Source organism: Temnothorax curvispinosus, unplaced genomic scaffold (assembly GCF_003070985.1).
Source record: "Temnothorax curvispinosus isolate PA1 unplaced genomic scaffold, ASM307098v1 QBEX01001334.1, whole genome shotgun sequence".
Taxonomy (NCBI): Eukaryota; Metazoa; Arthropoda; class Insecta; order Hymenoptera; family Formicidae; genus Temnothorax; species Temnothorax curvispinosus.
In genome coordinates this window covers 34,492-95,486 of record NW_020211114.1, presented here as the reverse complement: position 1 = coordinate 95,486, position 60,995 = coordinate 34,492, and the positions used below count along the sequence as shown (strand labels likewise).

Below are 60,995 nucleotides of genomic sequence, written 5' to 3'. Positions count from 1 at the left end.
ATATATATATATATATATATATATATATATATATATATATATATATACATATACATATATACATAATACAAAATATAAATTATATAAATATATAAATAAATTTAATGTTACTTTAATAAGCATTCCTTTGTGAAACATTGAGGATCATTGAGGCGATCCACGGGGAGGCTAACGACGATCTGTACCAAGTATATAAGTTCTCGTGTGTTTGTTTGTAAGGTAACTGGACATCCGTTACGAAACGTTTTCGTTTGACCGTTTGCTATCGGAAACGTGCATCGATGCTGTAACTAGTATTTATTATAAATATTATATTATGGTTACTCGAATATTTCGCTAGGCTCACTGTAAGTGGTAACGTGTAATAAATCGGTCAATAAAAAGCTTATATGCTTAAGTCCCCTTTTTACTTCTCAAAATCTAAACGATAACAATAGATTTAAACGAGATCTAACGATATCTAAATCCACGCGTGTATTGTTTAAATAAATCTTTTATTTTTGTTTATTTACATTTTAATTTCTATTTTACTTAACCATTAAGAATCCTTGTACGTTCACGACAAATTTATCGAAATTACTTTTGAACTTCAATCTCTGAGGACGGTTATTCAAGTCCATACTGAAGTCTATATCCGTCGTTAGCTCGGTAAACGCATTCGCTAATCTTTGTGCTACTTGTGGATCCGTTTGACTGGATACAATATTCTGTACAAGTTGCTGATATTGTTCTTGATAGCAATATATGAGATGGTAAAGAGGCGTACTGGCGTTCGAGATCAGATCTGAATCCATTTGATGTGACAGAATGAGACTTATCAGCAACTGAAAGAAAAAATTCAATATTTCAAAATTTGCTGTATCCTAAAAGGCACGTTTATATGCTCATAAGCAATCGCTTGTAAAAACTTACGTTCAAAAAGGGTGCCATTATGTCTTTGCGCCGCCGTCCTTGCGTAACTTCTTTGTGAATGTGCTTGGTCAAGGCTTGGATTGTATCACAGCAAAGGCTAGCTACTTCATTGCCAAATGAATATAAACCTAATTCTACTGACGCTAAAAGCTGCTGCAGCAATTTAACAGGTAGCTCGCAAACTTTCTCAGGACATAGATCACATACAAATGCTATCATCTTGAAATACCTGTAAAATAGCAAATATTTAAATATATGCATACATAGTCATGATAAAAATGTTATAATAAATGTGAACTAATTCAAAAATTTCTTCAAATATATTTAACATCAACAAAAATTTTAAATTCTCAAATTATATACATAACTTATTTTACTGTAATTAATTTCAATATAATTTATTTTAATATATTGTTGAAAGTAAATATCTCTTTTCTGTTTATGTTGTATTAGTAAAATATAATTACTTACTGTAAACAAAGCGACGGAAATTTTAACAAATCCATTGTCATCATAGGCATGATTATATTTAAGCCGTACAAGAAAACATCGGTAGATGGAATAAGCTCGGTGACCGGTTGTGCAGACGCACCTTGGCTGAATGGCTGGCTTACCTCGTGGTTTAAATTAAATAGGTCTTTAATTAATAAATTAGTTAATAATCGCATGAGTAACAGAATATCCTGAAAACTGTCCTCCTCCGCGGTCGAGTCTACAGTAAGCCGATGACTATTGCAGCGAGCATACGTTTCCATCGCTTGCACACAAGTTCGATAGACACGTATACAATCAACCTATTCAATAAAATAATACGTTGAAATTAAGATTACCATCAAAATGCCAGGCATTAACTGCGATAGCTCTATATAAATAATAATGATACTTACCTCCGATAAAAAGAATAAAATTTTTGTATATTCGCTGAATAGCTCTAATATCAGCTGCACTATATCTTGATAATTATGATACAAGGATAATATTTTTGGAAGTCCGGCTAATATAGGAAAAGTATGTTGATACACGGGCGTTACTATCGGACTCTCAGCACCTTGCACCACACCTATTTAAATAAAATGACGATTATGCACGTGAAGTTTTATTTTAAGTCGGACAAAATACACGCGCATCGTTGATCACAAAGGTTTAAATAAATATTTAATGCATTACCTATACAGGATTCTAGTATATCTATGATTTGAACTTTAAATCGTTCTTCATGGTAAGACGACATGAAATTTTCACTAGAAGTTAATTGCGTGTATCTATTCTGTAAGCATTCTAGCGTTCGTGACCAATAGGATCGTTCAGTATTTTGTACCACGCTACCAGCATGAACCACCGCGCACATTAAACCTCTCTTGATAATCTGCGGGAAGTCGTACTGCTCTTTCATAGCCAATTCAATGATATAAGTGAATTGCTCAGACTTCGACAAGCAGGAGGCTCTGAAAAATTAATATACTTAGATCTTAAATCATTTCAATGAAAATGTTATCACGATTACTTTAACGCGTTAAATCTTGTAATATATGCAACAAATGCTTTTATATTCTTTTATGCAAGCTGTAGCATGTAGTACATAGTACTTTATGCGAATATAATTAAATCACAAAGGAATAAGAATTACAAAAGAGCAAAAGACATTTACTTTGTTAAAGCAATCGTAAACGTAATATATTCATTAAAATACACGATAATTTGTCTAGGGCACGCATATTTACTTTTCTGAATTGTTTATCAAATCAAAATAGAGTGGGACGTTGAAAGCAAAATAAATGATTTTGAAAATAAAGACAAAGATTAGAAAATCATAGAAAGATTTAGGGCTCAGTCACAATGAGAGGAATAAGGAATAAGATAAAGGAATAAGGAATAAGGGAATGTCGCATCTCACTTCAGTACACGTATATTAAAGTGAGATGCAACATGCCTTATTCCTAATTCCTTTATCTTATTCCTTATTTCTCTCATTGTGACTGAGCCTTTAGATGTGGGTGAAGAGCGAGATAATAGATTATGATAACCCCTTTCAAAGCTGGAAGGCACAGAATAAGTAATCTATTAAAGAAAATCTTCGATGTCCAAACAGGTTAATATGAAAGTATATATATTCTCAGATATAACACATTAAATTCCTTTTTAAATACGCGATACATAAAATACAAAGTATTCATAAAATTTGTACTAAACTTCACGAGACTAATATGTCATTGATTAAAGGGAAGTGCTTTTCCATCGCCACAAGTAAAACTCCAATTCACGACGCGATCATACATTAAATATTGAAAAGCTTTCATAAAGTTGAATTTTATCTATACAGATAAAATTATCAGTTTTCTTTTTAAGTTAATCATAAATAAATTTTAAGAGTATTAAAATTTGAGAATTTAAGCGGATATATATAATCACCTACCAGAAAACAAATGCCCCATATCTTTTTCATAAAATATCATCCAGTAAAAATCTTAGCGAAATCCATAATCCGTGGATTCTATCTGGAAGATTTTCCATTCTAGTCAAGTTCTATTCAAAACTTAATTTGATAATCATTAATTTGTACGGAAAAAATACCGTTGTCCCTAAACAAATTATTAATATGACTGCAGACAAATTTTGTGTACAAATTATATTTACCTCGTTCGCGAATTAACAAGAGATATTAATAATTTTATAGTTTCGTCTACTAGCGCCGGCTCGCTTTTAAAAGCGTTGATGTTGCAAATTATTTTGTCCAGAAGAAAATTCATTGACCATAATGCGCCGGGACTATCCTCGCCAAAAGCATGTAAAAGCGTGGTGCTCAACTCGGAATAATAGGTCTCGGTTGGCAAAAGATAGATCTCCGACCATCTGTGTAAAAACCATATTATTGTGCTGCTCAATTCGGGACTAAGTATATTCTCCAAGTGTATCGATATAGCAGTCTTTTCAATGGTGCACAAGCGGAAAACGCCTGTGATCAATCGAATAACTCGATCGATCGAGTCCGTGGGGCTGCTTATATCCGACTGAACATTTTGCGAAGACACTAAAAACTCCAATGTCCGGTTTACATCAACATTTCCCTCTCGCGACTAAAAGCACACGTACAAAAGAGATTTAGTACTTGGTTTACGAAAATGTAAAAGTTGCAGTAAATTTTTACAAACCTGTTTCATGCTGCATCGCGTAATTTCCAAAGGTACTAATGCGGTTTCACCCTCCGATTCCATGCAAAGAACGTGTCCCGTTATTAAAATGAGCCAATGCAAATCCTCGTATAACTCGTCCATAGAGGCAGGTCGAGACGACGATTCATTTTGTCCGACCATATTGTTCAGATTATCGCGTAATTTATGTATTCGATCTTCGAGTAATTGCGCTAATAGAGGTAAAGAATGATCTGGTACTTGTCTACCAAAGTTTCCTAGAGTTTATAACAAACGTTTGTTATTATTATCGATCCGCGTAATAAAATACATTTTGAAAGGATCGACTGTACTTCTATTTACCAACTATTTGTAATTGCTCCTTAAATTTAACTTTGTCATCGTCCTCCACATCTGCTACTTCCTCGCTGAGACTTTTCCCACCGGCATTTCTCACACCTTCCGGAGATGATAAGTGACATCGAAGATACGTGTTAAATATCTGAATAGAGCTCTGCTTACAAAAGTCTGATGGAAATTCAAACGCTGAATACAACATACACGACCATACTTCGAACATATGTTCCATAGCTTCCATATATAAGCAATCATCAGCGCGTATCTGTAAAGATGACAAAACATTAAGTTTTTTTGTTCTAATATCCACATTAATATTGACGGGTTGTAATTTCATAAATGACGGACACTTTTATGCTAAATATTTTAGAATCAAATTTGAAAATGAACTTCTGAACCAAAATTTAAACGCAAATTTTACTGAAATAGATGCAATAATTACCGATTCTTCTTGTGCAGCACATTCTATAAATAAGCATGTTAATCTTGTCAATTGTTCCAAAAATGGCTTGTACAAGTCCTCAGGAAGACTCTTCAATGAGCTTTGAAAGAAATAATTAATCTTTCTTATAATGTTGGTAATTCCATTCGCCTCTTGATCGCCAATCTCAATACTTAACACAAGCTTCAAGAATCTCTGCATGTAATTTGTCAAGTATTGCACTTTTACTTCTTCCACACCCAGGATTCTACCATGTAAGCTCGCTAGTTGTATCAGACAGTTCATAGCATGGTGTGCTAGCTGCGGATTGCTACGTACTTTCCAATACAGTGTAAAAAATAAATCTAATACTGCTGCATCTAGTATTACGTCTTGCCACTGTACGTTCAACCTCAATGGTGGATTATTCCCGGATTCATAAACCTCACACATGCTCTTAAGTAGTAATTTTTTAGGTAGTGCACTGGAGTTAAGGTATATATAACCAACTGTGATATAGCTCTATATAAATATCTATCTCTGTTAGATCCTGTATATCCATATCTATCTCCATAATTATCCACATTTAATATTCAAAGGAATATATCAATTATGCCCTGCTTAATACCAAATGTGAATACTAAATATGAATCTCTGTTATATATTTATATCCATATCTATCTTCATAATCATTTCCCACATGTAGTATTCAAGTTAATACATCATTATTGATACATTTAATACTAAATGTGAAATATGAATTGAATACAAGCTGCAATGTCCAATTTCTTTCTTTATCTCTTTAGTTTATCTTTCAATTAATATATATTTTTGCATCAATATACATTGATCCCAAATGCAATTATAAAAAAGGATATAATTTACTTCAATAAATGGCCAAACGAGTATGCTCTCCACCATGGAAAGCAAGGACTTCACGAGGGGCAACGTCGATTCGTCAAAATCCTTCTTGATCAATTCACCAAATACCTCGATACAAAACTTGAAAATTCTTTTCATATCGCTTAGCTCAAAATGCTTCTTCGCCTTAAAATGTACTTCCCATGTCAGACCGATATCGGATGATTTAGCAGTCGTTGCGTATTCTTGCAATATCGCAGATAAAATATTGCATCCCAAAATTTGCTGCAAATAAAGAAATAGTCTTTCTTTCCTCTTTCTTTTCTCCTTTGCGTGCCATACGAAAAGTCAATATACCTATATCAATGTATACTTACATTTGGTAAGTTCCCACTCTTAATTAAATTTTCTATTTCACTCATTATTCGACTTCTCTCTATCCCAAAGTCATCCACGCTACCTCTCTTAACTATTATTGCAAAAACTTGAAGTATCCTCGTCCTGACATATGGCGCTAACGTAGGTTTGCTTATAACATAGTGCAACAAATATTGTCTTAATGAAGAGACGTCAGATTTTTCCAGAGTGGTCCACTCTTGTATCAGAGCTGTCTTTATCAAACCGGCCGTTTCAAACAATATGTAGTCCACAGAGCTCAATTCTAAAATTTGTTGACACAGTTGATACGGTGACTTCGTTTTACGGAAATTTAGGAACACAGCTTCCGCAGATTGACGCTGCTCCGATGAGATCAAATTAGGTGGCGCCTGAAAGCAACGCGAATACAAAATCACTTATCAACGTTCTACGTTTTCAAACATGTAGAAACAACTCAGAACATATAAACAGGATATTTTCTTTGTGTCTGGCAAATCTGAAGTTTAATATTTCTATATCTGTATTCATGTAAAATCAGCGATTTTTTTCGTCAATGGAGACCTAAGGATGCTTAAATAAGCAGAAATCAAACTGACTATTAACCCTAGATTATTTGCATGGAGTGTAAAATACACTTCAGTAACAGTAAAAAAGTTTTACTCTGTAAGTGTATTACATAGACTTGTAAGGCTGGGGTATAAAATATACCACCACAGAGTAAAACCCACTCATCAGTGTAGCAACATCCAACATTTGTATTCAAGTTCTATACGAAAAAGGGTTATCAGTGGCTGTAGCGAGCTTGGTTGGGGAATTGAGTGCCAATCTTAAGGAGAAGAAGTATGTCTACGTTAAGCTCTGCTGGCATTCTGCCGACAATATCGATAACAGAGCGTGAATTTAATGTGAGAACGCAGTTGATAATCTGCAGCAATATTCCACTCGAAATCTGCTGGCAAACTTGCCAACATTTTGCCTTCTGGGAATCACACAGTCGCTTGAGTCGCTTCGGTTGACAAGTTTCTCTATCGTGGAACGAAGCACGCTTCCTTGAAGCAGTAAACACAAGAAATTACATAACACACGGAGTATTGCAATACACTCGAGACAGTTTTGTTTTGTTTTGCCTCGTACGGCACGTGCGTTCGTGGGAATCGCCTGTCCCGCATTAAAGAATTCCTCAAATCACAATTTTTCGCGAGATCCATGCGTGCGCGCGCGCGAATGTCCGCAGGACTTCGCCGAATCTCAAGAAATACCTTAAATAGGTCGTGACGCGGATCTTAACCCCAAAACGGGATTCTACGAATGCAAAAGAGTTCGCGGACTCGATAAAAAACGCGACGTTTCCTGGCAGATAAACTTTTTGGCTCTACGCGCGCTAACGCGCGGTAAGTCTCACAGGAATCCGCGAGCGGTATCCGAATTGTTTTCGCCGTATACCGATCATGCTTGGGTTTCGCGCAGCTTCGTGACAATCTATTTTGCGTGACGAAAGAGAATTCGGGACGGTACTCACCAGAACGATTTGCGCCGCGGCTTCCAACTCCCTCAGCACTTCCTCCGCCATTTTAACGCGATTTGTTTATTTCAGTTATTAAATTCAGTTATTCGGAGCAAATAAACAAACAATGCCACACGGCGCGTTGTGCAAAAACGCTTCACCCCCTTCACCCTGAACCTGAACCTAACCTGAACCACCCTGAACTGCACGTATCCAAACTGTCATGTCTGAAATAAAGGTGCAAAAGAGAGCGCGACCGGAGTAATGGCTGATTGGTCCCGGCATCTTCTCTACAAACAGTGGCGGGATCTCTTCCTCTGTTTTGAATGGAGATTAAATATAACAATATATATATATATATGCATATGTATATAATGATACTTCTTTTTAGTCTTTAAACACTCTCTTCCCTTTCATCGGCGAAAACTTCTTCTTAAAACGAGGAATATGCAGGATGAATATGCCAGAAACGAATCCAAGATCTTTCAGTTTCTCATCATCCGCAATTACACGGAGTCATGTACGTCATCATACTCCACGTAATTTTCCGGAGTCTAGTTAGATAGAAAAAGGAGAATATATCAGGCAGCTATTTCCTTTATATCTATTGTATATACTCGGTCGCGAGTATTTTCTTTATATATATCCCTTATAGAAATTTAATACTGTAAGTGATTTTTTGGCTAGTAATTAATCACTTAAAAGCACTATTAAAAGCACTGTTAATAGTATTTTTAATAGTGCTTTTAAATAATTAATCACTAGCCAAAAAATCACTTACAGTATTAAATTTCTATAAGGGATAACAGCGTAAATACTGATTCGTAAATAATACACTCTAAACTATATCCATATTCTTAAGAGCTATCAAGACAGATATTCAACTGTTAAAAATCAATTTTATTCCATTCAATTATTTATGCCCGATTTCACCAAAGTCGTTTAATTTAAACCTTAGTTTAATTCACTCTTGAAGACAAAGAGTGAATTGAACTTTAAGGTTCAAGTTAAACGACGTTGGTGAAATCGGGCATTAATCCCTCAAATTGCCAATATTTTTAACATTCTTATACCTATCAACTCAAACTCTATATGCTCTCTGATTCATAAAATAATCCTTCAATGCGATTTTCACAATGTCTCTTCAACCGGTTAATTTCTTGGTATCTGATTATTAAATTAAATCATTACTGCGAACAGAACCAGGTTACATAAAAGTTACAAGATAAATAAATAAAGCTACAAAATATAATTAAATGCAAAATGTAATTTATTATATTATTTTAATTTTCACAGCGCTCAAAGTAAGCGAAAAGAACACATAATATGCAAATACATATTTGCAAGTATGAACTTATGATATATCATATAACACATATCGTGTATTAAATCTTTATCCATTTTCATTAACGTTAAAAGTTTTAACATAAAGTATATTAAATAATAATAATTTGCAGTAGGATTGCTGACTTCAATTCTTACGTAAATAAATACCTATACAAATATTTATAATCTTTTGAACATATATAGAACGAAACATCTCATCTTTTTGATTCTTATTAAAATATCGTAATTTTTCTAGCAAAAATAACGATTTGTAAAACGGATAAAAGAACAAATAGTATATAAATATATATATATTTGTAAGTAAAAACTTATTTATCCATTTATCCATTTCATTAAAACGTTAGAGTTTTAACATAACGCATTAAAACTATTAAATAATAATAATTTGCAGTACTTATAAAAAATATATAAATAATTTATAATAATCTAACATATGTTTTATGATATCTCCCGTCGAGTTACCCCCAATTCTCCAATTAGTTATTGCATTGCAACATTGTCGTAACGCTGGAGCATTAAACCGCCCGGGATATTTCGACGCAACTAAATCTGTCGTTAACGCAACGTTTGTTTCGCATTCCTACAAATTTATCGTCTGTATTTAATTGCAGCAATAATTACAGTATGGCGCGCAATCCTATTGATTTACGATTATATAATAATGCAAAAGTCGACCGATCGTATGATCTTCTAATACAAAACATATACGATAATGGCGAAAAATTTAAAAATAAGTGCGCATTGCTTGTGATTTATTGTCAGCCGATTAAGCGCGATGCGAAAGTCGGAAGGCGTCGTTTCCATTAACCCATTATATATAGACAAACCTCGTATAAACTATGGAAAAGAGGACGGCGCGGATATTGAGCTCATATAAAGTTTCATTTCCAAAAATTCAATAATCGCTTACATTGCACTAATTCGCGAGCCATTCGATTTTGTCTTATCATCGTTTCTCACCGTCATTCATGGAGGATCCCGCGAATCGTGGAATCACGTCGAGCTCTCGCGATCATAAATGATAACGTAATACCGTACAGAAACAAATAACGATAATGCGCTCGTCAGCCAATGCCGAGATCGTGCTATCGAGAACGGATTCAAAAAGAGATGCGGTATAAAAACAATACAGCGGCATTCTGAACGAAATACATGTCAACTAAACAATCAATAATTATCATAAGCTTGCATTCATGTCAAGATAATTCTCTTATTAGAAAAAAAAAAAAAAGGTATAAATTCCTTTTTTATAATAATAAATAATATTAAAACTCGTTAGTTTAATTTATTCTATGTTTTCCCTTAACTTATCCCATTTTACTTTTCGTTAATTTCAATGTTAATATTGGTGAAAGAACGATGATCCGACATAACATAAATAACATAATAATATAATAACAATAATTGTTTTTCGATGCAAAGTTATAGCATTAATGTAAATTATAAACGAACATTCTTAACATATATATATATGTATAATAAATTAATCCCGGTATTTGGAAATCCATAAAGGTTTAGAATAGTCAGTCTGTTGCAAAATGAGTTTATCTTGTGCATATAAGTCTGTGAACGAGAATAATACATTAGAAAAATGGGTAACGAACCTATGTGAAGTTGATCCCTTAACATTAAAAAAAAAAAACTTTCTATAGCATTCGATGACTCATCGTTTGCATATTCACATACATTTCAATTGAATCGAATTGTATGTGAATGTGCAAACAAAAGTTAAAGACTATTTCAATTCAATTTTCTCGTAAGTGAAGGGCTAAGCTAATGTAAGATTGCTCTCATTCAAATTCTTTTGTTAATACCGTTTGAATTAGTGTCCAAACAAAAATTTGAATTGTGCATACATGTGCAAATTATTATTTTTTAAATGTTAGGAAGCTAACTTCACACAGGTGAAAAACGAGTCGTATAATATTAGGTTGATTAGAATTAAAGAAAAAGTAAGGTAAAATTTACCCTTTTTTGCGAATGTAGTAACACTTACCAAGAAGTATTTCAAAAGCAGTAGCAGCATCCTCTCTCGTGTACGTTTCCGGTGGAATAAGTTCACTGAATTTGACAGTATCCTTGTCACGCCAGAAAACTTCTAATAGAACCAAAATCTCTTGGCTTGTCAGTGCAGGTTGCGAGTATCCGCTTGAACTGCTGTAAAAACAATATTTTTATCATACATCAAATAATTCTTTGATAAATGGTAGACTTGATATAACAAAACATGCTAAGTTTCGTAGGAAAGAACTATGCAAAATTGTTAGGTTACAACAAAGCAATAAAAGTGTTGTTTTTTCCTCAAGCTTTCGATTAATGAATCCTATGTTTTGTCAACATTCGTTTATAGAAACTTAAATATACACTTAGAATATTGTTATATGTCCAACTCTTTACTTAACAATAAAAGAAAAATTCAAAATACCTGGTAGAAGGTACTGGAATTTGTTTCGCCGTTTTCGGAGACTGTCGCTGTCTTTCTAATAAAATGTCTATATCTTCAAAGCATTCATCATTACTTATATTCATTCTTTCCTGATCCGGCCCCTGTTCAACGATGCTGAAATAATATCATTTAATGATATTGAGAAATTGAGGAAATATCGCAACAGTTGAAAGACTGAGTATAAAACTGAATAATCCTTAATAATTAAATTTTTAGTTAAATAACTTCTTGAATGTAAATATCATAAGTTCTTCATGATAAAATAGACTTACCTAGTGCCTTCTTCTAAGACAATCGCTTCCGGTACCTCTTTCGGTAATGGTACCATTGATACGTCCATAGTTTCGGGAATTATATTTGTCATTGTTAAGACGTTTGCAACACTGTCTCCGGGTTCGGCAGCAATTGCCATTTCCGTCTTTTGGAATGTACTCACTTCTTCTGTAGGAAGATCTAGCTTGCTAACTGTCTCTTCTACACGCATTTGTTCAAAAACTATAAATATAAATTTATTCACAGTTATATATGCATCAATGTGAATATTTAATAAATGTCTAAATATATACCTACATTGCGTAAATTCAGCAAGTGCAACATCTTCATTTACACTCTTGAATGGCCCAGTGATGCGAGAAGCAAAGCGACTGCGTAAACTTTTGTTCCATCGCCTAGGTGAGTCCGAAGGTTGGTTGAAAAGATTTATCGCCGGTGTCAGCGATAATTTTTTTGTTAATGGTTTATCCAATTTCTGAAGATAATCAAAAAATTTAGTCAGAACCTTTAAGACTTGTTTGAAATTAATCTCGCTTTTTGAACTTCTTTGTAAGTTTATATACATCTTTTGTAAGCTTATATAATGTAGGAACCCACCTCGCAATGAATTTTTACATTCTGACGCCATTTCTTAAGCTGACTGTCACTTAACTCTGTTTTTTTATCAATAATTTTGCTTTTCTTCGAACGACTGCGGATCACAAAGTAGCTTGAATCTAATGATTCCAATTCCATGTTAGTTTCCTCTTGCTGTGGAAGAACTAACATTCTCGTTTCTTCTCTAGGCAATTCAGTCGGTACTACCACATCTTCTACAGGTGCAGGAGGTACTGCCACATCTTCTACAGGTACAGGAGGTACTGCCACATCTTCTACAGGTGCAGGAGGTACTGCCACATCTTCTACAGGGGGTACATCAGTCGCCGATGCAGTGTCAAAGTATAACTGAGAAGTAATATATAGAAAGAATTAGAAGTAAAAATAAAATATAAATTAAATATAAATAAAAAGCAAAAAATAATTTTTCTAAAGAAAAAAAAGAAGAAAATAAATTTTAATTTTTTCAAAACTTTTTGGTCATTATGGCTCGTATTCATAGTCCGTTCTTATATCAAAACAATCTTAAGTAATGTCTTAAGATGCTAATAGGGTTCTCAGATTGACTTTAAAATTGTACTTAAGACTGTCTCAAATATAAAAACAAATTATGAACAAAGGGAAAAACGCCGTAATCGGCCAGGACTGGTCAGATCTTGCTTGTCCGAATAATTAAGTGATTTTTTATGTACAATTCTTTGCCCTATGAAAAACTATGAATATCGGCCTATGTATTCTCATTTGTCTTCTACTTTATGAAGTTAAAATATTCACATTATGTCCAAACGATAATCATTATCAGTTATAGACAAACTTACACGTCTTCTCTTCGTAGGCGTTTCCACCTGCATTTGATGTGGCTGTCGTTTTTGTGGAGTTAATAACAGTCCCTCTTTGGATTTCTTTCTTTCCGATATATCCACAAGTACTGGACCACGGGTTTCCTGAGATAACTGTTTTTCTTGGATCTCTATTCATTAAATGATTTTATTAATTAATTTAATTTAAACATAATATAATAGTCTATGTATTATATTTAAAAAATACCCCATTGATCCACTTACCTTCTATTGTTACATCATCAGCTGTCTTCTTTGAGAATGCTGATCTTTCCTCTGCTGTCTGTAGTTCATGCATCTGGTCACTAAAACCATTAATAGTAAAATATATTATTCTTTGTTAAAAAAGTCATGAATTTATTTTGAGCTAATGATATAAAAACGAAAAAAAATCAAATGATTGCATAAACTATTGTCATTTTGTGAACTTTTGTTAAATTACAATTAAAAACACGCTACAAAAAAAATATAAAAATCGGAAACTTACAGTGCGAGATTGAAATCATGTTTAAGCATAAAGTCCAACTCCTCGTCATTTAAAGCACCAAAATCACAACATGCTGCATCTTTCATCTGTGTGTGAATGAAAAAATTTTCAATATTTAAAAATAAGGTTTACAATTAAAGAATCAAAAGTTCGGAAACTCAAGGATGTTATATATCATATTACAGGGTTTAACATTTGAGAATAAGAGTTAAAAAATACAAAATTTATTGATAAGCTTGCAGTAAACCGTACGAGATCTTCACTCACAATTGTCCGTAGTCTTTCATCAAACTCTTCGTCCGGAAGTAAGTGTAAGTCTATTTCTAATTGAGCGTTAGGAAAGTTTTGAGTGGAAATAGGCACATCTATTGCACGCAATTCAAGATCCTGAACTGCGTCATACTCATCCTCTTTATTCTCCAACACTCTGTCGCCACGGCTGCCGCCAGAGTCAAATTTTTGTTGCATTTCAAAAACTTCCTCTGAAAAATAATGAGATTATATAAATTGGCATAGATGATATCATTAATAAATATATATAGAATTGAACTTACTCTGATAATTTAAAACTTGTAAACGATGAATTCTTGTTATGCCGTACATTAATTGTGATGACAGATATAAGCTAAATCTATTTGATCTGTTGCGCGACTGCATTATTTCCAAAATTTGCTCGCTGGCGATGTAATATAAAATCAAACAAAAGTGTCAAAATTGAAAAAAAAAATGTCATAAATATTCAATATTAAAAGTACATAAACAAAATAATTTACCAAGTTTCTACAGTGTTTATCTTCTTTATAGCACCAGGATTATAGTGTCTTTTAAATATTTTCTCGCTGACCGTTGCAGCGAGCCAACAAGGAGCTAATTTGCCCCTTCGTCGACGGGAAAGCAGTTCAACTGGATAGAACATCTGATGAAGAATAAGTCTCATTAATAAAAGCAAATTCGTAAATAGCAAATGAAAGATCATGTTGAAAGAATAAAAATGAAAATCATACTCACCAGTAACACTAGGGAAGTGTCATACGGCGATTTTCCTGAAACTTGGCATACAAGTAGTACATGGAAAACTATTGGACACGTATATTGTTATATCGGCCCGAAAGCCGTTTGAAGGGTAGAAATCATCCTATCGGATTTTGGGGGTAGGTTCGACTATTTTACGAATTATTTTGAATTCGTAAAAACGGACTTCAGATTCATTATCAGCGACCCCAAAAACCCTTAGTTACCTGATTTCGCAACAATCGTAAAAATAATTCGTAAAATAGTCGAACCTACCCCCAAAATCGATAGGGTGATTTCTACCATTCAAACGGCTCTCGGGCCGATATAACAATATACGTGTCCAATATAGTTTTCCATTTACTACTTGTATGCCAAGTTTCAGGAAAATCGCCGTATGACACTTCCCTAGTGTTGCTTGTCAGATAGCTTTTTTTTTTTTTTTTTGGAATTTGTTCTCTCGGCTGAGCGAAACTTAGTGCCTTCGGTCCCACCCCGGAACCATACGACACAACGATGCTTGACCCGGATTGTCTTGTCAGATAGCACAGACGTCAAGGTTATCCTCAATACATCCAGGCACGTCCTGGGTGTATCGAGGCCGACTTATTGTGCTTTATTGTTCCGGATAACAGATAAATAACAGAAAATAACGATGGAAATTACCTTGATCTGTGTTTAATATGGCCGATTATCCTAGTCTTCAGTCATATGGATATACTTGTCGAACGTAACGATTAAATTCTTTTTCGATCAAAGAATCTCTCAACTTTTACAATTTATTGGATCAATTTCCTTCAAACGCGCTTTCCTTGAATATTATCCTTCTCCTCTTTCGTAAGTTATCTCATTTTTCATGGAGAGACTCGTCAAACCTATGCCGTCTAACGTACTCCTCCACTTCGCACTACGATTTTCAATTTTCAAATCGACAGATTGCGCGCCGAAGGCGGTAGGCGCATCGACGGGTTGGTTCGCAATGCGCGACGAAATGACGATAATTGCGGGCATCTCTCGACGCTGACGTTGGCGCTGGCGTGTCACGTTCCAAGTCCGCCTTAAGATTTCCGTTGCTGCGCATGCGCAAGAGTTTTTCCGCGTTCAAGCTGATTGAAGTGGATTTTGATTTGCTCCGCGATTTTCGTGCTGTGTATACATACATACATATACATCCATACAGCTGGTCACGCATATCAATACATGCGGAGACGTGGAGATCACATGGTGGACTGGTGGAGACGAGATCAACGGTGATCAACGGTTGATCGTTTTTAGAATTGTGCATGAATAAGACAACGTGTTTGCCTGGTTTGCGGGGTTTGCCACGATTTGGTCGGTCCTGTTGAACGTTATTTTATACATCTCTGAATTTCCTTCGAAAGCAGCACGATGCACCACGAACTGGTCAACACGGTCGCTCCTAAAGTTAGTATAATTATCGTCGTCATACAGAGCCTAAAATGTGCTTGAAATTTTGGTGATGCGTTAACTGAATCTAAAGCCAATGAATATAAGTTAATAGTGAATATACTGGCAAAAACGAAAAGAGGAACTAAGCATATTTTAAACATAAAATATATATTATTTTTCAAATAAAGAGGACCGTTTACATAATCAGAATACAAAAGGAGAAAGAATGAAATAGAGGGGTGATAATTCTTGTTTTTTTTTCCTTGTCGACAGATCAAGGACAGGAAACCTTTGCACACACTGCAGCCAGCAGCCACCGATAAAGACACTTTGGTTGGTGCTGACAGGACTCTCAGATCTTGCAAATCGAAAGAGGCAAAAACGAAACAGTAAGTTATCTTTAAACAAGCATTTATTATGACAACGCATTATGAAAAGGGTTAGAAGTATAGATTGTAAGTACGGTGTGTTTCTTAGGGATGTAACAAATACAGGGGAAAAAGATACTTCAAAATGCACAAAAGTAACTAAGAAGAATAAGGCTGTCCAGACTACACAAGAGAAGATACAAATTGAAGTAGAAGATTTAACATCAGGTATACTCTAAAATAGCATTTTTTTTCTTTGCTTTTCATATTCTTTTGATATTTATTTTAAATCTGGATTTTGTCAAAAGGATAAACTTTTATCAAAGTATTTTATCTGATTTAGACAATCCTAGTGAGAACTATTGGCAAATAATGGCTGAAAAAAGACAAACGGCACTTGTGGATGCCTTAGAAGAAAATAAAAAGCTCGTACAACAGATTGAAAAGTTAGTAGAGGAAAATCATGTTTACAAGGAAATGTTGGATGAGATGAGAGCACTTGTTGAAGTACTACAGGTAATATTGCCTACAATATTGTATTAATATTATATTGAAATCATTAGTACTTTACACATTATTAATAATGAGAGAATTTACATATTATGTTTTATTGCAGGAGCAAATTGAAGACGATAGAAGCGATATTGAAGATGAAGACGATAGAAACGATATAAATAATTCGTTAGATGACAGTGCTCTTTGATGTGAGTTTGCTCATTGAATTCCTCAAACATAAGAAAAGACTAATATACTAGTGACTACGCTGGTAATTTATAAAAAAATATTTATAATTTTAGCAAAGTGTTCAAAGTATTTGATTGCCATTTGCACATCTAGCCATTCAACATTTTAAAGTTTGACGTAAACAAATAACATTTCTTTTTCTCTTGTAATAGAGTTATTTAACACTTTATATTAATATCGCAAATTGTTAACCGTTAATGTTAGAGATATACAAGTAACAAAAATTAAAATTAATCAGCTTTTTAACATGTATAAAACGATAAGAGGACAGTTAGAATACAAAATTTTCCGTTTAAAATATCTTTATGACAAAGAGCAGTTTTGCCTGTTCCAGTAAATATATTTCAAGTGCCAAGTGAAGTTATTAGATATAAACGTATTAATGTGTATAGCCATTAAGAATTAAAAAGTTATTTAATCTAAAATTAAGACATTTTTGTACGTTTTATGTGTATAATAAATTTTTATTTTATGATAATCATTGATAATGTCTTAAATATTGAATTGTGAACATAAGATATTTAAAACACAGTAGTCTCAGAAATTCTTATAACACTTTATTTAAAGCTCTTGGCTTACCAATTACAAATATATTAAGTTATGACTTTTTTTTAGATATGATTCATGTTTATAATACACGTTAGAATGAGATGATTTATTGCGTGAAAAAAGTCGTTACGTATAATTATATATTATTTAAAATTATAATTATGAAACTATATTGTGATTAAAATTACTTTACTATGTCTTAAGCCTTGTGTCCACGATATTAGAAATCGCTTCGTGATCTCGGACGGAAAAAGAATTAACCAATCACATTTAAACAATTTGGCCAATTGACCAATGCGATTGATCAATTCTTTCTCCGTTCGACATCTCGGAGAAATTTCTAACATCGTGGACACAAGGCTTTAGTTTGTGTTTATCCAATAAGTTAATGAAAAATGCGAGTGATTAAGAGAGAATTCGTCTGAAAATTACAACTAAATCCATGCACTGTTTTAGGCAATTATAAGACAGAAAATGATCCAAAGCAATCGGCCATTGCAGCCACTTCTCAAGAACAAATTAAAAATAAGAAAAAGTAGCACAGAAATGTTTCAATAAGTATTATCTTTCTATGAAGTCTTATTAATATAACAATTGCATCTTTATTTTAAATAGAAATTATTTTTTTATGTAAATTAATTTCGAGGAATATTCTACATAAAAAATGTTACCAAAAAATATAGTTATACGTTTCATTGTAAATTTCATATTTTTCTTAAAGATAACTTCGAGTATGTGCAATTACTAATTTATTTTATTTAAAGTGAGGAATGAGGAATGGATATTTTCAAAAAAGAGTATTAAAGTGTAAAACTAATTTTGTGATTAATAATTTTTTAATTAATTGTGACAATACAAAATATTATTGAGCTATTTTTTTAATATTGTCAAAAATTAACTATGTATCAGTTTAAGTATTCCCGAAATGGGTTACAATTCACTTCAGACTACTTTACTCTTACAATTTTCAATTCAATCATTAATTTCTAAACCTAGACATACACGGATGAGGATCAAACCTATCTAATACAAATCGACCGCTCTCGCGCGGAGCCATACATCTCGTTAAGAATAAGCTATTTTCAAAAGAGTACTAACTTTAATTAAGCTATTCCTATATACTACGATATACATTGCGCAATGTATAGCCTGTGCCAACAAGCTAGACGGTAGTCCAGATTGCAAATTAGGCTGCAATTTGGATAGCAGATCAAGTCGCAGAGATTCAAACGGAGATCCAGGTGGATCAAACAGGTGGTTCAGAAGGTGATTTAGACGTTGAGCCAGTCAGCGAATCAAGCAGTAGTACACGTAGCAGACTAGGTAGTGGACCAAGTAATAGGCCTGATACTGGACCAAGTATTAAGCAGTGAACCAAATGGTGATCCAAGCGGCAGTCGAGACGGTCGAGATGCTAGATTCAAGCTGCTTACAGCATACGCACTACGCACACAAGCGTAGCGCGTATGCTGTAAGCAGCTTGTGCGTGCACACGTACACGGCTGCTCGCTTGTGTGTGCTGTGCTGCTGCTTGCTAGGCGTCGACTAGGCGGTGGACCAAGGGATCGTGAGCCAAAACCACGTCGATCTAAGTGGTGATGTAGACGACGATGGGTGTCCAGGTGATGGTCCAGGCAGCTGTTCGAGCTAACTTCCAGCTCCTCCTTCTTGCACTGTAGCTCATGTAACTGACAATTAAACTACATGAGCTACAGTGTAAAAAAGAGAAACTGAAAGACCGAACCAAAGAAAGAATGTCTAATAATATTTCAAAAAATAACAACGTTGTAGCTAGAGACTTAAAGATTGCAAATCTTTTTGCTACACTGATCGTAGTGATGGTACACCTCCCAAATAATCAAACAGAAAAAGACTTACTTTAAGGAATATGCAATAACCAAGGCCAGAGAATGTCGGCAATCAACTGCGAACTGTGCAGTTTATGACGGAAGTTTATGACAGTTAGAAACGTCATTTGACGTCACTCTGCTACCTGAATTATTTTATGCAAATACGATTACGCACGATTTTTCAGGGCCAATTTCATCAACGTCAGTTAACTGTAACCTTCGGTTAAATTTACTCTTCGACTCTTTCTTAAGGCTGATAGCAAAGAACGAAACGTAGGCTGAGTAGGCTCTATTGTTAAGCCTGCCAGCTAACTTTGGACGACTGTCAGCCTTGAGGACGCTCGAGCTGCGGGAGAACAACATGATAACGTTGCCTAAGAGCATGAGCCGTTTAGTGAACTTGCAGAGGCTCGATATCGGTAACAATGACTTCACGGAGCTGCCTGAAGTTGTGGGAGATCTCATCAATCTCACGGAGTTGTGGATTCACGGCAACGACATCAGGCGTGTCCCGGCGAATGTCGAGCAGCTCTAACGCTTGAACCACTTCGACTGCACGATGAATGCGATACACGCGCTGCCGATAGAGATACGTGGCCTGGCGCGACATCGGGATCATGAATCTCTCCTCGAACGAAATGTGCGAGCTGCCCGACACACGCTGTGCTACCTGCGCACGATCGTCACCCTCAAGATTGACGACAATCAACTGAACGCACTGCCGAACGACATCGGCCAGATGTCGAACTTAGAGGAGCTTATAATCACTAAGAACTTTATCGAGTATTTGCCGTCTTCGGTCGGCTTGCTACGCAAGCTGCACTGTCTCAACGCGGACAATAATTATCTGCGCGCGCTACCCGCCGAGATTGGCAGCTGCACGTCGTTGTCCCCTGCTCTCATTGCGATTGAACAATAAAAACCGTAAACCGTAAATGTAGTTACGTGAATGAACGTATACGTAACTACATTCGTATCGTCACATATCAACACGATCGATAGCTTTTTCATGACGATAGACGTAAAAGACCCTTATACGTTTTGTTTTCTACCATCAGCCTACGGCTGCGATCGGAAATGTATACCCGGACGAGTAGTGTGACGGGGGCAGGGTGCATTGCAAGTAGTTTCTGAATGAGAAAAACATAATAATGAAAAAATTGTTCCAGTCCCCGCCCTCCCGTCGTCATCGAGCGATGGGCCAGCCGCCAGGTTGAGAGCAAGCCTGGCGCCGCGCCGCCGCCGTCCTGGAGACCTTATCCCTCTTCTTCGGTGGCTTCGCTTTTGCTGGCACCGGGGTCGCAGGCACCTGCTTCCTCTTCTTCGTCGTTGTCGCAATAGAGGGTGGGGGTGGAGGTGGAGTATACCGCGGTAATGCGATATCACCCGGCAGAGCCGCGAATACCGGGACTTGGCTATTATACTCCTGAATTTCGCCCATTATCCAGGAGGCACCGTTCACGACGCAAACATCCTTTGCGCCACGCAGTCCTCGGCACGGTCCGCTTACACCTTGACTTAGGATCCTCACGAAAAGTCGGTTGACGAGCTCGATTGTGTTATTCGGACGTGTTTTGTCCGGAAGGAAAATTTTTTTGAAAGTATTGCGACTGTTACTGTCTGCATGTTGTTCAACTATCAATACCTTGTATCGGCGTCTTTTGAGGCCTAAAACCTTTGTAATAAAGCGCGATTTCCCTCAATGTACTCCTGGACAGTCCTGGATCTTGCTCATCCATATCCCAGGAGGCACCGTTCACGACGCAAACATCCTTTGCGCCACGCAGTCCTCGGCACGGTCGCTTACACCTTGACTTAGGATCCGCGAGTACCGCGGAAGAGCGATATGAGCAGAATCGCGAGAATCGAGGACCGTACTCCTGGATCTCGCTCAGTATCGAGTAACCAGGAGGCACCGTTCGCCAACGCAGCACCCCCTGCGGGACGCAGTCTTCGGCACGGTCGCTTACACCTTGACTTGGGGAGTTTCTCTTAGTTGGTCGCATCCAGATGCACCCCTGAGCGGATGAAGCTGCATGCGACTCTAAGCCCCACCACCCCTTCAAGGTGGAAACTCTTCGGTGGGGTATAAACAAGAAAAAGATAAAATGCGTGTATGTGTGTAATATAAAAGAATTTAAAAAATGATATGTATGCATATTATGTATAAGAAAAAGATACAAATTATAGTCTATAGTATAACACACAAAAAATTTATCTTATAGCGACTCTTTTCTCAACTCCCTTTGTGTCTCACCTAACTATAGTTGGTTGTGATTTAATAATTGATTTAATAAATTAAATTAGCTGATTTAGAGTGAATAATTTAATAATAATATTACACTTGTCCATTAAATCTACACGTCTATTAAATGTACGGGTGTTGCAGGGACATATACAGGTCAGTATGACGGGTTGCCCATTCGTGCAGGCGCGCACGGTTATTCACAGCTACATTCACTTTGACGCATTGGTCTAGTTTACACCGATCTTTTGATACGCGTATCAAATAGTATATTTGAACTAATCAGCCAATAATCAAACTAATTTACTAGTTATTTACTATTTAATACGCGTATATCAAGTGATCGATGTAAACAGGCCATTATATGTGAGTGATTATCTGATGATTATAATATGCCGAAGCCTACGCAGCTGTGAACGACCATGCGCGCCTGCACGAATGGGCAACCCGTCATGCTGACCTATGTATGTCGGTGCGAGAACCGGTACATATTATCAACTAATATATATTATAATAATATAAATAGACTCAGTGAATCAATTATAATGCATGTCGAATGTCAATAATGTTTTAATGAAAGAAGTAAACAGAAAATTTTGAAAAGACTTTTACTTTTCTCACTCATACGTACTGATGTTTACGAGTAACAGGTGCATCATATGCTCGCTGTGCGAAGTATAGTACCGATATCAGCTGTTCGGTTATTTTATAGCGGCTCTTTTCTCAACTCCCTTTGTGTCTCATTATAACAATGGGAGCTACCCCCGTTGGTTATTAAAAAAATGGTGTAACCGCTTTCTCTCTTTTTTTGTATTATTCAGACGTCGCTTTTCACGCGCTTCACGCTCAGTTTATTTCTTATTCATAGTAAAATGTTTTAAAGATCGTCTTAAGTACAATCTCACGATGTTATATAGATTTTTTATTGGCTCGATGGAATCTTAAAATTACTTACAATCAAATTAAAGATAAATTTATCTTATCTTTAAAAATAGATAATGGAATCTTATTAAAACTGTATTTCAGGATCAAACTTAAGACAATCTTAAAGACAAATTTTTCTTCAAGATTTTATTTTAGAACACTAATTTTTTTCGATTAAATCTGCAAAAGTAGTGAGCTTTATTTATTCTTACCTTATTTGGTTTTTTTACTCAATCATAAAAGTTTTTCCCAAGTTTCCTTACGTGTTCATTGAGCTTCTTACGTCATTTTTATGTCATCAACCCTTCACTCGCACCGATCGATAATCTGCAAAAAAATAAAGTGATATGAGCAAATGGATATTTATGCAAAAAGTGATATTGGGTGCCTGGACATTTAAAACAAAATTAATACGATTGGATTTATTCTTTATTTTGAAATTAATAACTCGCTTTAATATGTTTATATTTGTGATAAAAACATAATGTAAACGTCTTAATCGATGAAAAATTTAATATTAACATTATCTCATTCTTAGTGAAATGAATATTAAATATTTTACGAATAAAAGAAATTAGATGTTGTGTTTTTGCGCTTAATATATCATCATGTGTAATAATTTTCATAATCCTGGAAAAGAATCAACGCATGTCTGCTGAATTTGCTGTAATTAAGACTATATTTTATTTAAATTAATTTTGAATTCACGAACAGGGTCATCTATTAGTGCAGACTGTCGTCTTTGATCTATAATTAGCTATAATCTAAAATTTTGAAATAAAGTGGACGGTCTAATTGTAACAGTTTAATAGTTATTTTAATTTTATTTCCGTTACACAATCATTTTTATAAATGCTTCTATTATGTTTACAATGAAACTAACATATGATTGCATTTAAGGAGAAAAAGGAAGCAGAAAAAACGAAATAAATATAAGAAATTCATCCAGAATATGTAATGTATTAATATTATATGTAATAATACGTCAATGATGTAATATGTCAATGTAATATAAAAATGTGATGTGTCATGATATGTAATGTCATCTGTAAGTAAATTTTTCACATTTATTTTGTTTTATTTATTCTTTGTTTCTTTCTTGTTTTCTTTAAATAAAAGTTTATATATATTTGCTTCATTGCATTAAGTATTAAGTACATAGTATAATTTAACAAAATTACCTGTTAGTGTGACAGATGTGTAACGCGCGTCTGACTCGCATCTCGTCGGTAGCGTTAATGCTCCAATCGAAGTTGCCCGGAATATCCAGGACCCGCCTAGAAGTAGCTATAAACTCCTGCTATATTGATTTTCTCATGACTGGAGGGGATATTCTGACGTCACATGGAAAAGGATAACCATGGGATGAGAATCCATCAGGTTGAATGTTGAAATTGGAGCAGCGATATTCGTCTATCGATATCGGAGTAAATTCAAATTTAAAAGTCAAATAGTCGAAGAGTTCCTAAGTGAAATAATATCAAATTCACTATTAGATGTAACGTTAAAAAAAATTGAATTTTTATTTCCAGTCATTTTGAGCGGGATTATATGTATAAAGGGAAATAGAGGTCCTAGATACCCGGATATCCAATAGATTAGATTTCTTCGAAAAGTAAAAACTAAGGCCGGTATTCATAGTTATTTAAGACCGTCTTAAGTTCAATCTTAAGATGTCATGAACCAATCACAGAGCCGTATTAGCGTCTTAAGACATTACTTAAGACAATCTCGAAGACTATGAATACCGGCCTATGATTTAATATTATTACGTCATTTGTCGAGAAATTGGCTAATTCCAATGTAAATCGAATAATTAAAAATATTAATATATTTTTCTAGCAACGCAGTGATACTGCGCCAAATTAGAGAGATTAAAGATGAATAAAATTAACATCAATATTAACTAAAATAAAAACCTATTAAACAAACAACTATACTTTAATATGAATCTGAATAGATTGTTCAAAAAAGGCTGTTAAAATGGAATAAGCTAGAACTTATTTATTAGTTATGGCACATTAATTTTTAAATAATTTTTAGAAACAGATACTGAGTGCATAAAACACTCTCTTGTAACAATTTTCGTTCAGGAAAGCGGCAATAATTTAAGTTCCTCAGGACGCAGAATCATTCTTTTGCGAACTTCATGTTCGGTTGTCGGCATCATCCTCGAGTCTTCTTCAAACCCGGCAAGTTCGCGGCACCGGGCACTTATTCGCTTCTAATGCGCATACGCGAAAAAATGCGTGTCACGTGTCACACGTGTTTAAAGTGTAAAAATTTTTGGCGCGTTTAGCAGACACAACTGTTGAGTTCGTCTTATCAACACTCTGCGTTGATTAGTTGGTTCTAAAAGTAAGAGCCAATCACGTTCGACTGCTACTGAGCGGCTTTGGTCTGCTGAACGCGACCAATGGCCGCGTTCAGGAAACACAACTGTTGAGTGAGCGCTCATTATGATTGGTTCTTACACTTAGATCCGGATTAGAACCAAAGGTAAGAACCAATCATATTAAAGAATCACTAACCGCTCACTCAACAGTTGTGTTTCCTGAATGCGGCCAATGAAAAGCGCTGTCAGAAACTGAACGAGTGCGCAGCGTCGGGAATGCTTCACCTGTCTACTTACACCATGGTTTGCGGTTTGCGCCATTTCTGCAACTGGAAAATAACTAAAAAAGTATTCGGCACTTTCGGCAGTTGACGGCATGGTAGAAATACAAGGGTATGCTCTTGCGCATATTTCCGAACCCAGCCAATCAGCGACTTGTTCAAGCTTACGTCACACTGAGCGGCACATTTAAGCAGCGAATCTATAATAGTCATTTATAAAAGCATTTTGAGCGGACAATATGTGAATACAAAATAATGTTGATCATTTATGTGAGAGAAAATTCTGTTTTATAAATAAATAAATATATATGAACAAAAATATATAAATATAAAAAAACGCACGTGACATACGGATAAACGCTCATCGTTTCCCGAATTTGTCTCTCGTTGTAGATGTTAGAAACGTTATTGTTATTTGACGAATTTTATAATTATTTTATGTGGATTTGTCTAAATATATATTACAGAAAATATTATTATTATTAAGAAAAAAAGAATTGTGTGCATTGAATAAAAATCATTGCGACGTACGGAAAAATTTCACATAAAACGAGATTTTAATTTCCAGTCATTTATTATTAAAATTCTGCGAATTATTAGTTTTAATCAAAACTGGTCGGAAAACGATTGGAAAAGAATTGTCAGCTGAGACGCAAAACAAAAATATATTGTGGCGTACGACATAAAGAACTATATATGCAGAGGAAAGATGCAGATAAAAGATCAAATAACAATAAATGCAAATATTTAATCGAAACTTCATTTGATACAGGCAAAGGCATTGTTTCAGCTAACACATTTTCGTTTGATGTTAGTGGAGGTACTGCATGGAGATGCAACGTCGGGATAGCATCAGGATGTATCTTCCTAGTTCGTGTAGGTGAATAACCTAGTAGATGTTCTTGTAAGGGCTTCGTAAAAGCTTCATCAGCAAAATGCTTCGAACATATCCTAGCTGAAGCAAACAAGGTTTAAGATTCTTAAATATATGCTTATAATAATAAACAAGAGAAATCTGTGGTACAATATTAGTTGCTTTCCATTTACATCAAAACTCAGATAATTCTCACTTGTGACGTCATAACTCAGTTAAATGCACGTTCCTTTTGCATGATGGCAAGTGAGATTCAGCTGAGTTTTTATCCACAATCGAGACTGTTGCGATAATCTGGGAACGCACGGTTGCGAGAGATAGGGTAGCACAGAGAAATCAGACCGTTATGTATGAAAGTCGCATTTATTCTGAAGACGATACACACTCGCACGCCGGTAGCTGATATCTGCGACAGAATTCGGAGCAGGAGCACAGGTGATAAGAGAGGGGTGGTTTGGTCTATCCCGGCCCGCCTCGTGCCGACCTCGTGTCAGCATTCCGATCGCGAAAGTTCGAGAAGCGCGAAAACTAATCGTCCTCAACAGAGACCATGTGCTTTAATGAATCTAATAAACTCACATTAAAAGTGAGGCTATGGACCGGTATTATTATTATGCGATAGCTTTGTCACCAAAATAAGCAGGTAAATACAAAATGACATATCTTACCTGAGTATAAAAATACTCACATATCTGAGTGACTCAGATCACTTGAGTGTAAATGGAAAGCAACTATTACTATACAAAAGTACATACCATATTTTGGTGAAATATTTTCTTTTCCGCATGCTTGACGCCACTTATTACACAGTGCTGGATCCTTTGGGAAGGAAAAATATTTTATTTTATTTCCTTCGATCTTTCTGGTCTTTGCCAGATAGTTCCCACACCCTTTCACATTACACGTCATTGCGTACACTGTAATAATCACAAACGAATTACTCGACATAAACAGCGAACCGAGCGAACGCAGCCATTGCGAATCACCGAGTACATCCGATTCATTCCGATGCTACACGAATATGACGTAAGCTTAAACAAAAGTGGTGGGAATGCGCAGTGGTCTGACACGGTATGAGCATACCCTTGTATTTCTACCATGGTTGACGGCACCTGATAAAAGAAAATATTTCTGTATTTTGTGTGAGATCCACAAGTCGGATTTATTTCTTTGTACGATATTACAGTGAAAGTTTGAGGAGCATTAAAATGTCGGAGTATGATAAAGTGCGGACGGGAAAATTAGTATTGAAAGGCGAAAAATCAAGGTATAACCTCCATTCTCTCATTGTCGTTTGGAATTTATTTTAATCGCATTCCTTTTTTTCGATATTTCATTCATCGTTCCTTTCCAGACCGAAGAAACGAAAATCTAAGAAACAAGAAAAAGAGCAGGAAACCACTGTGGAGGATAAAGATACCCTTACTCATGGTATTTATTAATTTTTTGGTTAAGTTGTCAAGCTTAGATTCTTCACTTTATAATTTTGATAAAAGTATTCAATTTTCTATTTTGCGTAAAAATAAAGATTTAAAAAACAATAATCGCCGTTCAGTGCTCTAAAAACAGTGATCAAGTGCTAAAGATTTTTCTTTTTTGAAAATTAAGGTGCCTTCAACGCCGTGTCGGGATTATATGGCACAAGTGTACTTGTATTTTACTTCCAAAGTCCAAAACCAACCAAATAATACTGAGTTAATTAGAGTTTCTTCGTCTATTATGTCACTTTGTCTATCCTCTTCACAAATTTAATAATCAAAATGCTAAAGACGTCATATCAAAGGAGATCTATTGTAATGATGGCATATTTGGAAAATCTATAATCATAGTTACGAAACACAGTTCCCTACTTTGTGTACATAGCAATTTATGTCACAATTATATATTAGATTTTATATTTTGCTTGCTATTTGTTATAGCGCATGCTTACTCCCCTTTATTTTGTATCGCAGATTTCGTAATCTGTAAATCATTTGTAGCACTTAATTACTGATCTTATTGTTAGAGTAGCAATTCTTGTCTCTCTTTCAATCCTGTATTTTTACACAAAAAAAGATCAAATGAGTACTCTTATCAAAATTTAAGATGCAAGATTTAAAATTTACATTTTACAAATTTTTTAATTTTGTGTAAAACGTTTGTAATTTATACAGATGACGTTTTGTTTTACAGGCGGGTGGTGGAAGGTTAAGAATGTGGCTGAAGTCACCGGGACAGTAGCGGTCGAATTTGGAAATCAAACTTACATGAAGGCACTGGATAATGGATTGTTTACTCTTGGGGCACCGCACGCCGAAGGAGAGAGTCCATCGCCGGAAGAAATATTAACAGCGTTTCCCGTGAGCGAGACTAAGGTTGCCTTGAAATCTGGATACGGCAAATATCTTGGAGTTGATAAAAATGGCGTTGTTATTGGACGAAGTGACGCAGTCGGTTCTATCGAACAGTGGGAGCCAATTTTTCAAGTAATTTCCATATGAATATTAAAATAGATATTAATAGTTTGGTTAAAAATTATTTTGTATGTCTTTTTTAACTGATTTTTTTCAAACACTGAAGTATTTATCTTTGCCTTTATGTTGTCTGTTAATCAGAGAAATTAATTAGAAAATTTTTCAAACTGAAGATCGTAGATTTTTATTATCTGTAATATCTTATTACTTATTAATTTATGTAATATCAACAAAAAGTAAAATATAGACGTAGTAATTCCATAGCTAAATAAATTTCTCATTATTAAATAGAAAAATTTTTGCACATTGCATTGTTTTTTAAATATATATTAATTGTGAAATCGCATTGTTTTCCAGGATGGCAAGCTTGCGATATTAAATAATACTGGATGCTTCATGTCGGTTACAAATGACGATGATATAGTTTGCCAGAGTAGGACAGCTGGATCGTCAGAGTTTGTTGTTATAAGAAGTATAATACAACGTTCTCAGAGTCCTAGTAGGGATATTCCGAAAGAGGAACAAGGCTCAATCACGGAGGTGGAAGTAAATTATGTGTGAGTATGATGTGGAATTTTGTAAATAATCATATAATCATATAATTATTGAACAGAAGATTGTTCAAATCTTATATTAGAACTTTTACATTTTGCGTTAATTTTTCCGCTATCTCTTTTATCCTACTTTAAACCAGATGTTTAAAAGTATATTTCTGATATTAACAATATTTAATTTCCCAGGCGAAAGTTTCAAAAGTTTCAAGATAAAAAGTTAAGGATAAATAAGTCCGATCGTTCTGAGCTGGAGAAGGCAAAAACAGAAGGAAATCTGCATGAAACTCTATTAGATAGGAGAAGTAAGATGAAAGCTGATCGTTATTGTAAATAAAATCAATATTTATTGTGAAGTTTCTACTGTAAATAAATTGTGAAACGCATTTTGTTTTTGACTCATTATTTATTACCATAAAAAAAGTTCAAGAATAAAAACGTTTTATTAAATATTTAAATAAAATTGATAAAAATATGTACTCTTAGAACAAAATATTGATTGCATGTTTTTGCATATTTAAAAAATATTAATTAGTATTATACATACACATATATACATGTAGCCGAAGAGTACAGAACAAAAAAACTCAATAGGTTTATTAGACAATGCAAATTGTTTAATAAACAATTTTTTAGTATTTAAACATTTTATAAGTCTTATAACACCAAAAGCGATTATCAACTACAAATACTACAATGAATTATAAATGTTAAATATGCTAAAGTAAAAATACACGAGAAAAAAGAATAAAAAATTAGTGAATTCAGCCTCCACTTCTTTAACGTTAAGGATTAATTAATTAGTGAAATAAAATGACAACATACTGCATGAAATTATATTTATTATAGTTATTTTTGCATGAAAGATGGGGTTGCAACAATGTATCCGATATAAAAAGCATATTCTATATCTAAAATATAGTTATATATAAAATTTCTCTACACATGTAAATCTTACGTAAATCCAAAGTCACAAATTAGATGATGTATTTTATATTAAAAAATCGGAATGTGCTTAACTCTGATAAATTATAGAAATTATATTACTTTGGCTAGGTTGGCACATTTCGTAAGGAGATTCACAGAGAAAAATATTCATAAATCATCTATTCATATACAATAAAAAGGTACAAACCGTTATATATCTTTCGTATGAAATGACTTGATTTTAAAAATATCACAAAAAGCCAAAACTTGCCAAAGATTCTCACGTGCAAAGATACGTAAAATAACTATTCGGAAAATCTTTGCCAAGTCTGTGCCCTTTAGTCATCGTTCAACGTTCAAAATCAATAATTTGTATGCCTGGGTATGGGGTAACGCAGTACTAGAACACTGTCAGCCGATATGATAGGCAATACGTTGTCACAGTGATGATTCACTAAATGACTTACGCTATCAAATACACGATCTTTTGTGCGAACCTGTAAATTAAAATTTGTACTACCTTGTATGACCATCGCTTATCGAAATTCAGGTCTAGAAAAATATCTAAGTGTAGATTTATATACAATCGATAAGAATATTTTAGTAATTATCGATTGCAAGCTAACTTTTGGGTTAGTAAGTTTGTTACATAAATTTCGTTTTATACTTACGACGCCTTCAGGATCAATTAGCAACAAATGTTTTGGGGTATTATTATTCATTCCAGTCAGAACGTACTGGCCGGGAGAACCTTGTGACTCTCGAACCAAAAAATCGCCATCCTTACAATGTGAAATAAAAAGCAAATATAAATTCATATCAGACAATAAGAGATCATTATACTCTATGATCTTTATATTCTTTATGATAAAACTATCTCTCTCTATGATAAAAATATATTTACTCTAGTAAGCATGGATTCCGCTTCAGATCGGCTAACACTTCCGTGAAACCAAATTTCTTGGTTTAACTGCTGTTTCTGTGATCGGGGACTTAGTCTGTTCATATCGGATATTGCAGAACTAAACGGCTCTGTAATTTATAAATAAAGGTCGACATAAGTATAGTAAACGAGTAAAAATCAAAATTGTTACAAACTTTTGACATTAGAATAAATTTCTTCATATAAAAATATACTTGCGATTGTAACGTAAATATATGATAAATTATAGCGATCAAAACAGGCCGATATTATTTTAAAAGACTTTTATGATTTGTATTATTAAAAATTTTTGAATCTTGACTAAGAATGAGAATAAAACAGTAATTCTCTTACGCATATCAAAAACGTCAAAAAGTGATGCTGGATCACGATGATTGTCTCTGCTTGCAGCTATGACACTGTCGTTTACGTAATTGTGCTCAGACATTATATTTAAATTCGTTGATGGAGTGCTATCTGAATTTAAATCAATTAGATTCCCAGTTTCTGTGGAAAAAAATGATAAAAAATAGGAATAAATGTAAAAGAAGAAATTTATAATGTATATTATAGAACTTAAATTATTAAACCTTCTATTTTATTCAAACAAATATTTTATAAAAGATATTAACCTGCCAACTGCTGATGTCTGTCTGCAGCAGATGAGAATGAATCAACTGCAATACTTTGTGCATGAGTGCGCGCATGATTTTGATGATGCTTCAGATTAGGCAGTGTAGATGCTGTATTAGGCAAAGGAGGTACTGGCGGTGGGCCAATATCTGGCGGTACTTTCCCTGGCAGATCATTGTAATAATCCCTGTCCACCTCTCTGACACCGTTTAGCACGGGGCTAACAAGTAAATACGCATGATTATAAATAACAGAGACCGTTATAACTCTAGATCTATAAATCGATTTCTACAACTTACTGCAGAGAACTTGGTTTTGTAAGAAACTCTTTAAACCTGAGCTCGAACGCTTGTCCAATAGTCGATATAACATCCTGCGCTAAACCACCTGTACATTCAAGCACGTAACAAGCGCGCCACTCTTGCATATTTTTAGCAACGTACGCAACAAAATCCAGTATTTCCTGTTACATAATACAATGTAGCTTTAATTTTAAAAGCAAAACAATATAATACGTGTAATCATTGTAAATATAACTAATATAAAATATAACTAAACTATATAACTAATATAGTGATTGTTATAATTTTATACAGCTATATTTCATGCATGTACAAAAATAGTGAGATGGCATATACAAAAGATAGTACGCAATGTGTATACTCTTTACCGTATCGCCGCCTGAAGCAAAGGATATACGTGGCATATCATGTTTCGCAATAATATGTCTAGTTTCAATATTAGTCAAGGATAAACTGCAACTGCTGATGGTTAAAGTAACATTAACAGCACTATGCTCCATGCGAGGCTTATCTGCTATAGCTCTCAACACTTTCTTGTCAACCTGTTCAAGAGAAATTTAATGAAAATTGTAAGCATAAATACAGTTATCTGTAAATATAATAATTTTCTAGTACCCTTCTCTTTTTGTCAGCAGATTTTAATCCGGCAGCTTCGCAAACTCTGTTTATGCATTCCCTAAAATAACATAAAAAGTCGTTTATTGTATGCTCGAAAATATCTACGACAAAAGTTATAATTCAAAGTAATACTTTACGACTTACTTAGCTACGCACGATCGTGTTTCAAAATCCAAGCTTTTCATCGACGTGTTTACTTCGAGACATCCAATATACTGTAATATTTCAAGTAGACAAGGATTAGACATAAAAGGTAAATAGATTGTGTGGATCAATAGATCATCACGCTAATACTTGGAATTAATGACATTTCTGAACTAAATTTCCTGTGCTTATTGCCCTTCCCTTGCCGTTTTCATCTCTAATAGCTAAGGTGTGACGCTTTACCTTAGGGACGTTCGTGCTTCAAAAGTAATAGGATCACATCCTGCTAAAGCAAACTTTAAGGCAAGTCTTATCGCGCTAAATCATGCTCAAGAAAGCGTAATAACAATACCGTCTTATGAATAATATCAGAATCTATTAATTATATAGTAATATATATTTCTTTTTTCATTATATAATATTTTATACACTTATATGTGAGGTGTAATTTTTTCAATATTTAATTTTCTATACTCTATACTACTAGTGTAAATTCCTGTTAAACATACATATATACACACATATAATTAAATATTGAATAAGATACACCTTAAGTAAAATATATTAAAATATTACTATAGACGGTAATGAATACCAAGAAAAAATTTTATTATATTTATTAATAATATAACGGTAACGAAGGAAAGAGGGAATTTTTTTTAATGAGAACGTTGATACTCAGGACGAGAAATGAACCGCTCTCGAAGCACGAACATTCCTGTCGTAGAACATTATAATGAACCTTATTAGAAGCCTCAACCTACGTTCTAAAAAGGTCGGTAATTTTTATCAGCTTTGTTGTTAAGATACAATAAGAGAAAAGAAGCAATAACAAATTCCCTCGAAAATCAAACCAATGCTTCGTCTTTATATGTTCTTTATAGCTATACATGTAAAAATATTATTATTTTACTATTTTTATTTTTCCCTTTTATAAATACAATCCAAATGTATTAAAAGTATATCGGTGAATATGAGGAATAAATATAAGAGTCACCACAAAATGAATAGAAAAATATTCTTTAAAATTAAATCTGATATGTATATTCAAGAGTTAATAAAAAAATTATATATATAATTTAAATATATATAAATGTATATATAAATTAATAAAATTAAAACTAAAATTTGACTCCTCGATGATATTAAGCTTGTATTAAAAAATTTGAAATAAAATATTTAACTCTTTGCACTCCGCAATAAATTCAACATTTTGTTCTAACAACTCGATAATCAAATAAAAGCCTTTTATTTCTGAAAACACTAGATTTTATTACGTCGTCATATTTAAAGATTTAACAACATAAAATTACAATAAACTCTCAAAAATACCTAATGTGAAACGTGACTCATCGACATTTGAGACGCTGGAATGAAATGTAAGATGTGTCGATTATGGACTCCACTTCCGAATGCAAAGAGCTAAATGTAGTCAATTCTTTCTAATGTAACGTGATAGGTTTGTGCTTTTCGAAGAACTTCCTGAACTGTGTGTGTGTGTGTGGTGCACACCTAGTATTGTTTCTCACTCCAACTTGTTGTACCAATATGCATCAGTTCTTCGAAAAAGAGAGCAGACGTCACGTGTAATTGTAATACATATTATATAATGAATTTTCCAGGAGACTTCAAACTGTCATTCCGTTATATCTTATCAACAAAATAATAGATAACATACCTTCACTGTATAACTTATCCCTTCCTTACTGACTACATGATCCGGATGCAACCATCCTCTTGCTGGTTTACTGATGAAACTACTACCACCTGTGGCCATTGCTAAACCAACAAACACAAATGTTTCTTTATTGCCGCATTACTTTCAAGATAGATACATGACAATTTGATTTTCAATTACTTGAGCTATTTTCTTCAGAATTATCATTTCCAACCGTTTATATGAATGTTGAAAAAAATAAATGTATATCCAACAATCTTGAGAATATAACGTCGCGATTATACAAACGAATTAACAATATGCAAAAACAGTAATCGACCCTGTCGAAGCTCGACGTTAACAATTTCGAAGTGGTGCGCTGCAACGTCATATAATTTTATGCTCCCCAACGTTTCTCCTCGTTTCTTTTTCGAGAAACGTTGGAAGGAGATATGGAGCGCTCAAAGTCAACACAGGGGCGATACGCCCGATGTTTTCCGGACAAATCACACACGCCCAGTGGTTTTTTTTTCAAAACTGTCAAAACTGTCGAAGCGCGATCGTTGAACGCCAGAAAACGCCCGCAGATCACGTATACCTGATGAACGATCCACCGAACCGATCCACCAGCGATCCGACCGTCTATTAATTGGTCGATGACACGTCGATCATTGCACGAGGAGTGACTGGCCGCCACACGGCCTCGACTCGTCACCGATGATTCCGCCGATGATTCTGACGTCCGTCGAGCGCATGAGAGAGGATGGAGCATGGAGCATTGACATATATCACACACACCATAGGTCCATAGGCGTGAACTGGAGGTGGAGAGTGGAGTGCCGCCCATGTGCCGCCCGACAAGCGCAAGTGCGCAGCGATTTAAAATCCGTCTCGTAAACGCCGTGGTCGATTCGTCGGATCCAACGGTATACGCTAATCAGCTGTAATCGTCTATTTGATGACCGTGTTTTGTGATGCTATCAATGGCCGCGTTCAGCAGACACAACTGTTGAGTGTCGTCTTATCAACACTCTGCGTTGATTGGTTGGTTCTAAAAGTAAGAGCCAATCACGTTCGACTGCTACTGAGCGGTTTGGTCTGCTGAACGCGACCAATGAGGGTCCGTTCTTATTAGCTGAACTTTTTGCACCGTTCAACTTTCCTCTTTTTCTCTCCAAAGGGAAAAGACAAAAAGCGTCCTGTTTTCCATTGCTGAACTGCCCGCACTAGTTCAGAGTTTGTCTTTTTTGCTCCACATTGGAAGAAATAAGATAAAAGGGCCGATTTCGCCGTCTCCGATTAACTTGATCCTTCGATCAAACTCACTCTTTATCTCTTTCTAACTTCTACAAAGCGAGTCGTAAAGTCGTGAGTCGTAAGAATTGACCACGCACAATCGAATTTAAGGAGAATAATCGACTGTGATTGGTCAATTCTTACGACTCCCAATTTTACGACACGCATTGTAGACCTAGCATTAGAAAGAGACGAAGAGTGAGTTTAATTGGAGGATCAAAAGTATTCAAAAGTTAATCGGAGACGGTGAAATCGGCCCAACAGATTATATATTTTTAATATGTTTTTTCGCTTATGCTAGGTCTACAATGCGAGTCGTAAAGTCGTGAGTCGTAAGAATTTACCAATCACAGTCGATTATTCTCCTCAAATTCTATTTTGATTGGTCAATTCTTACGACTCACGACTTTACGACTCGCATTGTAAGGGTCAAAGCACATAACATGGCGTAGCGATATACGACGGTCGTAGTCCCCGACCTGACAGATCAGGATACGTCAAAGCTTGTGCGTTTACTTACGTCCACGACTACGACTGTCATATGTGCTTTGGCCCTAAACCTATATAGCATTACGACTCACGACTCGCATTGTAGACCTAGCATTAAGCCTTGTGTACACGATACTAAAAATCGGTCCGAGTTTCGGTTTAAGCCAATCAACTTGCAGCTCTTACAGAAAAGCAGCAGTTTTATTGGCTTAAACCGAAACTCGAATCGATTTCTAGTATCGTGTACACAAGGGTTTATGCTAGGTCTACAATGCGAGTCGTAAAGTCGTGAGTCGTAAGGGTCGTAAGAATTGACCAATCACAGTCGAGTTTGAGGAGAATAATCGACTGTGATTGGTCAATTCTTACGACTCACGACTTTACGACTCGCATTGTAAACCTAGCATTAGAAGAGAAAAAGGATTAAATAACATAAGTACAGAAAATAAAACTTAGGGCAATTTCGATCAAACATCGATTAAATTGATCCAAGTTAATTCCATCATTTGATGGTGATTGAAATAAAACGAATAAATATATTTCTATTTTATATTTTAATAATTTAATTAAATAAAGAAATATGCGATATCCAACTTGTCCGATTATTAGATCGAAGTATCGAGTGACCACGTCGTCAATTGGTTGATTTAAAATAAAAATATCTGATTGGCCGGTCCAGCGGAAAAATTTCAGGCACCGGGGCTGTGAGTGGCTATTGTCAAACGAGACGCGCTCCCCGTGCTCTCCGACACAGCAGGTAGTGCATCAATGTATTTATGAACATCGGTTGAGTGATTGAGGCGCGTGTCCGGCGCGCCGCTCATTCCTTTACGTTCGTCGTTTGAGAGGTGCGGTACGCGCGGAGTAATCCGTCACAATCGGCGATATAACGTAGCCGAAAGCGATTCAAAATGACTGAGACTCTACAGCTAAGGGGCACGCTTCGAGGCCACAACGGATGGGTCACGCAAATCGCGACGAATCCGAAATATCCGGACATGATATTGTCTTCTTCACGTGGCAAGTATCGCCTCATTTCCGAGGCCCTATCTCCCTTCGATTTCCCATTTTTTCGATTCTACAGAAAAATTCTGCTTTTTTAGCTGTAGCCTAATCCACCGGTATGAAATTCGCTTAATTTTTTTATTTTAATTTTTTTACATTACAAAATATGATTTAACTCAATTAGATTTAATATTCCATCTGTTCGTTATAGCAATTGTGGAACCAAGAGTGACTTTGACCAAACTTTGACAAAATCTGTATCTAACTTGTATATATTACGTATACGCGTGCTAATTTATTGTTACAATTTATCCTATACTCCATTACCTACAATCTTCTCCAGTCTTTTATGGCCAGTCTACAATGAGTCGTTAGTCGTTAGTCAGATGTCGGAAGAGAGTCGAAAAAAGTCATAAACGTGTCATAAGGCGATCGGAAGTCTGTAATCGGCAATCATAAGCGATTGGCCAAATGCCATCTCTTACGATCACCGATTACAGGCCTTCGATTGCTTACAATACGCTTATAACTATTTCTTCCGACATCTGACTAATGACTAACGACTCATTGTAGACTGGCCATTATAAAGCTAAGGCGTAAGGATCAAACCTGAGTGGTCAGGCCAGGTGGCAGACTAGGCGGCAATATTTTTTCTTAATTAATATAATTAGCAATTAATGCAATCAATAGAATTGCTTATTGCAAAATTTGTAATTTATATTATTTGTTGTGCTCATTTTAATCTTTTTTTCTCATGTATCAAACAATACAAATTTGTCTGTTGTTTAATAAAATTAAAATTTATTTATTATAATAAAATAGTACAGATATTGCTGATCAAGTTAATTAAAGTTTGGTTTAGGTCGTCCTGAATCTTGGAAAGCGACAGCAGTGTCTTATATATCACTGTTTTCCATTCTAGATAAGACTCTGATCGTATGGAAATTGACGCGTGACGAAGCTAACTATGGTATCCCACAGAAGCGTCTCTACGGTCATTCGCACTTCATAAGCGACGTAGTTCTCTCGTCCGATGGCAACTACGCTCTGTCCGGGTCGTGGGACAAGACGTTGCGTCTTTGGGATTTGGCGGCAGGTCGCACGACCAGAAGATTCGAGGACCATACCAAGGTGTGACTCGTCGACCGTCCGCGTCGCGACAATGCATATTTGAATTTTCTTCGTAACAGAGACGAAAGAAACATTTTCCATATTATGAAGGTATATCACTTCGTAATATGAGATTTTCTTTTCATTTGTCTTTATTACGAAATAACAATCCCATGGGAAATATGAAATGTACACTGAAGCTTTTTTTTTTATTTTTTTTTTAAATTGAAATAGAAGAGGTAGGCACCGATTAAATCGGTGATACCGTAAGTATTGAGCCGATATTTACAAATTGTGGGACAGTATGTATATCGTTTTATTAATTGATCGTGAGTTATGTTTCTGTTAAATGTAGGACGTTTTGAGCGTTGCTTTCTCCGTGGATAATCGTCAGATTGTCTCCGGTTCGCGGGACAAGACGATTAAATTGTGGAATACGTTGGCCGAGTGCAAATACACCATTCAGGACGACGGACACACGGACTGGGTCAGCTGTGTGCGCTTCTCTCCGAACCATGCGAACCCCATCATCGTCTCCGCGGGTTGGGATCGCGTTGTCAAGGTAAAGAACGAAGTTTTACAAGATTCACGAATGTAAACGCAAAATATTTGATAAGAATGATGGATATCTTTTATTTTACACAAACATGATATATCTATGAGTGTATGCGGATATGGGGCTGACATTGGACGCTATAATTTTGTTTACAACTGCACGATAGATCCGTTAGTAATTTCAGCGATTCATCTGCTTCGCAGGTCTGGAACTTGACGAACTGCAGATTGAAGATCAATCATAGCGGTCATACGGGATATCTGAATACCGTTACGGTATCACCTGATGGATCACTTTGCGCATCTGGTGGAAAGGTGCGTACGACACGTACTTGATTATATTTATCGTTCAAAACATCGTTGATAATACGAATAATATATTGATTCTGTTTCGCAGGATTGCAAAGCTATGTTGTGGGATCTGAACGACGGAAAGCATCTCCATACTTTGGACCACAATGACATCATTACCGCGTTATGCTTCAGCCCTAATCGTTACTGGCTGTGCGCCGCGTTTGGACCGTGGATCAAAATCTGGGATCTCGAGACTAAGGAAATGGTCGAGGAACTAAAACCCGAGGTCGTATCTGCGACGAGTAAGGCGGAGCCTCCGCTCTGTCTGTCTCTCGCGTGGTCCACCGACGGTCAGACACTGTTCGCTGGATACTCCGATAATACTATTCGTGTCTGGCAAGTTTCTGTATCTAGCAGATAAGCACTTTGTAATAAAAAATTAAAATCCGGTTCTCAACCTAATCATTTATTTATGTTTTGTTATTTACAATTAAACAATACACAATATACGATGTCTACAATGTACAGAATTACAAGATGATGTGTAGGTCCGCTGTCGCCTACAAGTCAAATTATAATCACGTCTATTTGTCTTTACTCTCTTCTACTTTGCCGATCTTCTGTTCGAATTTTTGGAATTCCTTCTCAGCGATCTTGTCCGTCTCGTCCTCGACTTGTATGACTCCGAGTACTTCGGGGATGTAGAATTGCATCATATTTTGTACGCCGTTCCTCAATGTTACTACTGAGCTTGGGCAATTGGTGCACGAGCCTTGCATCTTCAGTTTCACAATACCCTCCTCGAAACCCTGTTGCGATTATAAGAAATAATGTTACATTATTCGAGATAATAGATAAATGAATATGAAATCTTTCTTTCTAAGGTTTGTGGGCGTAACACTTACCATAAATACAATGTCACCGCCATCCTCTTGCACCGTGGGACGAATTCGTGTATCCAACAATTCCTTTATCATCTGAACAATCTCGTCGTCCTCCGGATTAATTTCTACAAAAATAAAAAACTCAGCATTTCATATTCCCTCGAACACTTTGTGACAAAGGTAAAACTATGAACTGTACGCGTATCTGCCGCAGGCTGAGAGGTTTCATCCATGACTGGCAATCCGCTCGCGAAAAAATCCATGATAGTGGCAAATATCTCCGGCTTCAACAGCTTCCACTCTACATCCTCGTCGAATTTCGTAACTGTGATGAAGTCAGGCCCGAAGAATATCGCCTTCACTCCCTCGATGCGAAACAACATTTTCGCAAGTGGCGAGCAGAACGCGTCCTTAGCGCTCGGAAAGTCTTTCGTACATCCTTCTCCCAATACTGGCACTCCCGGAATAAATTTCAGGCTATTCGGATTCGGTGTATCTTGCGTTTGGACAAACATGCTACGTCTCTGTTGACTATTTATCAGGGGATTGCGTTTAGGGAACAGCCTACAAACTGGAATTTCATTGTTGTACAAGTGCCTGACGCCAACAGGGAGAGCTCTGAAAATAACATGTATGAATGACTCGCTGTTTCATTAGTTCTCTTGGAACAGTGATAGCAGACACCTTGCAAAATCTATTGAAGACAGATTTTGCAAGGTGTCTGCTATCAATTTTATTCACTCTTAATACCAACACAACACGATGACAAATTGACTGTGGAAACCGAGCAGAACCTGCCACTTTACAATTTAAATAACACATTTCACATAAGTAATTATAAAATGATAAATTCTACTTGGTTGAATTAAGAGCAGACACAAGTGATATCAACCTGCCATAAAATTTTGCTCAAATCTGCTGACAAGCTAATGCACTTAACGTTTTGCTTACTGGTTAAGAAATGGCAAACTCCACTCGATTTCTGCAATCAATCTGTCATCGTATTCGGTTAAAAAAATTCTATTATATTTCTGCTAACATTTTACTGACAAAATTCATAGCAAAATCTGTTTTTAAATTGACTATTGGATAAAGATATTCATATAATTATAATATATACAGTATATACTACAATTTTTCATATATTGGAAGGGACAATAAAATTGCAGGCCTTACGTTGAATATTCCTGTGCCAGTAACATCGTACTGATCGCAGGTACATCTCGTCTCACAGAAAGTTTATTAGACCTCCTGAAAAACATAAGTATGTTTACAAACTTACGTTTGTCAATAGAAATGTATACGCAGCGGAAAAATGTATGTTTATTTGACAGAAAGATATAATCACTCACTGTACGCATTGCTCGTTGGTTAACGTTCTGTACAACGCCGGCCGGCTCGTGTGAATCGATCTAAAGATTTTATCCATTATCGTTTCCAACTGTCTCTCTTCAAATTGTCAAAGACCTCTCCTCCTTTCGCCGACGCATGCACACGCGATGCCTCAGCGACATACGTGTTTCTCTACGTCGCAATTCACTAGATATAATTATAGCAATGCAATTACGGTTTGTTTCGCAAATCGAAGCGATATCGTCGGCCAAACGTATATAAATTTCCGTTTAGCTAAATTATCAATAATGTAGAAAAGTGTCAAGAGTAACTCCGTTATCAAGTATAACTTTGTTATGACTTTTGTAACCTAAAAGAATTCACGCTGATTCACGCCAATCAGCTTTGAGAGCGCGCAATCCCATCCTGCTTATGATTGACCACAGCGATTCACAGAGAGAGTTCTTTTTTTACCACCTAATTACTTAGATATTAGAAGATTATTAATAAAGAGGATATATATTTATAAAAATAATAATTACAATAATAATAAACAATTTCCATTTATTACAAATTTATATGTATTTCTTATACAAAGCTATATAAAAGAAAAAATATGATTTACAAAAACTTGTTATGTCTGAATTAATATATGAACGTATGACGATCAATATACTGTTCGGAAGAAACATTCAATTTAATGTAATATGTTTTCACCGATACATCTCTCTCATCCTTTATTCCTCTCTACTAATCCAGTTTATCCATATAATTTCAAAATTTCTATATGTATAAAAGAAATTTACATTTGTTATTTGTTATATTATATCTTTCGATCAAAATATGAAATAATTTCCAATCGATATAAAAAATATATATTTATAATATTGAGAATATAAAGAATTTAAGTATAAACAGAACTGTAAAATTGCATGAATTTTTCTTGCATGGAAATTACCGATGTTAAAAGGTGTAAACAAAAAAAGATACACGGTGTGCCAGAAACTCGGCAGATATATGAAAAGGCTACAGAGTGAACCTGAATGATGACAATACTAAGGGGAAACATGTTTACGATGTGCAGAAACGGAAATCACAAATTCGGGAAAGAAAGATAGATAAACTCCCAATTATTATTTAACTAACTAATTTCTCCTATTTAATATTTACGAGTTCTGCAAATTGTAAACACATATTCCATTTTCTGTATGATAGTATCATCCATGATTTCTATTAGAATCTTTTCATATATCTACCGAGTTTCTCTGCCATGTCCATGTATCTGCACCAGATATCACCTTTTTTTATCACCTTTGCATTATACGACACATGAATATTTGTGATAATAATAAACTTGTATAGCTATCGCTATTGCTCTGTTAGACCAAAGCGCTTCGTCACCTTCGTACATACATCTTGAGAGCAATGAATTTCCCATTCTGTATTTTATTCACTTAGACATCACTTAGAGTGATATATTTTTGTAAAGCGGAATTTATGCTAAATTAAATTAACATAAATTAAATATAATCGAGGCTCTGATGATTTCATCATCAGCAACATTTATTCATGCGATCTTCCAATTTACCTCCTGTAAAATTGAGGTATACGGGGATTGACTATGGTTGGATTCGAACCTGGAACCTGCCCATTACGAATTGATGACTCTCGCACGGAGCCACACGTCACCCCGTAAGATACATTTCAACAGCGTTATATCACTCACTTTTTACTCACTTTAAATAGAAATGACGCAGGTTACATTCAACTTTTGGCAAATTTGGAAAAAATTTGAAATCGTGCATGGCTTCGCATAAAACGCATCCGCAATCGAATACCAGATGTTCCAGTGGACGCTGTGTATTCATTAGAATATTAAATTATTGAGATCAAACATTTTACTTTCGTCAGTTTGTTTTACAAATCTTAAATAATTTTGAATAATCTTAAATTGTAGATAATACCACCAATCTCAAAGGAGTAAAAGATAATAAACCAGAATTTTATGCGAATTTTTTAGTGAGATTTTTCTAAATTAATCTATTTTTTATTTTTTATCTTTTTTTTTATTATTTATTAAATTTATTAAAATCTGACAGCCAAAATATAAAAAACATTAAAAATTACAACTTTTATTAATATTTTATTAAATTTTTATAACTCATTTATTTCCAAATGCAACTATATATAATCTTGCCGTAAAACGTACTGATTTTTATTATTAAATCCATTTTTTTAAATCTCGTAAAATATTTGCAAAGCATTATGCATTTACCATTTCTGAAATATGAACCATACATACAAATCAAACAAATATATAATTATATATACAATTAATAAATAACTTTTAAACTCTATATAATAAAGGCTCATAATATTGTTTAGTTTTATTTTTCATTTTTATTATTTTTGCCATATTTTTTGTACATATATTTAGAGTTCCTCATATCTTTTAATAAACATATTTAAAGTTTAAAGGCAAATTATGTAAATTGATTTCATATAAATATAATCAACATATGTTTCTTATCATTTTTTCTACATTTAATATTATACATTTATATTTAGATTATGTAGAATAAAAATAAAATCTTTGAACAAAATCGTAGTAATAACATAAAATAATATACTATTTTTTTAATTGCTTTTCAATATTAAATAACATATCGAGGTGGATTTATAAAATGGAGATCATTATACACTACAGAATCGTCTACCTCGGTGTGGCCTAATGTTGTATGTTCTTTACGAATACCTCCAAAAACTATCAGTTCTCCCCTTCCCATTACAAGAGAATACAGAATTCTCTCATCAGGCCCCGAATGATCGTTTTGCTTTAAGGGAATCCACAAAGCGTTGCAGTCATCCGAAAGAACATTGGTAATATCCAATACAAATATCGACAATGTGTTCTCAGCTTTTTTGGATACTTTCGTCAGCTGTGTCTTCTTATTTCGAATTTTCTCTTCCATCCTCCTTAGTGATTCTAACTGACGTTGTCTGTTCGTGTTCGAATTACCACGCAGAGGTTGATCGCGAAATGCGGCCATGCTCAGAGTATTATCACTGTAAAATGGTATTGTTTTTGGAATACTGGACGCTTGTGATGAAGCGTGTGCATTTTGCGAATGTGACCTGGAGAACGCTCCGTGCCGTCCATTTATATTTTCATCTTTGTCCACAGTAGATACGCTTCCCTGCCTAAAAAAATTCAATTGATTAATGATAACAGTAAAGTCCTTTTACAATCATTTGTCGATCGTGACTCTCTTTATAACAATGCTGTGTTTATAAATATCATTATAATTGCAACAGACCTTTCAGGCAAAAGATTTGACTCGCACAAACGTGATGAAGTACTCCTTTGACAGGCAACCTTTTTCAATGAGATACTCATATCACTTGGCTTGGTTTGACGTCTATTTTTGCTAAGTACAATAATATAATTTCCCACCTATGCAAATAATAGTATTATAAGTATTAAGATCTAGCAATGTACAGGGTGTTTCCAAAAAATGGCAATAAACTTAAAAGAGTCATTGATGTGATCAAACTGAACAACTTTTGTTAAATAATTCGTATCCGACGACGGTTCCTTAAAGCGCTAGGCGTCAAACCAATCTAACCCTTTTAAGTTTGTTGTCACTTTCCAGAGACACTCTGTATACGTAGTCTAATTATATTCAACAAACTTGCGGTTTTTTTTTTCTAAACTAAATTAGCTACTACCTTACAAGCTTGATGACACCAAATATGTGTTGGCGCCCACTCTGTATTGTGCATATTAATTTTCCTCCACGTCCAAGACACACCTTCCATCGTTAACAACCAAGCATCATTCATAGCAGCATTTGGTCCTGTGCAACCTCCTATATATTTCCCACACACAAGCATATAAATATTTAATTATATGTATTCTGACATTAATAAATGGAAATTTTATCTTAATCAAGATATAATCTTAAGAATAATTAATAATACCAAGCACAAGTAGATGCTTCTCCCCAAGTTCAATTTGCGACTGGCCGTAACGTGGCTGCGGCTTCAAATTTGATGTACTTTGCTTGTGCCAGGTATACGAGTCCAAATTTAAGCACCATACATCATTGGAGCTATAAAACAAACAATATGATGCATAAATATATGTACATGTTTTGTTTCTGTACGCGTGTAGAGATAATTTTACAAAAATATACCTATTATATCCATTGCAGACTCCGCCAAAAACGACCATTAAGTTCCTATGTATTGTCGCAGAATGTGCGGATGTTGGCGGTGGAGTTTCTAATGTGTTTATAGCAGTCCACTTATTCGATTTTATAGAGTATACATGTAATTCATTAAATAATTTCCATTGCTGAAAAAAAAAAAATTATCTCTTGTAATATATTTTATTATACAATACACGCATATTTTATTAACTTTCAAAGTCCCTTTTCTCGAAAACAAGGCTATATTGAAACATTTATTCTATTATTTTGAGCCATAAAATCATTCCGTCATACCACGTATTTCAACCTATATATATGCATCTATATATTTTTAATTATTATAATACAAAAAATTGTAAATAAAAGTAAGTAATACAAGTTATAAATAATATAATTTGTAACAAAACTTTTTTGTAACATTACAGTTCGGCTATTTATCTTCCACAGATCATGATTTGATTATATAAATTTAGTTAAAGAATGCTCTTATATAGTATCTAATTTTACAATATGCTTAGACAATATCTTAAAACTGAAGCTGGTCAGTTTCTTGAATAGTTACCTGATGCAACGGATATGGTGACGGATGAGACCAGCCTCCGAACAAAATCAAACTTTTCTTATAATAAAGCATAGTAGCACAAGCTTTAGGCGACGGATAGTTTCCCATGGTGATCGGCCTGACCCACGTCCTCGTGCCCAAATCTAGCTGCCATAAATCGTTGAATGTCGTCCATGTAGCTGTGCAGCCACCAAAGACGTACATGGAATTATCGTATATACAGGCAGAATGCGAGTGTCTCTTTCCAATGGTGGATATCCAATGCATAGACGGCAACGAGTTCCACAGCAAAGATCCAAAGGCGACGGACTTTTGAAAGTGAGCTTCATTGTGTTCTATCACGTCTAAATAAACGAGATAAATTATTAGTATATTGAGAATTTGCACCAACATACGTGCATAACGTATCTACACGTTGAACATACAAACAAGCGTGTAAGGAATAATGTAAAAGAAACGTGTATGTACTTTTAGTAGCGCGGTACCATCTTTTGCAAACGAGCCTGCACTCCTGGAGATCTCTGTAAGGCGGTATCAAGCTCAGGATGTACTCCAACAGCTCGTCGGGCAGATCATTGATTTTACATTGCATTTTGCATGGAGCAACGGTTACGAGGATGCGACAATAATCGACTGTACTTTGCGAGAAACTGATGTCTGGATCGGGCTCCTCATTTCCACGTCAGGATGGACAGAAGTTCATTCTTTAAAAGTACATTGTTTTTACGAAAGGGGTATCGCTGCGTAGACCTTTTTATTCGACGAACGTACACGTATCTCTCTCCTTTATCGTACGTGACAATTTTGATAGTTTCCACGAAATTTATGACGCTTCGTGATAGTGCGTGGGATACGTGTAATTCAAATTGGAGGAAAAAAAGAGGAATACGCTAAAAAATGCCTCTTCGTTGCACTGTTTTTTCGTCAACTGTCAGGCTACCAGTTTTACAGATTGAATATACTCGGCTAGACATCAATGTCAGGAATGTCAGGATGACTGTTGACTGTAGGCCTCGAATCGAAATAGAAAAAGACAAATGTATACGACGATTGAACAGCTTCTATTTCTATACTACATAGGTTCGTTCTTTCTCGAAGAGCTTCCTAACCTAACTGATGCACACTAAAGGCACTAAAGGTAAGTCCACAATAGGCGTAGTGAGCCTTTAACCGTAAAGGTGCCTTTTCACGTTGACGCTCGACCAACTCGACGCTATATACATATATACTCGAAAATTTCTTTTTTCGAGTATATACACATTTTTCAAGTTTGTTAAACGATGCATTTTGTCATTACGGCAATACGCAGACTGGCATTCGTTGAAAAATACATGCGTTCATCAATTAAAGGCTTATTAAATAAAATAGAAATAAAATAGAAGAAAAACCCGTGTGTTCTCTGCTAGTTCAGCTATTTGTAAATATACGTTCTCGAAACGTGCTGAAACGTGACAAGGGGGGGGGGGGGGGAGGGCAACCGGCAAGGTCGCCCGTTCCGAGTAATCCGAGTTCTCTAATCACACGCTCTATACTCTGCACAAACTGCGTGCCCGCGGTGAAGAGCGGCGCTTTATACGATCATTCCGGCTTTTGAAGAAATGGCGGATGTCGAGGTGAGCGAGTCACGTGGAATGCGAAGAAAATTCTCGCGTTACTCCGTAAACCGTCGCGTTATTATAAATCGATGTGTTTTGTTGTAGCTAGCAAAAGCTTTGAAGGACCTGCCAAATCGAGTTCAGACCGCCAGCAAGAAGGAGCGGCGTGAGATTCTGCAAAATGTCGCCAGCGTATTGTCAAATCCCGGTAAGGATGATCGCGGGACGGACACGTATTATTTTTTGATGAGAGATAAGCGACGCTCTTACGCGCGGCCGGGGTGACGGCGTTATAAAAATAAGGAGGGCGAGAGGGGGAACCGATCAGTTTTCGGAGCACCGACGTGATTTGTCTCCGCGACACTCGTGCACAGTTTTGGCAAAAACTGTCACAAGCTTATTGTTTAGAACAGTCCAGAGTCGTTTATTTACAATATTGTCTTTTAATTGTTTTACTAAGTATCTGTCTCCCTCTCAGTCTTGGTTCTGATCTGTCATAATTTATGATCTATCTGAAAGATTATATATAAATTATGTTGTGCACCAACAGAGGTTTCCATAACGCCAATGAGGTTTTAAGGTCAAAAATATTTCCCTTGAGCGCTGTCGAAAATATCTGACATTTTTCTGTGAAAATTACCTGGCACAGGTGGCAAATGTTTATCTAATTAAATATGTTTAATAGATTTTAATGGAATAATTTGCTGTAACTGTGTTGCTTTCTATGCGATTCAGTTTGACCACGCTAACGGGGTTTTAAGATATTTCCATCGAACATTTTCAAAGATATATTGACACGTTTTTGTGAAAATTACACAATATATGTAGCAAATATTAAAAAAATATGTTTAATATATTTTAATGAAGTAATTTGTTGTAACTGTGTTGCTTTCTATGCGATTCAGTTTGACTACGCTAACGGGGTATTAAAATATTTCCATTGAACATTTTCAAAGACATATTAACACATTTTTGTGAAAATTACATAATATACGTAGCAAATATATTTAAAATATATGTTCAATATATTTTAATTGAGTAATTTATTATAACTATATTATTTTCTATGTGATTCAATTTGACTATGCCAATAGAGTTTTAAAATAATTTTATTATTAAACATATCTGATATATTTTTGTGAAAATTACATAACACGCATTCAAGTAATTTGTTATAACTATTATTTTCTGTATGATACATATGAAGATAAATTAATATATATTTGTATATGTATATAAATATTACTTTAAATATATATAAATATTACTTTGGATTTGTTTATGTTATGCTATATATTTTTATTTAAATTTTCTCACATTAATCACGTAATTCGATGTTGATTGATATAATTTGATGATATCAATGAAAAATATTGCAGTTTAAAATTGAAGATTTCAAGTGATTTATTTCTCTCTATTATATAGAATTTTCTTTCTGTAATTTTAAAATCAAATTTTTATTTTATTTGTTATGTTTGACTTAGAAATAGGCACACACACATGTAAAATTTTATATTCTTGAAATAATATGCAGAATATTTTATAAAGATTCCTAGTTCAGAAATCGATTTAACATCTCTGTGCAGCACAATAGCACGTTCAATTCTTTGTCTAGGAAATGAATAAAAATCTCTTATTCATTATGTATGTAGAACTACTTAAATCATTGAACTCACGAAAATGACTACAACTTGAAAACATTTAAATATGTACAGATGAATCTTTTATCTCTGATATTAAATCTATCCCTGAAACGGATCTTAATAAAATAATTATAACAAAATTCTGTATATATGATTCGATTGACTTTAGGCAAAAATATTGTCACACGTTTACCCAAAAATACTGATGCCATTAAATTATGTTTATTAGGCTATATAAATTATTCACATATGAGATTCATTATTCATTACAGGCATCAATGACAAAATTGTTAATGGGATCTGTAAGGTGGTATCACTTACCTTACATAGATACAAGGATAGCGCTTCTCAGTCCTACGTGAGAAGCCTAATTGTGGAACTAATTAAGCAGCAACCAGAGGCTACCATCAAACATATGACAACTGTAATTTCAGAGCAAGCTACCTGGCATAAGAATGTGGTTGCGACGTAGGTCGAATCTGGAATTAATTTTCTATACTTTAGCTATTTACGTATAAATAACATTTTTCTAACAATGCTTTTTTTTGTAGCTTGAACACTGCTTTAACCGCGTATATCGCATTGAAGTGGTCAACTTTACTTATTTTCCATGGATATAACGAACGTCATATAACTCAAATGGATGAATATTTAGGAAAGCTCATTGAGGCACAGGCAAATTTATCTGCTGCGGCTTTAGCGTCCGCAGATAAGAAACTTGCCAACAAGGTGTATACGTTGCTCGCGCATGAATGGGTCGCTATTGCAAACATAGAGACTTATGTCGGACATTTAACAAAATTGGAGCTTGGAAACGGTATAATTATTCTGGCCAGTTTACTTATGAGATATTTAGTTGCGACGAAAAGAGATGATTTGGTGGAACAATTGAAGGTGAGCGAGATAAGAGTAGCACATTATAATTTCTAAATGTAATATATGTACAAATATCTATATGTGTATTTATGTATGTGTATTTTTGTAAATTTCAGGCAAATATGATAGACATTTTTATAAAAGTGACGATTAGCTGTAAGAAGAAACCGGATTTGTACGTAGTTGATGCAGCTGTGCCACTTCTTCGGAGATTGACTCACGAGGAATTCAAAACTCAATTACTTCCCGCTTTACAAAAAGCTATGTTGCGAAATCCAGAGATTATAATCGAATCAGTCGGTCACATTTTAAACGGGTTGAATCTCGACCTGAGCCAATATAGCCAAGAGATAAGTAAAGGATTATTTGCCAATCTACATTCTAAGGAGGATTTGGTGCGGGATGAGGCGGTTGAGGCGTGCCGCAAACTCGCTCTACAATGCTCCGATACGACGGCTTTGGAAATGTTGCTGTCATCCGTATTCGCGGTGTTTCACGGATCGGAGGGCAAACTCACGGTCGCGACTCATAAGATCTCCGTGCTGCAAGGTGCCGGCAATCTCAGCTACAACGTGGCTTCGGGCAATAGCGTGCAGAAATTAGCCGAGACGGCCTGCGAGCATTTCGTCAAGGTGCTCGAGACCGAGGTCCACGAGAAGACGCTGATACACGCTCTCGAAATGATGGCACTGTGGTCCAGGAAATTCTCGTCTAATGTACCAAAAATCGTCGTCGACGCCTTCAAGAAAGGTATGGCGGCGAAAACGTCGACCGCCGCAGTGCGTACCGCCTACATTAAGCTGTTCTTCTCGATTCCCGCCGCCTCGTACTCGGGAATAATAGCACCGATCCTCGCGCAGGCGATAACCAGAGCTACGCAGCAATGCGCGCAACCAACAGCGGTAACCGAAGGCCTGGTCGCTTCGTATTTGCTGCTGAAATTCGTCTTAGCTGACCAAGTGGAGAATGACAAGCAGAGCGTGCTGTGGAACGCGATAGACGAGCAAATATTCTTTTCCGAAAAATTCTTGTCGACCTGTAGCGACGATATTTTGTACCATCTTATGTTACTCTGCGAACGTCTTATCACTGAATTTTCCGACAAACTGAACGAGAAAGCTCTAACTGGGATTCATCGAGCAATCGTGTCTTGCGCCACTGCCCCAAATTCCGTGACGAGACAACGGTGTTTCCCGTTGGTCAAGAAAATCGTGACCGGTTTGAGTACGTACGGGCCGGCGCAGGCATTGTTAACGGAATTCAACAAATTTTTGGAAAATGTTAAGATCAAGTCGGAATCGGATAAAGAGAATAAGGAAGAAACCTCAATGGGAGAGATTACTGGCAGGTGTCTCGCCGATGGATTATTCGCCATATGTTCAGGTTCTTTCTTATTCGAAGCACATACCTTTCAAATGACCAGAGATGCTCTGCTTCCATCTCATCATCCGGCGCTGCTCAAAGCCGTGCCAAACTTATGGTTCAAGATCGCCAAGAACTACAATCTCGTACCAAAGGATTTCTTACGTACCTACAGCAACGAGGTGAGGAAGATGTTAATCCAGAATTATAAACCGGTGCCGAGCTATGAAAATGCGCTTATAAAAATCGTGTCCCTCGCACCGGACGCTTTTCTACCCGCGCTAGTATCAAACGTGACAAGTAAGCTTGACGATCCGGAGATCCTACGAGTTACCAAGGACGAATATTTCACGTATCTCACTCCCGAGGGAGAGCTCTACGATAAGAGCGTATTGCCCGTTAACGACGAGAACGATATCCTCAGTTCTATGAATATGAAGAGAGAAAGTAAAGTCTACTCGTTCAAGGAGCAGCAAGAGGAGCTTCAACTGCGGCGCGAGTTATACGAGAAACGGAAGAGAGAGGGTAAAATAAAGGAACCGAAGTTGACGCCTAAACAAGAGGAAACTATAAAGGCGCAGATCGCGAAGGAGAATGGTATTCGCAAGAGATTAACCGAGTTGAAAGCCAAGATAGATAATACTGTATCCTTAGTGGCGTGCTCAATACGCGGCAATCGGCAAGAGCTGTCTTTGTACTTAAAGGACCTTCTACCACCCATTTTGAAGAATCTAGGTTCTCCCCTGGCAGCACCCGAGATGTCGGAGCTTTACATATCTCTTCGGCAAACGGTGACGATGGATAACGGTGCGATTCTAGGGGACCTTATTGCTCACGTTACGCTGCGGCAATTGCAGCCGCAGTGTGATCTGGACCAAGCCTGGGAAGAGGAAAATCTAGACGTGGCGGTTAAAAGAACGTTGAATCTTATACACGCGGTGACGATCAAGAAGAAAGAGCTATTCACGGCGCCCGCGTTCTGTTACGTTTTTCCTTTCATAAAGAAGACTCTGACATCGTATAAGGACGAGGGCATGATCATACAGGGACTGCAATTGATTCAGGAACACGCCAAACAGAGAGGTAGTACCACCGATTTGAAAGACCTCAGACATCCCAGACTTTTGCCGCGCAAGCAAATGTTCGACTTGCTCATCGAGCTTATGGAGACTACCACAAGCCGAGTGCAGTCTCATGCGGTAGCGACCTTGCTGGACGTTGCGCAGTCCGGTAGCGGTCAACCGGGTGCGGCGATCGCCACCAGCGAGGACATAGACTCGTTGATCGGCGCATTACAGAATTCTTTGTCGACCGTGAGAGACGCGGCTCTTCGAGGACTGACGGTGATACGTCAGGCCTTCCCGTCCCAGAAGGAGGATCAGGATCAACTCAACAGACTCACCAGGAGAGTGTGGATCGCTCGGTTCGACGTGAATGACGAAAACAAAATCCTCGCTAACGAGCTGTGGAACGCGGCTGATTTTATCGCGGAAGCGGAGACCCTCTGCGAGGAGCTGATCCAGGATATCGCTCATCCGGTCGAACCGGTACAACAAGCGGCTGCGCACGCTCTAGCCCAGAGCTTGGCCAACGTGCCGCATCTGACGCCGATCGTGTTGGACAACTTGTTGCAATTGTATCAGGAGAAACTGGCCATGATCCCGCCAAAGCTGAACGATTTCGGCCGCGTTATTGAGCAGCCTATCGACACGTGGGGCCCGCGACGCGGGGTAGCGCTCGCCCTCGCTCAAATAGCGCCGCTTCTTACCGCCGAAACGATACACCGGCTCATCCAGTTCTTCGTCATGACCGGGCTCGGCGATCGGAATCAGTCCGTACGCACCGAGATGCTCACGGCCGCCGTCGCGGCGGTCGATCTTCACGGTAGCGCAAACATCGCGTCACTGCTGCCGGTTTTCGAAGACTTCATGGACAAGGCGCCGAAGATTGGCAGTTTCGACTCGATCAAGCAGTCGGTGGTGATCCTCATGGGATCCCTGGCGAGGCATCTGGATAAGAACGACCCGCGAATCAAGCCCATCGTGATGCGCCTCATCGCGGCGCTCTCCACGCCGTCGCAACAGGTGCAGGAGGCCGTGGCCAATTGTCTCCCGCATCTAACGGATGCCATCAAGGAGGACGCACCGAAGATCGTGGATAATCTAATGGACCAATTGCTCAAGTCGGACAAGTACGGGGAGCGTAAAGGCGCGGCGTACGGACTGGCCGGGCTCATCAAAGGTATGGGAATTCTCGCGTTGAAGCAACTGGACATCATGAGCAAACTGACCAACGCTATCCAAGACAAGAAGAATTACAGGCACCGCGAAGGTGCACTGTTCGCGTTCGAGATGTTGTGCACAATGCTCGGTAGATTGTTTGAGCCCTACATCGTTCACGTATTACCGCATTTGCTGTTGTGCTTCGGCGACTCGAGCCAGTACGTGAGAACCGCTACCGACGACACTGCCAGAGTAGTTATGAGCAAACTTTCTGCCCATGGCGTTAAACTCGTTCTGCCAAGTCTACTGGCGGCTCTGGAAGAGGACTCGTGGAGAACGAAAACAGGTAATTAAACTCGTCACATTCGTTCTGGTAGTAAATAAACTAAAAGTATTTTTCTATTGTAGAATTAATCTCGCATAACTAGATTTTATTAACTTTTTGTGTAGCCTTTATTATTTTTGTATTTTTATGCATGAGACTTCGTCGATGGCAATGGTGCAGTCTTTTGAAGAAAAGGAATCGTATATGTACCTTGGCCTCTTCCCGATTTTATTTTTGCAATTTTTATGAAAAAGAATTGTAAATTCTTTATTGAAGGACCGAGCTTCATTTTTAAATTTATTTATTATTGTTTAGTTATTGTTAGGCTGCTCAATAAGTTTCCTGTTACATCCAAAGAGATGCAGTATCACAATTTGTTTATCCTCAATTATCTTAGGATGAAGTTTATATTTCAGATACTTTCTATTACAGTTAGATATTTTTTCATTTAAAATTCCAAAAGTTGTATGTATGCAGGATCGCAATTCTAAAAATCAAATCCGAATCTTTTGCTTGATAGTTTTGGCACTGAGATGTATCCAGCATAATGATTATTTTCTCGATTTCCTAATTGCTGGACGATGCTCTAGTACAATTAAGGAACGATATTATTATTTATCTTGAAAATAAAACAGAAGACACGTTAAACTGAGATTAAAAATTCATTCACCTTATTTTCAGGATCTGTCGAGTTACTTGGCGCTATGGCGTACTGCGCACCGAAACAGTTAAGCAGCTGCCTACCGAGTATCGTCCCCAAACTGATAGAAGTACTTAGTGATTCCCACACGAAGGTGCAAGAAGCCGGCGCGGAGGCGCTCAAGGTTATTGGAAGCGTCATCCGTAACCCGGAGATTCAAGCCATTGTGCCGGTGTTGCTGAAAGCCCTACAGGATCCCTCGCACAAAACCGCTACTTGCCTGCAAACGTTACTGGATACGCAATTTGTACACTTCATCGATGCTCCCTCGTTAGCTTTGATCATGCCCGTTGTGCAGCGCGCCTTCCTCGATCGTTCTACGGAGACGAGAAAAATGGCCGCGCAAATCATCGGCAATATGTACTCCTTAACGGATCAGAAAGACCTGACTCCGTATCTGCCGACTATTATCCCGGGTTTGAAAACAAGTTTGCTCGATCCAGTGCCCGAGGTACGCAGCGTATCGGCGAGAGCGCTGGGAGCGATGGTGCGAGGAATGGGCGAGTCCAGCTTCGAGGATCTCTTACCTTGGCTGATGCAAACGCTGACCTCCGAGACCAGCAGCGTCGACAGATCCGGCGCCGCCCAGGGTCTCTCCGAGGTGGTGCGCGGACTGGGTGTCGAGAAGCTTCACAAGCTCATGCCGGAGATCATCAGCACCGCGGAGAGAACCGACATCGCTCCCCACGTGAAGGACGGATACATCATGATGTTTATATACATGCCGAGCGCGTTCACTACGGAATTCACTCCGTACATAGGACAGATCATCAACCCCATCCTGAAGGCGTTGGCCGACGAGAACGAATACGTGCGGGAGACCGCATTGAGGGCGGGACAACGTATCGTCACTCTTTACGCCGACTCGGCAATAATGCTGTTATTACCGGAGCTGGAGAAGGGCCTCTTCGACGACAACTGGCGTATTCGATACTCGTCTGTGCAACTGTTGGGCGATTTGCTTTACAGGATCTCCGGTGTATCGGGCAAGATGTCGACCGAAACTGCGAGCGAGGATGACAACTTTGGTACAGAACAATCGCATTATGCCATTATAAATGCCTTGGGTGCAGAGAGACGGAATCGTGTGTTGGCTGGCTTATACATGGGTCGGTCTGACGTGGCTCTCATGGTACGTCAAGCAGCTCTACATGTCTGGAAAGTAGTGGTCACGAATACGCCGAGAACGCTACGAGAAATATTACCAACGCTGTTCACTCTTTTGCTGGGATGTTTGGCGAGTACGAGTTACGATAAGAGGCAGGTGGCCGCTCGGACGTTGGGCGATCTCGTTCGGAAATTGGGAGAGCGAGTGTTGCCAGAGATCATACCGATCTTGGAGAAAGGTTTGCAGAGTGACCAGGCGGATCAGCGCCAAGGTGTGTGCATAGGCCTGTCGGAAATTATGGCAAGCACCAACAAAGATATGGTGCTGACCTTCGTCATCAGTCTCGTGCCAACGGTGAGGTGAGTACAATCGTTTTATGAAAATGTCGATCGAAACACGTGATCAAGCGTTTAAATAAAAGAGTCGTACTATTTCAGAAAAGCGTTGTGCGACCCGTTGCCGGAAGTCCGTCAGGCGGCTGCTAAGACTTTCGACGGCTTGCATTCCACGGTGGGCGTTCGCGCCCTCGACGATATATTGCCGGCGATGTTGACGCAATTGAACTCGCCTGACCCGGCGGAGGCGGAAAACACTTTGGACGGTTTACGCCAAGTGATGGCGATCAAGTCGCGCGTTGTACTGCCGTATCTAGTCCCGCAATTAGCCTCGCCGCCAGTTAACACGAAAGCACTGTCGATACTGGCTAGTGTGGCAGGTGAAGCATTGACAAGGTTCCTCCATAGGATCTTACCAGCATTACTCACTGCTCTTTCCAGTGCTCAAGGAACGGCGAACGAACTGCAGGAGTTAGAATATTGTCAGGCTGTTGTTCTTTCCGTCACCGATGAAGTAGGCGTCAGGACTGTGATGGATCAGCTGATGGAGGCAACGAGAGCCGAAGATCTATCGAAACGGCGTAGCGCCGCGACGTTACTTTGCGCATTCTGTCGCGACACTCGCGCCGATTACAGCCAGTATGTCCCGCAATTGCTCAGGGGTTTGATTCATTTGTTCACCGACGAGGACAGGGACGTGTTGCAAATGAGCTGGGAGGCGCTCACAGCTGTCACCAAGGTAAGAATGGAAATGACTCGCGATAACACGGATGCCAAGATCAATATTATCTATAAAGGAACGTGTGAGAAGAAACGTTGAAAATAATTTATATCCTGAGAATTCTTAAAGTAATATTAACATTAATATTAATTGTTTGCTTTTAACCGTTGTACTTCTTGCAGACTCTGTCATCTGAACAGCAGATAGCGCACGTACAGGACATTAGGCAAGCCGTTCGGTTCGCAGTATCCGACTTGAAAGGCCAGGACTTGTTACCCGGATTCTGCCTTCCCAAGGGAATCACGCCTATCCTACCGATCTTCAGGGAGGCCATACTGAACGGTTTGCCGGAAGCAAAGGAGCACGCAGCTCAAGGACTAGGAGAAGTTATAAAATTGTCCAGCGCGGCTGCATTGCAACCGAGCGTAGTGCATATTACTGGTCCGCTTATCCGAATTCTCGGTGATCGTTTCAACTGGAGTGTTAAGGCGGCCGTTCTCGAGACGCTTGCTATATTACTTGGAAAGGTTCGTACAAAATTAAAAGATAATGGATGCGTTCCGTTTTACGCATAATAATGGATTATTTATTCTTGTTGTTCACCAAATGTTAAACAAGGATAAATAATGCATTATGCGCATCATGCGTGAAACCTATAGTTTTTGTCAGAATTTTAGGCTTTATATTATTATGCGATTTGCGAATAAAAAGAAGAAATGTTTGCACATAAGACATTCAACGTCCAAGTCGCAAAAGTTCTTCCGGTTCGAAATTATTGATTTATCTTGTTTATAGGTTGGCGTTATGCTGAAACAATTCTTGCCGCAATTGCAAACTACATTCTTGAGGGCGTTGAATGACAGCAATCGACAAGTCAGATTGAAAGCAGCTTATGCTCTTAGCAATCTGATTGTCATTCATACACGTGTCGATCCCTTGTTTACTGAACTTCACACTGGTATCAAAACAGGAGATGATCCAGCAATAAGGTAATCTTTATGAATCTACAGATACTTTTTTCGAGTTTTGGAACGCATTACAAGAATTTTATATTATTTGGAACAGGGAAACGATGCTGCAAGCTCTCAGAGGTGTACTGACCCCCGCTGGCGACAAAATGACCGAACCGATGAAGAAACAAGTATTCGCAACGCTCAGCAGTATGCTTAGTCATCCGGATGATGTAACGAGGAACGCGGTCGCTGGTTGTTTCGGCGCTCTTTTGCGATGGTTAACCCCGGAACACTTAGCGATCGCATTTAACGATCACCTCTTATGTAAGTTCATGAAGAAGTAAGAAGTAAGGCTCAAATAATTAATATACGGCACTTACAAAAATTATTTATATTCGATTAGGTAACGATACCAATGCTGACTGGGTGCTAAGGCATGGACGATCGGCTGCGCTTTTCGTAGTATTGAAAGAATCACCTACCACGGTATATAATCCTAAGGAAAAGGATCGTGTTTGTGCGGTGATACTCTCATATTTGGCTGCGGACAGGGTGCAGATTGTCATGAACGGCGTACGAGCCTGTGGATACTTATTTCAGTATCTTATGAACGAATCGCTGCCAATACCGCAGCAAATTTTGTCGCCTTTTGTGAGGGTAAGCTCTAGAAGTACATTTGTCACGTCTATTTGAGACTCGAATAGATTGCTCGTGATATTTAAAGAGGCGCAGCATGAAACATTTACATGTCAAGCGGGATAATAATATTTTATAATGTTAAACCAATGTTAGACCTTAACAATTGCTGCAACTTTCAGTCGATGAATAATAACAGCAACGACGTGAAGCAATTGCTCGCTCGAGTTTGCATTCATCTTGCGCGTAACATACCACCTGAAAATATGTCACCCGAACTGCTCAGAGCCCTCTTGCCGATGTTGGTGAACGGTACAAAAGAGAAGAACGGATATGTCAAGGCGAACAGCGAGCTCGCACTTATCGCGGTGCTTCGGCTGAGGCAAGGCGAAGAAGAACATCAGGTTAGTTGCTATCTCCCAATCGGTTTCTTTTCTAAAACGGTTTATTTAATTTTTGTGAGGTGATTGCATCCTCTCTCCCATGTAATTAATTCTTTCTTCATGTTGTCATCTTTCAGCGCTGCATGGCTTTCTTGGATGCTGGCGCAAGGGAGTCTCTGTCCGACGTGGTCAGCAAAGTGTTGCGTAAAGTGCTCTCTCAACCGGAGGGCAAAATAGAGGAATTAGACGATACGCTACTCACGTGAGAGCTATTGTACTTCCCGCGGCTTATTACGCAATATACCCGTTCCAATAATCGTATTACCCGTCATTATTCGCCCGACCCCTATAAAGAAGAGTTTTATCGTTCATGTATCAGCTGCATTATGAACAAACTAGCTCGTTCAGCATTGTATCTCGATAAACAATTAAAGAGCGTGAAGCGGAACTGTCTAATAAGATGTCCTGAATATATAAAACGATTCGAACCAGAATTGTACATACTTTTACGAGAGACGTTTTCTATGATTCGTATAATGACCGTCTGACATCTAACGATCCCAATGTCGATAATCGCACGAGCGTTTTCCCACTTAAGAGATCAGAGATGACAGTCGGAATCTATTATCGAGGCTTTATCTGTATTGGTGATGTAAGATTCATTATTTAAAAGCTGTTATTTTATATTTACGGTCATATTTATATATAAACAGTCACACTTCACGAACTTATAGACTCTTTATAGACTCAAAATGGTTGTATGTACTATGCTTACGCTATATCAAAAATTGATCTTTTATTTACCGTAAGAAAAAAAATATTTTATGAAAGTTTAATTGACTCGAGGAAAAATAAATAAAGCCAGCTCAATGATTCGCTCGTGTAACTATTACGAAATGAGGCTGTACAGAAACTGTTTGCTTCTGTTAGATTTATTTATCTTGCTTGTATTTTCTTTATTTTCTGTATTTTTTCATTGAACGTATATTAACTCGATCGTTCGCGTTAAGCTGTTACTATCAGAAGTAGTACCGTTTATTTTAGCAGTATAGTTGTGTATTTGATAATTCCTTTAGCAGTTAATATTGAGAACGAAAAAGAGTGCAAGATTAGCGCAAGGTAATCGAAAAGGCGGGGAAAATGCGTAATTTCTTAATGTTACCTTAAAAAAAATTGTTATATTATAAATTAATTTTGACATCTCTCACACAACATTTCTTTTATATAAATGATTTTTTCCTTTATGGCGAAAGTATGACGAAATGAAAAGCGGCGGAAAATAATGAAGAGAGGTCTTTTAAAAAATTATAGAGAAAAAATATAATTAAAAGAATAATATAAAACATTAATTAAATTCAATTAAAACGATGGAAGTTGAATATATATCTATATCAGCGATGTTGTTATTCATGCAAATATGAAAGAATTGCACGTGATGAAAGGCAGTTCTTCTTCGGTGGAAATATCTATAATAACTCAAACATTAGATCTCGACGCTGTTCATACGTCGAGTCAATTGTTTTCGACAAATTATATACATTTCTGTACCTTGTCGTTCGAGCTATTCGTTACGACTGATTTATAAGTGAATCGTTATCTTTTTCTGAAAAACTTTTAAAAACGATTACTCTGAAAGAACTTCCCTCGGGACGTGATCGCAGAAAGTGCAAGCAACGCGAAGGCTATTGAGAAAATTTACAATGTGTTTTTATTATCACAATTATTGTGTTTCATCCTTTTATATACATGTATACAATAACGTAGATTATATTCCAGAATAAGTGGTATCGACGTTGTTGGTAGTTTCGGAATATGGACAGATTTGGACGGGCCCAAGCGTGTTCAGATCTACCCAGCTGGAGTACTCGTCTAGGAATATAGCCGAATTTAGAAATCTGTTGTCCGCGTACGTGTTGTTAAATTGGCTCGAGTTACCTCCCCCCCCCCCCCCCCCCCCCCCCCCACCCCCCCCCCCCCCCTCCACGCCCCCCCCTCCCCCGCACCGCCCAACAACTTCCCCCCGCGTCTCCCCCTCCTCCCGCCGCGCCCC

The 60,995-nt window shown here is 36.9% G+C and overlaps 12 protein-coding genes across 14 annotated transcripts; 5 read left to right on the top strand and 7 right to left on the bottom strand.

The window, feature by feature from the left end:
* Nucleotides 1–475: 475 nt before the first annotated feature.
* LOC112462712 (exportin-4-like) lies at nt 476–7,657 on the bottom strand. The gene is made up of 12 exons (XM_025028636.1): nt 7,577–7,657; nt 6,057–6,446; nt 5,697–5,964; nt 4,840–5,297; nt 4,404–4,662; nt 4,062–4,318; nt 3,547–3,986; nt 2,080–2,357; nt 1,800–1,972; nt 1,384–1,706; nt 913–1,141; nt 476–824 (listed from the first exon to the last, which is right to left on the bottom strand). Exons 1-12 carry the CDS (start codon nt 7,625–7,627, stop codon nt 528–530), a joined length of 3,423 nt encoding a protein of 1,140 aa, XP_024884404.1. The 5' UTR covers nt 7,628–7,657; the 3' UTR covers nt 476–527.
* A 2,734-nt stretch (nt 7,658–10,391) lies between these two features.
* Nucleotides 10,392–15,420, bottom strand: LOC112462731. The gene is made up of 13 exons (XM_025028670.1): nt 15,228–15,420; nt 14,324–14,466; nt 14,105–14,226; nt 13,818–14,032; nt 13,551–13,636; nt 13,289–13,368; nt 13,043–13,194; nt 12,225–12,572; nt 11,925–12,102; nt 11,627–11,849; nt 11,334–11,468; nt 10,905–11,065; nt 10,392–10,471 (listed from the first exon to the last, which is right to left on the bottom strand). The coding sequence occupies exons 2-13, from the start codon at nt 14,464–14,466 to the stop codon at nt 10,392–10,394; spliced, it is 1,923 nt and encodes a 640-aa protein (XP_024884438.1). The 5' UTR covers nt 15,228–15,420.
* A 333-nt stretch (nt 15,421–15,753) lies between these two features.
* LOC112462690 (geminin-like) lies at nt 15,754–17,524 on the top strand. Of its 2 annotated transcripts, XM_025028616.1 has the most exons (6): nt 15,754–15,986; nt 16,245–16,360; nt 16,449–16,567; nt 16,683–16,855; nt 16,956–17,043; nt 17,137–17,524. In XM_025028616.1, exons 1-5 carry the CDS (start codon nt 15,951–15,953, stop codon nt 17,040–17,042), a joined length of 531 nt encoding a protein of 176 aa, XP_024884384.1. In that variant the 5' UTR covers nt 15,754–15,950; the 3' UTR covers nt 17,043; nt 17,137–17,524. The 2 variants fall into 2 exon arrangements, with proteins under 2 accessions (XP_024884384.1, XP_024884377.1); XM_025028609.1 differs by lacking the exon at nt 17,137–17,524 and having other exon boundaries at nt 16,956–17,125.
* A 1,033-nt stretch (nt 17,525–18,557) lies between these two features.
* LOC112462724 (protein lap1-like) lies at nt 18,558–20,017 on the top strand. The gene is made up of 3 exons (XM_025028657.1): nt 18,558–18,561; nt 18,781–18,898; nt 19,783–20,017. Exons 1-3 carry the CDS (start codon nt 18,558–18,560, stop codon nt 20,015–20,017), a joined length of 357 nt encoding a protein of 118 aa, XP_024884425.1.
* A 614-nt stretch (nt 20,018–20,631) lies between these two features.
* Nucleotides 20,632–21,586, bottom strand: LOC112462704. The gene is made up of 2 exons (XM_025028624.1): nt 21,272–21,586; nt 20,632–20,973 (listed from the first exon to the last, which is right to left on the bottom strand). The coding sequence occupies exons 1-2, from the start codon at nt 21,486–21,488 to the stop codon at nt 20,669–20,671; spliced, it is 522 nt and encodes a 173-aa protein (XP_024884392.1). The 5' UTR covers nt 21,489–21,586; the 3' UTR covers nt 20,632–20,668.
* A 4,236-nt stretch (nt 21,587–25,822) lies between these two features.
* LOC112462755 lies at nt 25,823–27,205 on the bottom strand. The gene is made up of 2 exons (XM_025028732.1): nt 26,897–27,205; nt 25,823–26,222 (listed from the first exon to the last, which is right to left on the bottom strand). The coding sequence occupies exons 1-2, from the start codon at nt 27,087–27,089 to the stop codon at nt 25,909–25,911; spliced, it is 507 nt and encodes a 168-aa protein (XP_024884500.1). The 5' UTR covers nt 27,090–27,205; the 3' UTR covers nt 25,823–25,908.
* Nucleotides 27,206–27,248: 43 nt separating this feature from the next.
* LOC112462749 (protein FRG1 homolog) lies at nt 27,249–29,531 on the top strand. Its single transcript, XM_025028719.1, has 5 exons — nt 27,249–27,408; nt 27,496–27,572; nt 28,314–28,606; nt 28,952–29,151; nt 29,335–29,531. Exons 1-5 carry the CDS (start codon nt 27,350–27,352, stop codon nt 29,480–29,482), a joined length of 777 nt encoding a protein of 258 aa, XP_024884487.1. The 5' UTR covers nt 27,249–27,349; the 3' UTR covers nt 29,483–29,531.
* A 703-nt stretch (nt 29,532–30,234) lies between these two features.
* LOC112462741 (SHC-transforming protein 1-like) lies at nt 30,235–35,179 on the bottom strand. 2 transcript variants are annotated; one of them, XM_025028697.1, is made up of 11 exons: nt 34,947–35,178; nt 34,370–34,470; nt 32,692–32,762; nt 32,545–32,605; nt 32,298–32,471; nt 31,927–32,090; nt 31,627–31,847; nt 31,349–31,501; nt 30,977–31,104; nt 30,744–30,854; nt 30,235–30,569 (listed from the first exon to the last, which is right to left on the bottom strand). In XM_025028697.1, exons 2-11 carry the CDS (start codon nt 34,466–34,468, stop codon nt 30,435–30,437), a joined length of 1,317 nt encoding a protein of 438 aa, XP_024884465.1. In that variant the 5' UTR covers nt 34,469–34,470; nt 34,947–35,178; the 3' UTR covers nt 30,235–30,434. The 2 variants fall into 2 exon arrangements, with proteins under 2 accessions (XP_024884465.1, XP_024884474.1); XM_025028706.1 differs by having other exon boundaries at nt 30,476–30,624; nt 34,947–35,179.
* Nucleotides 35,180–36,946: 1,767 nt separating this feature from the next.
* LOC112462677 (guanine nucleotide-binding protein subunit beta-like protein) lies at nt 36,947–39,566 on the top strand. The gene is made up of 5 exons (XM_025028585.1): nt 36,947–37,153; nt 38,061–38,269; nt 38,604–38,810; nt 39,008–39,118; nt 39,201–39,566. Exons 1-5 carry the CDS (start codon nt 37,045–37,047, stop codon nt 39,516–39,518), a joined length of 954 nt encoding a protein of 317 aa, XP_024884353.1. The 5' UTR covers nt 36,947–37,044; the 3' UTR covers nt 39,519–39,566.
* On the bottom strand, nt 39,543–41,697 carry LOC112462685 (NFU1 iron-sulfur cluster scaffold homolog, mitochondrial-like). The gene is made up of 5 exons (XM_025028594.1): nt 41,334–41,697; nt 41,158–41,232; nt 40,181–40,599; nt 40,003–40,106; nt 39,543–39,906 (listed from the first exon to the last, which is right to left on the bottom strand). The coding sequence occupies exons 1-5, from the start codon at nt 41,408–41,410 to the stop codon at nt 39,682–39,684; spliced, it is 900 nt and encodes a 299-aa protein (XP_024884362.1). The 5' UTR covers nt 41,411–41,697; the 3' UTR covers nt 39,543–39,681.
* A 2,208-nt stretch (nt 41,698–43,905) lies between these two features.
* On the bottom strand, nt 43,906–47,189 carry LOC112462636 (F-box only protein 42-like). Its single transcript, XM_025028525.1, has 7 exons — nt 46,555–47,189; nt 46,087–46,430; nt 45,510–45,670; nt 45,295–45,425; nt 45,043–45,182; nt 44,631–44,767; nt 43,906–44,514 (listed from the first exon to the last, which is right to left on the bottom strand). The coding sequence occupies exons 1-7, from the start codon at nt 46,676–46,678 to the stop codon at nt 43,968–43,970; spliced, it is 1,584 nt and encodes a 527-aa protein (XP_024884293.1). The 5' UTR covers nt 46,679–47,189; the 3' UTR covers nt 43,906–43,967.
* Nucleotides 47,190–47,621: 432 nt separating this feature from the next.
* On the top strand, nt 47,622–60,152 carry LOC112462626 (eIF-2-alpha kinase activator GCN1-like). Its single transcript, XM_025028514.1, has 13 exons — nt 47,622–47,699; nt 47,787–47,889; nt 49,597–49,792; nt 49,876–50,218; nt 50,317–54,130; nt 54,791–56,276; nt 56,355–56,991; nt 57,156–57,500; nt 57,769–57,962; nt 58,039–58,250; nt 58,330–58,583; nt 58,745–58,966; nt 59,083–60,152. Exons 1-13 carry the CDS (start codon nt 47,685–47,687, stop codon nt 59,209–59,211), a joined length of 7,950 nt encoding a protein of 2,649 aa, XP_024884282.1. The 5' UTR covers nt 47,622–47,684; the 3' UTR covers nt 59,212–60,152.
* The last annotated feature ends 843 nt before the right edge of the window (nt 60,153–60,995 follow it).

Excerpts from the sequence above, each read along its gene's own strand:
- LOC112462741 (XM_025028697.1), bottom strand. The coding sequence starts at position 34,468 with ATGGCCACAGGTGGTAGTAGTTTCATCAGTAAACCAGCAAGAGGATGG. Across the intron at positions 32,606-32,691 it reads ACACGATCGTGCGTAGCTAA|GGAATGCATAAACAGAGTTT; the intron begins GTAAGTCGTAAA and ends ATGTTATTTTAG. Across the intron at positions 30,570-30,743 it reads TAATTGATCCTGAAGGCGTC|GTTCGCACAAAAGATCGTGT; the intron begins GTAAGTATAAAA and ends TTTAATTTACAG.
- LOC112462636 (XM_025028525.1), bottom strand. The coding sequence starts at position 46,678 with ATGCAATGTAAAATCAATGATCTGCCCGACGAGCTGTTGGAGTACATC. Across the intron at positions 45,671-46,086 it reads CACCATATCCGTTGCATCAG|CAATGGAAATTATTTAATGA; the intron begins GTAACTATTCAA and ends TTTTTTTTTCAG. Across the intron at positions 44,768-45,042 it reads GGTGTCATCAAGCTTGTAAG|GTGGGAAATTATATTATTGT; the intron begins GTAGTAGCTAAT and ends TTATTTGCATAG.
- LOC112462731 (XM_025028670.1), bottom strand. The coding sequence starts at position 14,466 with ATGTTCTATCCAGTTGAACTGCTTTCCCGTCGACGAAGGGGCAAATTA. Across the intron at positions 12,573-13,042 it reads CGCCTACGAAGAGAAGACGT|TTATACTTTGACACTGCATC; the intron begins GTAAGTTTGTCT and ends ATTACTTCTCAG. Across the intron at positions 11,469-11,626 it reads GTCTTAGAAGAAGGCACTAG|CATCGTTGAACAGGGGCCGG; the intron begins GTAAGTCTATTT and ends ATATTATTTCAG.
- LOC112462724 (XM_025028657.1), top strand. Across the intron at positions 18,899-19,782 it reads TCAAACAGGTGGTTCAGAAG|CCTGCCAGCTAACTTTGGAC; the intron begins GTGATTTAGACG and ends TCTATTGTTAAG.
- LOC112462690 (XM_025028616.1), top strand. The coding sequence starts at position 15,951 with ATGCACCACGAACTGGTCAACACGGTCGCTCCTAAA. Across the intron at positions 15,987-16,244 it reads TCAACACGGTCGCTCCTAAA|ATCAAGGACAGGAAACCTTT; the intron begins GTTAGTATAATT and ends CCTTGTCGACAG. Across the intron at positions 16,856-16,955 it reads CACTTGTTGAAGTACTACAG|GAGCAAATTGAAGACGATAG; the intron begins GTAATATTGCCT and ends GTTTTATTGCAG.
- LOC112462626 (XM_025028514.1), top strand. Across the intron at positions 47,890-49,596 it reads CAGCGTATTGTCAAATCCCG|GCATCAATGACAAAATTGTT; the intron begins GTAAGGATGATC and ends TATTCATTACAG. Across the intron at positions 58,251-58,329 it reads ATTTAACGATCACCTCTTAT|GTAACGATACCAATGCTGAC; the intron begins GTAAGTTCATGA and ends ATATTCGATTAG.
- LOC112462755 (XM_025028732.1), bottom strand. The coding sequence starts at position 27,089 with ATGTCGAGTAATTCGTTTGTGATTATTACAGTGTACGCAATGACGTGT. Across the intron at positions 26,223-26,896 it reads AAATATTTCACCAAAATATG|CTAGGATATGTTCGAAGCAT; the intron begins GTATGTACTTTT and ends TGTTTGCTTCAG.
- LOC112462685 (XM_025028594.1), bottom strand. The coding sequence starts at position 41,410 with ATGGATAAAATCTTTAGATCGATTCACACGAGCCGGCCGGCGTTGTAC. Across the intron at positions 41,233-41,333 it reads ACCAACGAGCAATGCGTACA|GAGGTCTAATAAACTTTCTG; the intron begins GTGAGTGATTAT and ends TATGTTTTTCAG. Across the intron at positions 40,107-40,180 it reads TCAGCCTGCGGCAGATACGC|AAATTAATCCGGAGGACGAC; the intron begins GTACAGTTCATA and ends TTATTTTTGTAG.
- LOC112462677 (XM_025028585.1), top strand. The coding sequence starts at position 37,045 with ATGACTGAGACTCTACAGCTAAGGGGCACGCTTCGAGGCCACAACGGA. Across the intron at positions 37,154-38,060 it reads GATATTGTCTTCTTCACGTG|ATAAGACTCTGATCGTATGG; the intron begins GCAAGTATCGCC and ends TTTCCATTCTAG. Across the intron at positions 39,119-39,200 it reads TTTGCGCATCTGGTGGAAAG|GATTGCAAAGCTATGTTGTG; the intron begins GTGCGTACGACA and ends TCTGTTTCGCAG.
- LOC112462704 (XM_025028624.1), bottom strand. The coding sequence starts at position 21,488 with ATGCGACCAACTAAGAGAAACTCCCCAAGTCAAGGTGTAAGCGACCGT. Across the intron at positions 20,974-21,271 it reads GTGTAAGCGACCGTGCCGAG|GACTGCGTGGCGCAAAGGAT; the intron begins GACTGCGTGGCG and ends GACCGTGCCGAG.
- LOC112462749 (XM_025028719.1), top strand. The coding sequence starts at position 27,350 with ATGTCGGAGTATGATAAAGTGCGGACGGGAAAATTAGTATTGAAAGGC. Across the intron at positions 27,409-27,495 it reads TTGAAAGGCGAAAAATCAAG|ACCGAAGAAACGAAAATCTA; the intron begins GTATAACCTCCA and ends GTTCCTTTCCAG. Across the intron at positions 28,607-28,951 it reads AGTGGGAGCCAATTTTTCAA|GATGGCAAGCTTGCGATATT; the intron begins GTAATTTCCATA and ends ATTGTTTTCCAG.
- LOC112462712 (XM_025028636.1), bottom strand. The coding sequence starts at position 7,627 with ATGGCGGAGGAAGTGCTGAGGGAGTTGGAAGCCGCGGCGCAAATCGTT. Across the intron at positions 3,987-4,061 it reads CGCGATGCAGCATGAAACAG|TCGCGAGAGGGAAATGTTGA; the intron begins GTTTGTAAAAAT and ends GTGTGCTTTTAG. Across the intron at positions 1,142-1,383 it reads TTTCCGTCGCTTTGTTTACA|GTATTTCAAGATGATAGCAT; the intron begins GTAAGTAATTAT and ends GCTATTTTACAG.